Genomic DNA, 68,853 nt, shown 5'->3' with positions numbered 1-68,853 from the left:
CACTGGTCTTGATACTTCTTTTTATGTCTTCATCTGTGAATCCTCGCCAATATCCATCATATCCAACCCAAACGTTAGTTCATCTGGATCCAAGTCCTCGTACACCTTGCAAAGAACCCCATCATCCGGCTGCAAAAAAGTAGACAACCAACAATCGATTAATCAAGTATACCGAAACCAGGGCATCGAAGAGAAACAAAATTAGCTCTCTATTTTCCGAAGAGAAACAAAATTATTACTTGTGAGGGAGCAGCAGAGCTTACTCTCGGTCTCCTGTGATCACATTCCATTCGATTGAACAACAATGGTGCAGGAGTCTGTATTCGATCATATTCCAGTTTGTCTTGCTTCCTTTACCATGTTCACCTTCAAAGAAGCAGAGTCTTCTCTTGACCCCCATCCACGCTGCAAATTTTCAGTACCCATTCCTTGTTTGCCGAATTGGGCGAAAGGGCAGTCCAAATAGTAGATGCCTCGGTGTCAACACATAGCATTCTTTCCTTCCACCGTCATTTAACTCCTCTGCATTCACACACACAAAAATGTTTCAATCCAAATTCTTTCCTTTCCCCCAAAAAACCAAAAACCAAAAAAAAAAAGAAAAAAGGGGTACGCCCAAACCTGGAAAGAAATCTTGTGGGCCTAGCCGCCGATTAGTCCAACCCTTCGAAGGTGCGGATTTGGGAGTGTACTGACTCAGCTAGCCAAATAAAGTCCCATAAGCTTAGGACGCTTTTGCCGTTAGGGAATTTTCATACGATGAAAATATAGAAATTTTCAAAATATGTCATCAATTGTCCAACCAGAATCGCAGATATTATCTACTTCATGCTTTTAAGACTTCAAGATCAACCTCCTGTTAATATTCTAAACTGATAGAAAATAATATTATAGTTAACCCACAAGGGAAAAAAAGAAAGAAGGAAAGAAAGAAACGCAAGATTTATACTCTAAAATATTGACTTAATATTGTTGCCAAAAATTACTTTTGCAAACTAGAATTTTGACAGTTCCTAATTCAAGCTGTAAATGCATAAATCTTCTAAAACGATTAAATCTATATTAAGAATAAAAAATTCTGTCCAATATTCAATCTTTAACCAACATTTGGTCCCCTTGCAAAAAAGAAAAAAAAAAAAAAAGGTCCATTTCCTCTCTAATTCACTAATAAGGTTGATTATAAGTCTTGAGGTCCCAGAATTCAGACCTCCTAGATTATAATCCTTCTATCCTTCCTCGCTTTATAAATCTCACTCCTTCTCTGCTAAAGAAAAAAAATTTCTTGAACAATTAATTATGCAAAATAATCAGTATTACATTCAAGAATGGCGCCATATATCTAGAAAATAGATCAGTATGAAAATTGCTAGGACAATGAGTCTAATTCTTTTGTGAAGTTAGCGTGAGGAAAATAATTATCTTATCCGTGACGTAGCACGGTTTATTTTTAAAAATTATTTTGAATTTGTGCAAGCATGAATAATTTTAAATAAAAAAATTAACATGAATCCTACATGTTCATTCATTTTAGTTTTAGAAAATTAAATGTATTCTAAATGTTTAATTATCATACTAATTTTAAAAACGGCATGGATTTTCAAGCGTTCCGAGTCCTTGGAGCACCTGGGCCCCACCAACTTTGTCCAACCTGGCAAATGGTATGCCCATTTTCTCATCAGTTGTGATTTCCTCAATTATCATAGGATAACCCTGCCCGTTGCTCCCGGCCGAAAACAAATTGCTTAGTTCCTCAATACGACGGCGGTAGACGGAAGGTATGCTGCCAGTTCCTCCAAGTCAGAGTGTGACCCCGTGTCACGCCGCCCTTCCCTTCTCCTACTTCCGCCCACCGCCAACGTCGACTACCGGAGCACCACCACCACCCGTACCAATCCTCCATTTTTCTTGCTTCAATTATTCCCTCGTGACGTCGCTCCTTTCACCAAAGCTAACAACCACTTCAATCTCTGCTAATAAGCCCTTCAAACCTTGTGCTGCTACCAAAAGCAACCGCAGCCATGACCCCAGAGAGTCTTCATTCTTTGATGAAGACGGCGTCGTACGGGACATGGACGGTTACCTTAATTATCTTTCCCTCGAGTATGACTCTGTTTGGGACACCAAGCCTTCCTGGTTGGTCATCCATCTCACCACACTTCTTGTTCCAATTGCCTCACTGTATATTTGCAACCCACCAATAGCTGTAGAACAAAAAAACATCTGTGTTTTTGGATGTCGATGTACTAATTAATGGTGGTAGTAATAACTTACCAGCCATTTTTAACTCAACTTGTTTGCGAAGTAAATGTCATATCCCTAATGATTGTCATAGTAACTAGTAGTAATTGCCTGGCTGTAGATAATTGCCTGCTTGTTTTTAATCCCTTTTGATAGCAGTAAATGCCCTCTAACTGATTCCCTTCCTCAGGTGTCAACCTTGGACGATAACCACAACTGGCGTGTTACTAATTGCCGGTAGCTGGCTTTTTCTGCGCTCCCTTATTGTTACTGCTGGCGTTATGGGTTTGGTATGTGCGTGGTGGTACATCTTTCTGTATTCTTACCCCAAGGTATTGGTGGATGCTTCCTCAATCAGTCAATTATGTTCGAAATTACTGGAAGAAACCATACACATGACGAGATCTAGTTTGCCCTTTCAGCAATGAAGATGTTGATATACAGCAAAGACTTAAAAAATATTACAATTTTCTTTGCAGGCATATCTGGAAATGATTGCAGAGCGCAGAAAGAGAGTTACAAGTGGTGTGGAAGATACATACGGCTTGGGAAGATTTGACAGAGAAGCCGGGGAAGGGGATGCCGGACCCAGCACCAAGTAGTCCAAGGCTGTCTACCTTTTCCCCTTCTCCTTTCTCCTCCCCGACTAGTGCGAATCACACACACACCCGCTAACAGCTCCAGTAAATTTCAAGTAAAACTGGCTATGTATTTGCATTAAGCACAGGCGTTTTGCCTGGATCAAAACGGAACTTCGAATATTGTTCGTTGAGACCTGCTAGATTTCTTAATTCCGTTATCCAAGCGTGAAAAGAAATCTTCATCCAAGCAAATGTGCAAAGAAGCTGGAAATACTACTGAAACCAGTCCCATTATCAGACAGATTAATGCTGGCTGGAACTACTGAGAAATATAAAACCATGCCCTTTCAACTGGACTTATTTTATGCTTACAAGATCAGTAGTATTTCTTTTGACGCTTTTACTTGCTCTTTCAAAGGCTACGGCTACACTAGCAGCACTACGAGGTACCACTGGCCAAATGTTATCCACTCCTCTGATTTAGTTGGTGATCTTGCTTGCAATTTTTCATAGTATAATCTACTATTTCTAAATAAATACTTATGGATAGTATAGGCCCAAAGTTCTTGGTTCTTTCTCTGTCTTTTTTTTTTTTTCTTCGGAGGACGCACTTTTAAAGACCATAACCAGACTCCGGGTTGGATGAGGAGCTTTTGTGGTCTAATCATTCCTTTTGATATTGGGGGGTACGGGTTTTTTGGAAAGAAGATCCATCTGTAATTGGCATTGTCCCTTGATTTTGCTATAGTTTGATGAGATTTTTTTTCAGAATAATTACCTTTTTTTTTTGCCTTGGAGTGAGAAGGGGGTGGATAGGGAGATAGAGTTGATGGTGGTTTTGGGAGGAGGTCCTTGATGGTGGTGGTGGTGACAAGAAAGTACATTAATGGAATGGTAATTTTGTTGGTGGTCTACAAAAGATATGATTGGTATGATGGATTGGAAGGTGGTGTGATAGGTTCGCAATTGGGGATCCATCTGCTATGGTGGGTCTTTAATTTTTTTGGAGATGTAATTCACTAAAACTTCCATGCTTGGATTGCTTGTTTTCGTCGGAAAATATTGTCATTTTCCGTGATCACATTTCCCTATCACCTTTTTCTCTCACATATATCAAATCGCTACAGTAATTTTTCCATGAAAAATGACGGAAAATGCAATCCAAACACAACCTTTAGTTTCAATCGAGAGAAATGGAGGAAAATTAGAGAAAAGAAAAAAAAAAGTATGATGACTTATCTCTTCTTTGGAAGTTTTAACTGGAGAGAAAAGAAAGTAATTGGAGAGAAATGGAAGGATAAAATCTTATGAAAATTTTATCTACAAAAGTGGATAGAAATGGAAGGAAAGTGTACTAATAGCATCAAAAGGACATGAATTATCACATTTGCTCGTTACAGTAAACATCAACACTATTGAACTTGAGGGTACATAAGTAAAATAAACATATTAGTCAGCTTTTCCCTCCTGTTACTCCCAAATCGCATGAAAGGAAATTGACCATTTTTTGTTCTTACTCTTCTCCCCTTCTTTCTTAAGTTTTCTCATATTTTTTTTTCCTCTCCTCTTATCAACTTCCAAACCATAGGGTTATTTTGGTTAACGGATATCCAATCCGTTAACCAAAATGCTGATCGACCCATAAAATTGGATCAATCATTTTGTGATCCGTATTTGGATCTGCTAATCGGATATCCGCATTATGCGGCTCAAATCAATTGGATATCCGATCTGTATTTGATTTTTTAAGTTTCTTTTAAAAAACTACAAATCCCAAAGATAAAATGAAATTTAAATATATTAGAGTTTCAAAATATTATCTAAGTAAATTTGTTGTACTTACATATGAGTTTTTAGTCATAAAGAAAAGAGTTTTTAGTTGAAACTAGTCTTTTTTCTGTTGCAATATAAAGTAACTTTCATATATTTTTTTTCTTATTTTGATTCAAACAAATAAGATTTAATATTTCTTCTACATTTTTTTATCCACAAATTATATCATAATATGTCTAAAAACTTAATACCGTATGCAAAGAAAGTCTATCTTGAAAGAGGATGCAAGATATAAAGATAAGAAATAAGAGATAAAGTTCTAAAAATTCTAAAAATTTTAAAAATTTTAAAAAAATGCTGATCGAATCAAATATCCATGGATCACAAAAAAATAAGATATACGAATATGATCTGCGTAACTTCTTAATTCACTTATGATCCAATACATCGGATCTAGATCGGATTACCGAATTTTTTGGATCACCGAGTTAAGATGCACACCCATACAAATGAAGCTTAAGTTAACCAAACAAAGTACAAATACGAGAAGCAAACGGACCCTAAAACATTGTCGACAATAAAATGTATTTGTAACAAATGCGGGGACTACTTTAGCAATTTTTCCCTCGAGGGTTTTTCCCAATTTGATCTGAAGACTTCCGAGCAGCGGAGCAAATAGACGGAGAGAGAAAGGTCGGGGAAGAACAATAGCGGAGATGACGACGATTAGAAGATTTTGCTGCAACGATCTGCTTCGATTCGCGTCAGTGAATCTGGACCATCTCACCGAAACCGTGAGTTTCTTTCCTCAACTCGTACATACATGTAATTCTCAATCAGGTGCTGCATAAGATTGTAGGGCTTAAAATTTTGTTTATTTTCTTGAATACTAAAGACGAATGGAATAATTTGTTTACCCAGTTCAACATGTCGTTCTACATGACCTACTTGGCAAGGTGGCCTGACTATTTCCACGTGGCTGAAGCTCCCGGAAACCGAATCATGGGATACAGTGAGTTCTCCTTCCTCAGTTGCCGTTGGTTGATTTTTTGAATACTGTAACTACTACTATGTATTTGAAAGGATTTTTTTGATTGGAGTAACATATTTTTACTACTTTCTGAGTAAAGGATTTATCTTTGATACAATTTGTTGGGAAAATAAATAAAAGGTGCCACGAGTAATTTCTGCCTTTAGTTCAATATATAAATTTCAACTAATGAAATTGATGTATAATATTAAAGATTTGACTTTGAGAGTTGTCAAGTTTTGAGTGCAATTGTCAGATGCATTGAATTGGAGAGTTCGCGTCAGCGATGAACTTAAAAAGTTTCTATGGCTTTCTGAAGTATAATTGGCCTGGCGAAGGATAGCGTGGCTCTGGCTGGGGTATAATTGTCCCATTGAATATCAGTATAAGAACTTGATGGCGCAAGATATTCCTGCACCACATACATTCATGTAGCTTGAAACAGCACATTTAGTGGTAGATGATGATAGATTTGAATTTGAAGTTCTCTCTTCTTGCACAGCACAATGTCATCCAGAGTTTTTGGTGACCATGCAAGTGATGAAGACTGCTTTTTGGTTATCTCAAATTGTGGTTTCCATATTCTGATTGAGATTGTATAACAGTAATTTGCTGATGACACCTAATGCTAACAACTTCTTGCAGTTATGGGAAAAGTTGAAGGACAAGGTGAATCTTGGCACGGTCATGTCACGGCAGTAACTGTGTCTCCTGAATATCGAAGGCAACAATTGGCCAAGAAGCTGATGAACCTATTGGAGGATATTAGTGACAAGATGTAAGACAATGTAGTTTTGTTGAATGAAGTTGTCATCTCCTTTTTCCGGCCACCCTCTATCTTGTGATAAAAGGAAAAAATGTAGTTGTGTTTGCTTTGCGCTCCTTAGCTTTTCATACCCAACTACTCCCAGATGAGCGGAGGCTTGATCATGATAGGAGGACACGCTAAAAGAATATATGATTACAGCGCACTAGATGTATTAGTCTCTGATATCTTTCTATATTCAGATTTAGACTCTTTCATGGCCTTCTGTGTCTCTATTTTATTTGATGTGCGAAAATGTGTTTTCTTTGACTGTATAGTGTACCACGTGTTGCCAATCTAGCTTGAAATGGACTCTAGGAGAAATTTTTTTATGTATATGTTTGTATTCGAGAGTCTTGTTTTATCTACAGTTGTTCATGATGTGCTCTTCTATTTTTACTTACCAGGGTCTCTCTTTCTGGTTTTTTATTTTTTTGTCCTTTTTCTGCATGTTGCAATTGTTAGATTCTTTTGCCTCTCCCTTGAGATATAGAAGCTTCTAAGTACCTTCTAATCAGTTAGAATTGCACATAATTATCCCGGAAGTCTCGGGGTCCTGCTTTACCATTCTCTTTAGTCATTTCCTTTCATTCTCTTATGTTAGAATTGCATATAATTAGTTTTTATTAACTTGACCTTCTAAGCTGATCTTCATGCTCTAAATCTTAATTCTGATAACCACAACAAAATTTGAAGTTCATCATTCTATTATGTCACCTAGAAATTTCTTGTCAATGTGATTACTTCAGCTTTTTACTTTTGAGCCATAGTCACAGCTACTTGCAAACTTATCAACACTTATATGAAGTTACTATCTGATGCCCTTACCGCTGATTGCCCGCCCCCCCCCCCCTCTCCCCCTCTTCTCTCCTCCTTTTTTTAAACAGTGATAAGGCTTATTTTGTGGACCTTTTTGTGAGAGCATCAAATACACCAGCCATAAAGATGTATGAAAAGGTAAGGCTTTTGGCCTCTCTTTTCATGTTCTTACCATACCAAATCTGCTAATAGCAGTTATCTTTGAGAGTGTTAGATTCTCATAAAATTTGCCTTCCTTTCAGCTTGGATATGTTATATATCGACGTGTACTACGATATTACTCTGGGGAAGAGGATGGCTTGGGTGAGTACCTGCATCCAATAGTTACGAGTTTTCCTTTGAACTTCACTCTTATGTTACCCCTGACTTGTCTATGTGTAACCCATTTCAGATATGAGAAAAGCATTGTCTCGGGATGTAGAAAAGAAGTCTATCATCCCCCTTAAACGTCCAGTAACTCCGGATGAATTGGAGTATGATTAGATCCTTCATTTAATTAACATTAAAAGAAAATATGATGCTTTGGCATGGTTGTGATTTTGCATTAGAGCATCTTGATGCGGTTGTAGTCAGGCATGTAACGATGAGCTATAAGATTTGTATTTCAGAATTTATGCCAATGTTTCGGATTCCTTCTGCTTCTGCTCCCCGCCGCGTGTTATGGTTAATAATTTGTTATCCTCGAGTAAAGCAGATTTAGTTGTGTTGATCTTCGCTTCGCTGTTTCCCTCAACAACTTTCACTTTCATTAATTTGTCTTTGGTAATATATGATGCGTGCTGAATTCGTACTAGGTAGCTGTGTCCGATTAATCTCTTCCAAGCATCTACTTCAAGCCTTAAGAATTTTCCTAAACGAAAAAAAAAGTTCGTTGAATTAATGATCAACGGGAAAATGTATTGCCAGATGAAGGTTGTTAGTAACCAGGGTCAATTACACTTTGCCCTCTTAACTTGGTTCAAAGTAACATTTTGCCCCTTAAACACTAAATATATTTATATATATATAATAGCATAATTATTCTTCAATGGTTAAGTTTGTTAGCAAATTTAGACATAGGGAAAATTGGCAGAAACGTCCCACTAGATTTCTGAACTGTGCACCGACCGCTCCCTATCAATTTTGAAATAGCATTAACCTCCCCTAGAAAAAGTTGGAGCCAATTTAAAAGGTAAAAGTGTGTGAATTTACTAGAGTACCCCCAATTGTATTTGACTTTACCAGATGAAAGGTTTAAGTACTTTCATCAAAACCAACGTTTGATTTGTTAAACAAATTAAACTAATCAAACTATTTCTGCATAGTTAAATTAATTAACTAATTAACTATTAACTAATTAACTAATTATCTAATTAACTAATTTCTATTTATCTAATTAACTAATTAACTAATCAAACTATTTCTGCATAGTTAAACTAATTAACTAATTAACTATTAACTATTAACTAATTATCTATTAACTATTAACTAATTAATTAATTAACTAATTTCTGTTTATCTAATTAACTAATTATCTAATTAACTAAAGCCGTTGTTTGTCCGAAACTAACAAACTATTTGCATGTTAAACTAATAAACTAATTAACTGCTTAACTAATTAACTAACTAATTAACTAATTTCTATTTATGTAATTATCTAATTAACTAATCAACTAATCAAACTATTTCTGCATAGTTTAACTAATTAACTAATTAACTATTGACTAATTATCTAATTAACTATTAACTAATTAACTAAAGCTGTTGTCTGTCCAAAACTAACAAACTATTTACATGTTAAACTAATTAACTAATTAACTGTATAACTAATTAACTAACTAATTATCTAATTAATTAATTAACTAATTAACTAATTTCTGTTTATCTAATTAACTAATTAGTTAATGCGCTAATTGGTTAATTAGCTCCATAGGCCAACGAAATTGGTTAAATAGCGCATTAAATATAAAACCTGCCAGTTTTCCATAAAGAGTTAGTATGTTATGGGCAATTTTTTTTTTAACTTTCACATAGTTAATTTATGTTAAATACAAAACATACTAGTTTTTTTTTTGGCGCTATTTAACCAATTTTTTCCGTAAAGAGCTGGTATGTTATGCATTATTTAACCAAATTTTTATATTTAAACAAATTTATGAAAATTAAAATAACGTATTTGAAAGTTGCATTTTTATTTGGAAGAACGCATTCTTTCGATGCGTTTTTCACCCTTTGGGAAGAGACTCAAAAATCGCCACCCTTTAGAAAGTTAGTTTAAAAACTCTCTCTTTTTGAGAATTTACTCCTTATTAATACAGCCACTATATTTATTTTCTAGTATTAATTTTTGTTATGGTTTATGATTTTCTTATATTTTATCAAAAAAGTTAATAACTATTGTAGTTACAATTATAGAGATGTTAATTTGTCGTATGTGTAATTCTTTTGTTTTATAAGAATTGTTATATCAGGGGTAAATTTGAAATTTAATTGCATTTAATTCCGAAACACTCATCAAACCAAGCTAGATATTGGAATGAAAAATATGTTGCATTTATACCCCCTGAACTTGCTTGATCCTTAATGCCTATGCCCCTCTCTTGTTAATACTAATTGTGAAGCAAGATCAAGGCAAAATTGGAAGAAATTTCTTATCTCACTTCTACAAATAATTTTTTATTGGGACATCAAAGCCTCAGGGGAGGTTTATGCAACGAATTGTTCCTGTTCAGGGGTGCTGAATGCCATTTCTAAACCTAGAGGGGAGGTCAGTGCAAGTGTCAGAAACCTCAGGGGAGGTTTCTGCAATTATCCCTTTAGAATAAAAGTATATTTTGCATGACCAAAGTACTCCCAAGTAACTCTTGAACGTATATAATAAATGTGTCCCTAACAAATGACTTTTTTTTTCTTCCAGTAGGTGCTAAATCTAGTTGAATGCAACTACACCATGTATCTGACTTTTTAGTAATAATAAAAAAAATTGTAAAGAAATATGTCCAAGTAGCTCAAAGTAAATGTACTATTAGAGATCAAGTGCAAGAAGACAAAGTGTAATAATTTCTTGTCCTGTAGCGGAGCAGATTCTTGCAGTGAGTTTGGTTGCTTGCTTAGAGCATTTACGGGCTCTGAATCGTGGACTTGTCAAACAAAATGGGCTGACAAGACGAAGGTTTATAAGAACTCGCTCCAGATTGCCAGGAGACTTGAAGGTCTTATTACGCAGCCTCGTACCTTGGTTTGCTGGGAAATTTTGCGCTTTGATTGAAAAGGACCAATCTCTTGAGCGTACAATGGGCCATGTGGTCACACCAGCGCACTTATTAGCGTTCGGAAAGGATAAAATACGGTTTTGTGTGCACTTATTGCCGGTGGTTGGTTTTGATACTTTTTTTTTTTTTGTCGAAACGATAGATGTCCTATAACCTAATCTAGCCTAGTTTAAGGGGAAGGAGAGGGGGTTCGATGTGAGTACAAACTCCATCGATGAAGGTCAATTAAGACCGCCACAAATTGTGGCAAATTTGTGGGAGGCAGGGATTGAACCCCTGACCTCCAGCATCACCTTTAATGGTGATGACCACTGGACCAAATGGTCAGTGGCTGTTGGTTTTGATACTTACTAACTCAAATGTTGGCTGGTTTTGAGTGTGTCAGAATTAGTCATGTGAGGAGGACCAATAATTTGTTCCTGCCCACGCTATGTCAAAAATATCTTTATTTTGAGGGGACTGGACGAAGAGGAGGACCAATTGATGCTGTAACCACATATTCATCATGAATGAAAGTCTCCAAATTATTTATCCAAAAAAAAAAAAAACTCTTGAGTTATTTTGGTATCCGAACTTTGAATGAAAAAAAATTTAATACTCAATGTTACAATATATAAGTGAATGCAGTGCACTTGACAGATTCTTTTTTTTTTTTTTGTCAATTCCTACTCAATGTTACAATATTACGCAGCCTCGTACCTTGGTTTGCTGGGAAATTTTGCGCTTTGATAGAAAGAACGAATCTCGAGTCTTGAGCGTACAATGGGCTATGGGGTCACACCAGCGTACTTATTAGCATTCCGAAAGGAGAAAAATACGGTTTTGATACCCAAATTTTAAGTTTTTTTTTTTTGTCGTAACGATAACATTTGTATAACCTATTCTAATTTAATATAGGGGAAGGAGGCCTAATTTACGGGAAGAAGGGGAAACTTAACCGACAGAAACCGTCGAAGAAAATTACTTAAAATTGACGGTCACAATTGAGTGACAAATATACAGTAAAAAACAAAATTTCACCACCCCACCGAGACTTTACCAACAGCCTCTTGGCTGTTGGCTGATACTCAAACTTTAATTCAAATGTTGGCTAGTTCTGAGCGTGTCAGAATTAAGTCACATGAGGGAACCAATAATGTTCCTGCTCACATTATGTCAAAAATATCTTTACTTTTGAGGGGACTAGAGTTTGGTTTATCGACTTCCCCAAGAGGAGGACCAATTGATGCTGTGACCACATATTCATCATGAATGAAAGCCTCCAAATTGTTTTTCAAAAAAAAAAAATTTTCTTGAGTTATTTTGGTATCCGAACTTTGAATAAAAATAATTGTAATACTTAATGTTACAATATATAAGTCCATACAGTGCACTTGACAGATTCTTTTTTTAAAAAAAAAAAAAAAATTTCCTACTCGAAAAAGTTACTTATTGTCCAGCCACAAAATTTTAAAAATTTCTAAAAAACAAAAAAAAACTGCCAACCTCATGGCTAATGATTTAAGGACTAATAGAATGTGACTTAGTCATTTAAAAAGAAAACAACTCAACTAAAGAAAATATCTAGTCGAGCTACTCATATACGCTCAAAACTCCTCTATTCTCTTGTCCGTACCCTTCAATAAATCAAAGCAGCAAAAAAAAACAAAAAAAAACAAAAAAAAAAGCTTTGGGACCCTTACTTCAATCGAATATTTATTGGATTCAACCATGAAATCATACCAAATGTACTTAAATATTGTAATATTAGATATTGAATTTATTTTCATCCAGAGTTTTGGAACTAAAATTGCTCAAGAATTAAAGTTTGGATATTAAAATTGCATTTTACTCTTTGAAAAATCTTACCCACTGGCTAAAGAGAACCAAAAAACGAAACAGCATATTTGATAGGAGGGGGACGGTGGAGAGTATGGTAGCAAAAGTTCGCAAGAGCAATGTTGATCTACTACTAGTACTTGTTATGGATTTGATTTCTCTTTTGTTCTTTTCCATACCATACCCCATTTGATATTTTGAGCCTGAAGAGAGGTGGGGTTGAATGGTTCATGTTCCCCACCCACCCCCGCCCCCCTCTCTCTTCCAAAAAGTGTGCGACAGTGATTTATGGTTGCATGTGTTCCTGTCTGAGCCTTGGTTCAACTAAAAAAAAAACACTTCGTCGCAACAACGGATTTTCTGTTCCACATCCTGTATCACTTTTTATTATATTGTTATTTCTCTACATAAATATCATGTTTTAATTTTTTTTTTGTTTCCCTAATATCCAAAACTATTAATTAAGTGAAAAAATAAATACAACAGTTTCAAAAAAGCAATATATAATAGAAAATTTAAAAATACAGCAGAAAATTCATTAAAAATCTCATTTTTTATGTATTTTGATTTTTTGAGTTTGTCAAATTTTGTGTATTACTCAATTAATAGTTATTGGATCTTAAGGAAGCAAAAAAGAATTAAAACATGATATTTATGAAGGAAAAATAGCAATATAATAAAAAATGAGACAGAGAATGGCACATGACGTGGGATAGAAGATCCGTTGCGACACACGACTGTTGCTTGTGGGCTGTATAAAGTGTAAAGACGCTGCCAAAACCAGCAAGACAATTATAACCTGGGCCAGCCATCTGTTCGCCTTTGCTCTGCACCTGCGTTGCGGCCTTTCCCAGCTCTTGCTTTCTTTGATTATGAAAAGAAAAGGGGACGATTGTTGTGGGGACCGCTCCCACCAATTTGTCACAGTTAAATGTGGCCCCACTTAATTGTATCCGTCTGATCCCGTGGTGATTCAGTTCTTTTCGAATTATCTCAAGATCTATTCAGGCCCTCCCCTTCTCCCTCCCCATAGTATAGCAAGCTATTGTATCGGAAAAAAAAAAATCAGTAATTTTTAATTAATTTCATACATTTGGTTCTTTCTTTTCTCTTTTTTGTTATGGTGGTAATGGGAAGTGTCAAGGAATTTACTAGCTACTACTTTTTGGCTCTTGCTATTATTTATTGTTGTTTACATGACTTCTTCTTTTTAAGAATTGAGTTGATGTATTATGTTAACAAATTGTAAACTGTGTTTTTTGTTCGGCTCGTGTTTAAAAAAAAAAGAGAGAAAAATTTTACACTCACAATGTATAGAAATTAATTCCATCTTCTAAATGATTTTTTTTAAAAAAAAAATTTAAAGTGATTTTGATGAGTTAATTTAATCAAAAATTGATTTGGAAAACACACGTAGAAAAAGCAATATCATAAATTCCGGATAGAGATCAGATATCAGAATTACAGGGTGGGCAGGCGATCCACTTGCATGCTTGCTCGTACGAGAAGAACGGAGAGTTTTTCCCACTTCCTCACCATTGTTTTTTCATCAGCAGGAATCCGAGGAGTCAAATTTCTGTCAAAATCCCACTTTCTCCAGCCTCCACCAAAATTTATCTCTGCCTGATACAAAAAGGCCCTAGAATTTTCTAATTTTATCTCTTGCCCTGTCCGGTTTAAAATGGAAACCTAATCACCACCATACGTTGGATCTGGCTTTATCTCCACTTTGACATCAATCAAAGAGATGAAGTAGCAACTTGTCGCATGTCATTCAAGAACATGCCTCTGCCATTATCGACGTATCACACACTTAAGGAGAAACCATTATCTAAACAGGCTTACAAGCGTGCAGATTCTCAGGCAAAGAACAACATATAATGTGCTTTCTGCAAATGTATCCACTACATTTAGTTCCCTCAAGCGTATGAACCATGCATGCGTAATCTTCCACAAGTTCACTTAATTAAATGCTGTACGTTCACAAGCTTAGATTGGATTTGCCAATATTTTCTAAGGCACATTGAAGATTAAAAGAAAAATTACATATAATTATTCGTTTCTATACATGTTGTGAGCACTTAATTACTACTACAACAGTATGAGAATAAACTTTTCACTGGGTGCCATTTAACGACGAGAACAAAAGGAATGGACATGTTAAATCAAAGTACTCTCTCAAAGAGAACTTTGGCCATATGGAAATTGACGGTTCCTGGATTGCAATGGGCGGTGTAGTAGAAGCTCCTTGCCACTGTGAGAAATGTTTGCTTGACATCAGCATCCAGATCGCTCGGGCTACTGGTGAGAACAAGCTTCGCTAGTTCTTGCATGTCTGCTTCTATGGAGCTGACGCTTGTGATGCCACCCGCGTTTGCACTTCCATTATTATCCCTACCATGTACCTGATCAAAGGTGGGGCGCAAGTTATATATTTCTTTAAATGGTTTCACACGAAAGAAGCAGTAATGATAAAGCAATAACTCAGTCCATTCTAACATACTCCTAGCACTGAAATAATTGATTGATGAGTTGGATGTCCGGACGATGCCACACACAAAAGTCAGTACGAGTTGCCGTATTTTTACCCAAAATGTCGAATAAAGTAGCTACTATGGAAAGAAAGTTGTGCCACCGCTGGCTACTATTGTCTCTAACCTTTTTGTTTTCGAAATGACGAATTTGGTGACAAACTCTAGAAGTGAGACGCATGAGCTGTTGATACTTGGGATGGGACAACAATAACTCCTCCGATGGGTAGCCGCCGGCGCACAGATTTAGTGTGCGCACTGTAAGTTCTGCTTCCTCTTGACCCATCTCACCTCCCTCTTGCAAAGCTATCAACCACTTCTCCCACTACGTATTCCCAATCGAAATTGGAAAAAAAAAAAAAAAAAAAAGAACGGTTAAGAAAGTCAAATCCCACATATCGTTTACTGGATATAGTTGGCAGAAAATCTTGTGACAAAACAACAGCAACTCACAGCGCGACGCAGATATTGATGGATGTCTCTGCCGTGTACTAACACTGCGTCCAAAGACAGCTGATTCAGCGTTCCAAGTACAGTCCTGAGCAATCCTTGGGTCGGCCCGTATCTGCACCCACCACTCACTTCCTCAAAATAATATTCAACGGTGGTAATCATTTTGTGCCAAAAAAGGGGAAAAATGTATTAACATCTCGAGTCTATATTCTTTTTCTGAAACACGTACAAAAAATTTCATCGCCGGTTATATTCAACGGTGGTAATCATTTTGTGCCAAAAAAGGGGAAAAATGTATTAACATCTCGAGTCTATATATTCTTTTTCTGAAACATGTACAAAAAATTTCATCGCCGGTTGGTTTCTGCTCCTCATTTATAGATAGTTTCGCATATTTTTAAAATCCCAAGTATACAAGCAAAGGAGTCAAAAAGAAAAAAAAAAAGAATATGTTTTGTAAATATCATTTGCTCCGTTTGGATTAGTTGTTTTTGGAGGTGTTTTTGAAAAAGAAAGAAAGAAGGGACGGATACCTTCCACCAGTGGTGTGGTCAAGGTTAGAGGAGGAGCGTTGGAAGTCGCGGAGAAAGGCCTCAATGTGATCCCCTGCCATTTGCTCACTGCTGAAATATGATGTGAGGGTGTGGATGAGGGCAGTTGTTTTGGCCCAGGCAAGCCGTTCCTTTGACCTTTCCGGCTCGAACACACTGGCAGCTGCCAGATAATAGGCCAGGAGAAGGCTTCTCTCACTTAGTCCATGCTCTCCAAGGCCGCATTCCGCATACCATCTGTTTAGAAATTCAAGCAGCTTTCAATACATTGGAATTCAATTGCATGATGACGAACTGGTTTATCCACTATTAAAAACCTGTTTATGCTTCCTTTTTCTTTTTTAAAACTAATTCTTGATAAAGATAGGATGGGGACACCAGCTTTAGGCGTTACGACGTAAATCTGAACTTACTTTTGTATCCTTCTCCACTCCAGCTGATGCAGTGCCTGACAGTTGTTGTAATCTGATTTCCCAAGCTCAAGGTAGACGTTGTTGTTAACTTTTCCCATCCTGAAAAGTGAACAGAAGGGTCAAGTTAATGGATATCCAGAAGGGTTAACTTAAAATGAACGGAAGGGAACTATCTAGGCGTGAATTTATTTAACCCAATGCTAGACTAGACACCACGCAAAATTTCAAGATGAGAGCAGTAATGATGCCGTCTTCAATTTACGCCTTTACCAGCGAAAGACCTGAGCATCCTCTTTCAAATCACTTTGACAATTCAAAAAAGCGATTCTTCTGATTCACAACTCCATTAACCATTTTAAATCCCACCCACGCACCATCTCAATGTTACAGCAAAACTATCACTGCTGATGTATACTACTAATGCTGATGTATTAAGCTGAAGAAAGGTAAAATGTCAGGATGGCAAAATGAAGTTGAGAATTAATCTGCATTAAGATTTAACATGCAATTCGTTCTTTTCATATTTTTAGTAGAGATATATACCTGTACAATGTCTTGCCAATCCAGACATCGTCTTCGCCGCCATATTGTTCTAGGTACCATCTGGTTTCTACACGAGGTAAACTGGCATACCATGGAACGTCTAGAGCGTATCCGACCTGCACTCAAGTCCAAATTATTTTTAAAGCAGACTAGTATTATTACTAGTAATAAAATTCTTTTTATTAATGAATTGATTAATTTCAAACGTACCTCGCCAGGCAAATCTTTCATGATGATCCATTTATCTAGGAGCTCATTGTTAGCTCGCTTATCTTGCAAGAATTCCGACGAGAACTTCCTGGCATCGGCAAGTACCTCCTCCCCAGGAAACATCACCTGACAAGCTCTATACAGGTTATACATCCCGGTCACAGCCTGGTTCGACTGTCCGGCAAAGGCAAAGAATCCACCATCCTTCTCAAAGTTACGGAAGACATCTGTCAATTACAACGTCGCCTTATCCTTATCAGAGCGTCGCATACTACCATGTACTGCAACGAAATTATAAACGGCAAGTAATTAACCTGCAGAAACCGTGTAGCCGTGCTGCCTTAGGAGTCTGAAACCCATTGCTGTGTCATCAATGTCATAAACGTGGGTATTTCTAGCCCAACAGATACCTTTCTCCGTCCAATATCTGACAATTGTGTAGGATCGATGATCAGTATTAATTTTGACGTTTGATGTTAGTCTGTGTTACGGAAGAATTTAGTTTCGGGTAGGTAGTCGAGGTTTGATCAGATTTACCGGTGAACATAATCGATACACTCCTCGATTTCTGGCTTGAAATACCGAGAAATTCCCAGTCTTTGAAGTCGATCAATAGCCCATAAGTGTTCGAATAAGTCCACAGGGTATACGTTCGGAACTAGTAAATGATAAGCAATTTTGAAAAAAAAAAAAAATATTTCAGATCTGGGAGGGTTTAATGTAAAATATATATATGTGGCAGCAGTTTGAGACGATGTCTGGCGGCGTCTATTTACCTCCTCCGTTGAATTTTTGTACGATTTTGGTCAGATATCTGAGGCAATCAGCATCCTTAGTCTGCATGAGGGCAAAACCAGTGGAGGATGGAGAAAACAGAAAGGAACCATCCTCACACTTGAGTGATAGTAGCCTTTGCCAGTCCAGATCTGGCATACCCTCCAAGCTATGGAGCAACGTTGTGGGTACGGTGTGCATTATTTCCTTGGGTATCCTATCATTGCAAAAAACCGGGCATTAAACAAATGAATAAAGGGTCTTTTTTTTTTTTTTTCCAGATACAATAGACCTACATTAGGGAAAAAGGATCTGAAGTGATTCAAAAATAATTCGAAGGGGACTGAAAAATACTACTGAATCAAATGAATGCATCACGCACTCGTATGAATTATTTTAACCAAATCCACATATTGTTGTGATAATTGATAGGAGTCAAAAGCTTAAATCCTTACCTTTCATCCCATCAAATCTTAATACTTTTTAGTGGTGACCACCGCGATAATAAAAAAGAATCTTTTATTACGGGCTGGTGTAAAGGGTCTTTCTTTAGAAGGAACCTTGCTAGGAAAACTTTCCCGTAATATAATATATAATATGCCAGTACCTGTTGTGTAAGGTGAGCTTACTTTTTTAGCAAATTGGTAATGGAATGCAAGGTACAGCGTGATAGTGACTGCAAGGTACCCTTTTATTTTATATTTTTGGTCGGTTTATGGGGGTTGGGTTTGGAGTGACCCGGGGGCGGATTTTTCTTTTGGTGGGGGAGGAGGGGCGGGTTTGGTTTGGAGAACGTACCTTGTTAGCTTTATATTTCTTCTGTCGTATATCTCTTGCAGGATTGCAGAATCAGCCGGAATCTCAATGCTCAACTTTTTGGCTATCTCAATTAGCGAAGGAAATGCCACTTCAAAACCGATAGGCATGTGCTCAGCATTTTCATCCTCTAGCTTGTGAATGTTATCCCTTATGAACAATAATCCTTTGAAAAAAAAAGGAAGTTCAGGACTTAATAGTTAGTACAGGAATTAGAAATGAGTCATGATCTTCATCTGATCAAGTCCTGTAGTTGCAAACAAACCACTTAAAAAACCCACACGCTCAAGAGGATGAGCAGATTCAATTTTCGATGATTTGCACTACCTTTTTCGCATTTTTCAGGATGCATGTTCCAGGATTTCAACGCAACAACACATCCCAAAGTGTTGAGTATCCGGTCGTGAGCCGAAAAGATTTTGCTGTCACCCCATGAACCATCGGAAAGCTGATTATCGGCGATCCACTGGAGACTCGTAGCAAATTGAGGGCCGCCGCTTCCGTTGACATCTTCCACAAGGGCAACCCATGCAGTGTCGTAAGCCGATATGCTTATGTCCCCATCATCCATGGAACGGAGCATTGACCGAATGGATTCTATGCTCTCTTCTATCCTACTTGATGTGCTTGCCTTTTTTATTTTAAGTGGTCGCAGAAGAAAACATGGGAATCAATTTCCAACAGAAGCAAAGAAGAATTTTGCTAAAGCAATTAATCGAAATGAGAGCTATTTATTTATTGTTCATGGTATTTTTATGAATTACCACCTCGACAATCCCATTTTCAGTGCTGCCTTCTTCCAGAATCTCTTGCCACTTTGTAACAGGCTTGCCATTTTGGGACCCCTCATCTAATTCTGCATGAGATTTGAGCATTTAGATTAAACTCATGTTGGCCCTTGATTTTTCATTTCACTTAATTTTCTTTTTTGGCAAAAGTCTTAAATTTTTGTGAACCTTTGGTGGGAGGACTGGAAACCGTGCTACACCGAAGACGGAAATTATGGTGAAGCGATTTGCCTGGCGACCAAATACCTACAAAAGATGGAATATTGGAAATCAGGGCAGGGATCCTCATTTCTTCCTCCACTACAATCAATGCACCTTTAGTTTCAACCAATGGTAATCGTAATTGAAGATTTACGCTGAGAACTGAAATAAAGAAGCAGAAAAAACATAGTAGAAGCAACAAGAGCGCAGGGCTCCACACATGCGCCTTCTTCTGAGGACTCAACTCCTCTCATAAACCAAGAGAGAGTGATCTAAGAAACAGAGAGAGAGGGGTGATGAAACCCACTACTATCATGATGATGGCCTTCAAGTTTTTCTTCATTTTAGTCCAGTTACTTGTGACACTACTAATTTTATTGGTAAATCTGCCCATGCAAAGAAAGTTAGTATGATTTAGGTCGGAAAAGCCGTGTTGGCAGATTTTCTGACCATTTGTGCTAATGAATCGATCGTGCAGTAATCGGCAGAAACCAAGTGGAGTATTAAGGGAAGAGAGAGGGCAGAATACGATATACAAGCTAGGATTTCCACAACCAAGTCTTAGATATCAACATACCCGAACTTAGAGTGCTTTCAGACGGCCCACTGTTAGGAGGGAATGATACAAAGCGGCGGGTAGTGTTGCATAATCCGAGAAGGGTGGTTGCTGCTGCGGTAGCGGAAGCCATGGCGAGTGGATGATTGAGGAATGGGCTGGTTTTCTCGGAAATTTCTTGACAGGAGGGAGGAGGAGAGGAGGGGGGGGGAGGAAGATGGGCTGTGTTAAAAAGAGTTGGAACTCCTCTAAGCCATGGTGGGGGAAGTCGGACTGGTATTTAAAAATGGAGAACGAGGAGCAGAGGAGAGGAAACAGACAGATACGACACCTCTGCAGATTCCCGCTAATGGGACGCATGGGATCCTACAAATTTCACTACTACATTAAGAATTGAGGGCGGTCATACCTTCTTTGGATTACGGTTTTTTTTTATAATTTTTTTTCATATATATTAAATCGTTATAATATAATTTTTTATAAAAATTTTAAAAAAATATATCAAATCATTATATATATATAATTATATATCAAATTATTATAATATAAATTTTTCCATAAAAATTTCCTAAAATAGCAATGCCAACAAGAAGGCCCGGAGTCTTTTTCGTTCTCCTCTCTGCTCTTTCCCCTACCTACCACTTTTCATTTTCACACCACCCACCCTCTCTCTTTTTTTTTTTTTTTTCTTTTTGACGGATGGGGGTATCCGAGCTATCAGATAAATCAGACCCGACTAATCTCCCACCGATTCGAGAGGAGAGGCCTCATCCCCCGAATACGTTAACTATGGAACTCGAACCCTTGCAGGAGACTGGACAACGACTCTTAAGGAAGATATCGTGACCAAACGAGCTGCCCATGAGGAGCACCACCCTCTCTTATTTACTTACAAGTCGTTAACAATTTCTATTGATCCGGGTCTTGGTCCTGTCCAGCCTCCATTTCATTTTTCTTTTTCTTTCTCTTTTTTAAAGTCAATATGTAGTTGGTTTTATCTATTAGGTTCAGGCAGAAATCATTGCTGAACAGGAAATTATCTGTGAAATATCCTGGCAAATTCGATTTCCATATTTGACTACATGTTGGTTGTGGACCAAAGTTTATTACCCCAAAATTCGAGAAAGTGAACCTTGAAAGAAGCAGCCGAGTTTGCGTGGGATTACTGATTAGTAGTATTGGGGTGGGATCAATTTTAGTGAGTGGATGAAAATTTATTGGACTCTCTGAGTAAGTACATTAATGCGGAAGATTTACAAATAAAGGGGCGGGTGGTGACTATTTTTTTATAGTAGTTTAATTAGCGCCTAGAGAGTACTCATTTTAATAGTGGGCTCACCTCTCTTTTTTCTCTACTTATTTAGTGCCTAGAAGTACTAAATGAAAAAAAAAAAAACATTTACAGTATATTTGGCATATGCGCGTTAGCAGAAAACAAATCTCTATGCTGCAAATTTATATAAAAAAAATTTACGTTTTTCTTGAACACATTTTTCAATTATTTTTTATTTCACATATATCAAATCGTTATAATAAATTTTTTACAAAAAATTTCAAAAAAATGCAATCCAAACAAAGAGGCCTTCTCACAGCTTTAGGGTTACTAAGCATCATCTAATCTAAATTAAGTAATTAACCAAAGCGTAGATCGCCATCAGCAACACTCTGCCACGATAGCAGTTCTATTACTGTTCGTACTCCACTAGTCATATTGTCTTCCAATTTTTATTTTTTTTTTAATTCAAGGGAGGCTTAGTCTCTTGCGAGAAGAAATGAAAAAATGGAAGCATTTGAGAATCACCTAATTAATGTTTCTAACAACCAATTCAGAATATAGCCCTAAAAGGAATCTTTTTTCATAAAATTTTTACGTTTTTCGTGAATATATTTTTTAATTATTTTTTTATTTTATATATATCAAATCGTTACAGTATATTTTTTTAAAAAAAAAACTTCAAAAAATAGCAAATTCAAACAAGTGTGCGTGATTACAAAATGCTTAAAAAACGAGTGAATAATTCTAACCACGTCACACGTAACGAAGATGGTCATTTTGTTGGGTAGATGAAACTTTGATATGTTATTATCATTTAGTATTTTTCTTTTCTTTGCAAAATAAGAATTTTGCAATAATACGCCTTGAGGTTTCCATATGTCTTTTTCTCAAGAGAAAATAATCAAACATAAGCTACTCTGGGAATTGGGAAAAATCAATGGTCAGCTTAAACTAAAGCAATCTTCCATGACCATGATAAAGCATCGACTTTTCTGAGGTCCATGGCAGCTTATGCCCAAAAAAAGATAGTAAAGCAATATCCACGACCTTTTTTTTTTTTTTGTGGAAACTCAGAAATAAATTTCACTTATGAAAGATAAGCAAGAGCAGCATCAATAACCTTCTCGGGGAAGCTTACAAACCAGACAAAGCACTATAGTGATAATTAAGGTGCAAATGAATTGAGTCGAGTTAAATTTAATTTTATAAATCTCGAATTCGAAATTAACGGGCTTGAGTTGAAATTTAAAAATAAAAAAAATTATTTTAATTTTAAAAATAAATGAAATAATATTTTTTAATGAATAAAAATATATATTTTTTTATTATTAAAATTATATATATATATGTGTGTGTGTGTGTGTGTGTGTGGTCGAACCGACTCTCAAAGCAACAAGTTGGATAAAACTATTCGGTTTTAGTGGCAGATCGCGGATTGAGGTCCATGGGAGTTCGTGACTATATGACTAATGTTATTAAATACTACCGTGCAAAGTTCTGCAGTGGGCACCCGTCAATAAAAGATACGGTAAAGCAATAGACAATATCTCGGCAGGAGCGCTGTTCATCGTCCTCACATGACAAATTTTGACAAATCCAAAATTAGCTAGCATAGATCTGACCCCATATCGAAAGATCAGGTTCATCACTGTTAATTCTCAGAGCAAAATGTTAATTAAGAGCATCACCTTCCAATTAAAAACAAAAATGTGTGATTGCAAACTGTGAAGGCAGTGAGAAAGGCTTTTTTTAAAAGCATTCTTCATGTTCTGCAGTGCACTGAATGCTCAGCCATTGCTGCTCCCACTCGACCCAAATGTTTGCCAATTCCCGCATTAATGGTCCGCGATCATTAAGCATTCGCTTGCTGAGGTCCATTGCGGTTGCAGCTAAAGACCTTCCTGTTAATTACTGTACTGCGCAGATTTGTACCGCAGCCAGTATCAAATATGTTAGCATGCTTGAGATTGATCATGATAATAATAGCATCATTGAGTCGCCAAAATGACCTTGGGAAGTGTTTGGATACAAAACTTATCCCAAATAATAATATTTCGCTTGCATCATAAACACATTTTCCAACCCACCTTTTTATATTTCCAACCACCTTTTTATCTCACATACATCACATCACATCACAAAAAGTGCTACAGTAATTATTCCAAATAATATTTCAAATAATACCCTATCATTATTTCCATTTGTGGTTTGTTGAATTGGTCAAGCATGTCAAATTGGACATTCAGCTCAGGGAGGACCATGTTGCTAGTCAAAACCTTTTTTTTTTCTTCGTCTTAAAATCATTTCGGTCAAAAGCAAGAAGCCAGAGTAAAAAAGAGGGAAACTCGTTTTCTTTTCTTTATATGCTTCCATCAAATCAAACCAGCTTTGTTTTTTTTAAAAAATAAAAATAAAACTTTTTTTGGATGCAGTATGTCATATGTCCATATACTACGAAACACTCTAGTAGTAGTAGTTGGTAGGTTAATTACGCCACTAATTTATCAAGTCCGACTAAGCTCCGACCATGGCTAATTCGACAAAGGTACCTCAACTCCTCCGAAGCTCCTCAGTTCTTAACTTGCTGCTTTATTGTTGGAAATTTTACTCAAAAATCATTTTGTACCACCATAACAACAAGAGAAGAAACAACCGGTCCAGATGAAATCTGAATTGATTTAGAATACAGTACATCCTTGGATATTATATATGCATTTTGGATCCTTTGCCGGATTGGAAATTACCCAAAAAAAAAAGTCTGCAACAACTACTATTTAACCTATTCTTACTCTTACCGCCGCGTATGGGAGGAGCCTAAACGAGTTTGTATGGAGGGGATCCAATGACCAGGAAGAACTCCTTTGACAGCTCCCATGCACTGCTGGTGAGAATTATGCAAAAAAAATATACTACTGGCTCTTATTCTTAAAAGCTTAAAAAAATTGAGAGAGTGCGTGTACGGTCAATTAGAAATATTCATAGCCTCATTAATGTCCTTTGTCCTTTATTTATTTGTTTATTTTTCATTTATTTGACGTGTCGAGGTACCACAAAAAAAAAAAAAAAGGTTGAGGTTGATTTAAATACAAAGATTTATCCCCCCTCTAGTTCTCGCTCTCAGCCCTGTACTTACTTTCCCACACGTGGATAATGGACAACAACAAGCAGCGCAATTTGCTGGGACCTTCTCCGCCTCAATAATGTCCTTTGTCGTTTATTTATTTTTTTTCATTTAATATTTCTCAGGTATTGCAGAAAAGGACATTGAGATTTGATTGAAATGCAATTGAAACATATAATTTAATCACCAAATCCAACTTTACCCCGTTAGGACGAACAAGTAGTGCGATTTGCTGGGACCTTCTCCACTTTCTTTAGTAGCTGTCTTTTCATGTTTTATTATAATCATTCACTAAAACGAGAACGAGAACGAAGCCAACTCATACAATCCGATCTAAATCTTTTGCAAATTACCATTATGCATATAGTTAAACCTATAAAATTAATTTGATTGCCCAGTGAAAAATACTTTGCGAACGGCTCGAGTAGATCATTTTTAACCCTGCGGTTTATGAGAAGATTATTTCATTGTTTTTTTTTTTTGGGTCTTTTTATTTTGTCCGTTTTGCAAGGAGTACAAAAATTTTATTGCTTCAGAATAGGACCACGAAATTAATGTATTAATTGTTAGGGTCATAAGGGCGAGTTGTCGTGGAATTAGGATGTTGACGCATCTAATGCGAGCCGTTCATCTTATTGCTTGGACTCTTTATAAAAAATAAAAAAAAAAGGACTCTTTATTCCTGTCTCTGGATTTGGACACATGGATACAGAATCTTTTTTATACACTTTCTCTTCGATGCTTTTTTTTTTTGCTGACGTTTTCTTCCTTCATATATCAAGCCAAATTTATGACTCCATGAATCAGGGGCAAACTGCTGAGGAAAGCATGAAGACAGAAGCGGATACGAAATGATTCGATGTCATTTTCAAGAAATACATGGCCTCTCGACTCAATACCTTCCCAAATATCTAAGTATAACTACTATTAGCAATACGGTGTAACCTCTATACCAAATACTGGCCAACAAAAGTTAAGCACGCTGTTGTTGACCACGAATTATATATGTTTGTACATCATCGAAGAGAGTTTTTTTTTTTTTTTCCTTTCTTGCTAATTTTAACTTCGACGGTACTTTGAAATAAGATACTTAAATTAAATCAACCTATTATCTAGTTTTGACTCGAATCGCTCGTGAGTTCGATTAGTTTACAACCTCAAAATTGACGATCAACTAGGTGGTTGGGTTTAAAGGAAGGGATGTATTTTGTGATTCGAATAAGAGAGCTCGTGGTTAGAGAGTTTTTAGTTTTTAGTCTCTCGCTTAGATTAAAAAAAAAAAAGAGCGGTTGGTGTAAGCATGAAATACATCGTTCGGAGCATGTGCTGGAAACCTTCGCCTAGTCAAGTGTGTCTGACAAGTACAACCGACAATAATTTGATGGTCCCATAATTGCTAGCACACCTCACCTGGAAATACAAAGACGAAATCTCCAGAAAAGGAGCCACATACACACACCTACTACACATGCAGTGGCATCTACTGCGTATATTATTCGGCACCTGCCTGGAGAAGCGCAGCTGCATTGGCTGACGTGCCCCATCATTTAAATATTTGTATATTTTAAAAAGTTTGGAGAAACAGACAAAAAACTTATAAAATGGTTTAGTCTTTTTTCAGTGTTTAATTTAATATTCTACTTTGAATGTTTTCGGTCTTCAACGTTCAATGGTTTTGAATATTCCTGGTCTAATTTCCGGTGCTAATGCTGTGAGGTAACCCAGGAACACGGAGGCACCGTTGATGATTAAACTAATGCAACAAAGCGAAAAGACGACTAAACACACTACTACAACAGGCGCCTGAGCCTTCAAATTCAAATATGGTAAACTGCAGTGCTATTTCTCTGGCAACTTTATTACAGACCCCGTGACATAAAATATCAACCACTAATGAGGAATCAGGAAAGAGAGAATTATGCACTGCCACGTGTTTCCTCTCTCTGACGGTCTGAGCTTTTAATGCAACTAGTGTGAATACCCGTGCTACGCACGGTGCCTACATTATTAAAAAAAAATTACAATCTATGGAAGAATTTAAAAATAGTAAAATATTATAATCACGGACACATGAAAGTATATTTTTAAAAAATGAAACTTTGTAACAATAGTTCAATATATGATAAAAACATCTCCATTATTTATAAACGATCATTTCGATGAAGGTTAGATCCTGAAAAAAAAAATAGAAATCTATATCATAAATTGAGCGACATAAGGGTCCAATTAAATATAATTGAATATTTAATTTGATAAGTAAATGAAATACTTACAGACATTTTGCCTTTGATTTGATAATCTTCTACGAAGGTGTAAACATTCTTCACACCAGTCAACTCTGAGTACGAACGCCAGTATTGGGGATTTAATTAATTCTGTTGTTTTTTGTGGAGTTCGCACTATAAATGAGAATGCACGATTTTTGCATGAATTAATGTGTTGGTCGAACAATGCACCTCCACTTTTCTGACAATTAAAAGCATACATAGTTCAAAATTATATTTTGTTTTAGACAGTTTGTAAATAATATTGTGTAAAAAAATATACATATAAATAATGTATACCTTTGTTTTTAAATCTCTAAGATAAAAAGCATCACAACGAAACATGAATCGTGCATGCCTGTCTTGAAGAGCGAAGTATAGTACCGAAACTTGTAAACAATGGAAACAACAATCATATTATAATATTGAAAATATTAGTAATAATTGAAATTACAATGGAAATGTCAATATTCAAAGAATAAATAGTACCGAAACTTCTATTTTGATAATAAGATTACTGTCCATAAGATTACACCTAAAAAGTATATTAATTTTTAGGTGTCATTGTCTCATATGTTCTCGTAAGCAATGTTTTGCAAGATTCTTAGGTGCCATTGTCTCATATGTTTTTGCAAGAATTATTTTTTGAATCTATTCCCTTTTTTTTTTTTTTTTTGCTCTTTCTCTTGATCGTCAACATTTTTGTCTTGCACGATTCCAACTTTCCACAGCATAATCCAGATTTAAGCAGCCCAAGGACATGTAATGCAGTAAGACACAAAATCTGCCAAAAAAAAAGCCAAAACACAAAAAATGAACCTACCCGCTAGTAGTAATCTCTTAATGTCAACCTTCAGAACATCTTATTTCAAAGAAACGAAGAAACTCCAAAGATCACAACTCATAATTAATAGTACTACTATTTTTCGTGATCAGAATTAATAGTACTACAGCAATATGCTACCATATTAACGGTTTGGGGAAAAACCTACATAAGTCACATCATGAGCACAACTCATGACATGATCAGTTTTTCAGCCATAATGTGGGATGTAGTATACTTTTGGGAATTACTCATTATCATTGTCAAATTTAAAGAGCTATAGTGAAGCACTTTAAGCATGATCTTCCACCAAAAACTTCTGCAATAAATGCAAACTGCATTTCTTGTTCATTATAATGTTTCAGTTAATTCACATTACCTTACTTTTATATTTTTTTCAAAAGAAAAAAAATAATGTTACATTAGTCCCTCGTCAGTTTCCCAAGCTATTTGTCTCTAAGTCTGGATAGTCACTCGAGGTGACTGGAGAAATTATCTTAATCTCCATTTTTGTTCCAAACTTTTAGCGCTTTGTGCGTAGAAATAATAGCATTAATGGGAAGACATTTAGGTAGACATTTAATGAAAAAATAACGTTTTCCCTAATCAAAGCTATGACCATGTTCCGGGACTAATCTGATTAATTACTAATACAATGAGAACTATATGTCTAAATGCCTAAACTCACATAAAATTCATAGTACCATACTCTGTTGATTGAGCCAGCAAGGATTAGTATGGAAACAACAATAATATTACAATATTGAGAATATTATTAATAATTGAAAATACAATGAAAATATCAATATTAAAAGAATAAATAGTACCGAAACTTATAATTTGATTGGCGCGGCGTTTGAGTCGGTGTAGTCGAGATTTTATCCATCGTAGTTGATGTGAGATTTTTCTTTCGTCGACGCAAAGTTGTTGGAACTGTTCCAATTCTTGTGCGGGACCGTTGTGGCGTCCTTTTTGTTTTGTTAGCAGATGTTTCCTCCTTTGCAATCTTGCGAGTTTGAAATTTAGGCATTGTTGACATGCCTGTAAACGGCCATGTTCTATTATGAAGTTAATTTGAGAGGTTCGAGAAGGAAGTTGATTGGAAGGGTTTTAAGAGTAATTCTCAAAAGTAGTACCAAGTATATTGTTGCTCCGTGGTAGTTGGAAAAGATCATGTGCTATCTTCAATTCCGTTGAATTAGGGGCTATCTTTATTCTCGTCAATGCTCTTCAACTCACTGGAAAATGGGAATCAGTAGTAGTACCACAACCATCTGACGCACGGGTAAGTGGAAACAGTTTTAATGTAAGTGGAAGTTAAATTTTTGTTTGAGGGGACGTGGGAGTGTTAGTTGAAGTTAACTCCTTATTTGAGGGAAACGTGGGGATGTAATGTGTCCATGATATTTTTTACGAAATAAGATAAATGTGAAATGCTAGGAAAATAGAGTTGAGAGTGGGAAGGGTTGTGGAGGCTTGTTCCTAAAAATTCCTTCTCAAATTTATATAGATATAGATAATATCAAGGGATAATTTCAAAAACCTCCCTTGAGATTTTTTATTATTGCACTGACCTCTCTTCACGTTTTGAAAACTTCACTAACTTCCATTGAAGTTAATTATCTCGTAATATTTAGATTCATTCAATAAATAAAAAGTGATATTAGAAAAGAGAAAAATAATATTTCATCATCACTCCTCATTTGCTATACTATTTAATTAATTTAATATCAATCCACACATTAACAAAAACTAAAATTTGTTATTTATGATTAGGCATCAAATCATATATAACATCAAAAAATACTACTATATCATTCTATATATTTCACTTATTGTAAGATTTAAATTACTCTTTTCAGTTACAAATTCACTATCAAATATGATCAACAGCAAATAATCAAAAAATTTGCAACTAAAATATTATAGAAAAAAAAACTTTAATATCATAAATATCCTGATGTTACAAGATAATAAACTTCAGGGGAAGTTAGTGTAATTTTAAAACTTGAAGGGAGGTTAGTGAAATAGTTATAAACCTCTGCAGCTTTGTCCCCCCCCCCCCCCCCCAAAAAATCAACTACTACGACTAAGAGTTATTTCCGTTTGACACGACTGGGACCCGGGGCAATAAACGACTCCCTGTACTTACTAGAGATGCGACCTTCTAACGTCCATTCCATTGCAAACCAACAGGTGGTTCTAAAAAGCTTTGTAAATAGCTTTAGATAGGACATAACCGAATGAGAGTGGGGCGTAAATCTATCTATATGTATTCAAGGAAGGGTTTTTAACAGAAACCTCTCAATGGCTTCTAAATTTTTCATTCTTTTTTTTAGATTTTTGTATTTATTTTAACACATAAAAAGTAGTGGGTTATAACCCACCTTATCACTAATTAAATTTAAATTTAAAATATTCCCACTATCTCTTAACTCATCCTACAACCACTCCTACAAATCCTATAATCATCATCACACGTTTCCCCTACATTTCCTCTCACGTTTCTCACTCCAATTAAGAGTTCTCCAATTTAAGAATTCCACCCCATTAAAACTCCTCCAAACATAGCATGCTCCTTCAATTTTCTTGCATGCTCATTCGTATTTTTTGGTTAACCAAAACAAGAATCTATTATCTCTTTCATCTTTCTTGTGGTGTCAATCTTAGTCTTTATTATTTTCGATTATTTCCAATACCATAATACTAATGTGAATGCCCGTGCTACGTACGGTGCTGGCATTATTGAAAAAGTAAAAATAAAATGGTGAATAAAAAAAGTTTAAAAATTGTACCAACACAATTAAAATGTAATATCGGTTTAACAATAGTTTGAAATATGATAGAATGTGCATATCATTCAAGAACTGTCTTTTTTCGAAAGATAGATTCTAAAAAAATAATAGAAATTTATTTTAGAAAATGAATGATATATGAACAAAAATGAATGTAATTGAATGTTGTTAAAATGAAATACTTACAAATATTATGCATTCGATTTGATAAATACAAAAATCTATAACTCACTACTTGTTCCGTTCTTGAAATTTTTTTTAGAGTTAAATATAGTAAACCCCTTAACTTTACATTTAGCTCAACTTTACATTTAGTTACACATTTGTGATTTTTTTGAAACGTGATTGTAATTTGCAAAGCTCATTTGTAGGGGTGGTTATAGGGTTAGTTTGGGAATAAATATTTCTTAATTATAAAAATGTAACATTGTATTAAAATAGCATGCGAATGAGCATTTGTCTTTAATTAAGGAGTAAAAAGAATTTAAAGTATAAAAAATAAAGTATAAACAGTTTATGAAATAGATAGTGGGAATGTTTTAAATTTTAAATTTGATTGGTGATAGGGTTGGTTATAACCCACTACTCTTTATGTATTAAAATAAATACAAAAATTTAGACAAAAATCTATAACCCACTTCTTGTTCCGTTCTTGAGATTTTTTTTAGGGTTAAATATAGTAAACTCCTTAACTTTACATTTAGCTGCACTTTACCCCCTCAACTTTACATTTAGTTGCACTTTACCTTTAGTTGCACATTTGTGATTTTTTTGAAACGTGATTGTAATTTGTAAAGCTCATTTGAAGGGGTGGTTATAGGGTTAGTTTGGGGATAAATATTTTTTAATTATAAAAATGTAACATTGTATTAAAATAACATACGAATAAGCATTTGTCTTTAATTAAAGAGTAAAAAAGATTTAAAATATAAATAACAAAGTATAAACGGTTTATGAAGTAGATAGTGAGAATGTTTTAAATTTTAAATTTTATTGGTGATAGGGTTGATTATAACCCACTATTTTTTATGTATTAAAATAAATACAAAAATCTATAACCCACTACTTGTTCCGTTCTTGAGATTTTTTTTAGGGTTAAATATAGTAAACCCCTTAACTTTACATATAGTTGCACTGTACCCCCTCAACTTTACATGTAGTTGCACATTTGTGATTCTTTTGAAACGTAATTGTAATTTACAAAGCTCATTTGTAGAGGTGGTTATAAGGTTAGTTTGGGGATAAATATTTCTTAATTATAAAAATGTAACATTGTATTAAAATAACATACGAATGAGCATTTGTTTTTAATTAAGGAGTAAAAAGGATTTAAAGTATAAATAATAAAGTATAAACGGTTTATGAAGTAGATAGTGTTAATGTTTTAAATTTTAAATTTGATTGGTGATAGGGTTGATTATATTCCACTACTTTTTATGTATTAAAATAAATACAAAAATCTAGAAAAAAGAATGAGAAGTTTAGAAGACATTGAGAGGGTTTCTGATAAAAACCCCTTCCTCAATACATATAGATACAGATGTCTCTAATTTTGTTTTCAACCCTTTTACTGATCGACTTAATTAACTTATCGAGTCAATTCCCCCACCCTCTCTCTCAGTTTCTTCTTTGTTTTTTGTTCTCTATTGATTTTGTAAATGTATTGATTTTATTTCTTTTGTGAGCAGTTATGGCAGAAATTATGTGCAGATACTTCAATGGAAATCAATCTTCTTGTGGAGAAATGGAAGTATATTCTTACCGGCTTAATTTTCCAGGTTGGTCCCTTCTGCCTCTCTTTTTTGTCATGTTTTGCTTTTTTTTTTTAAGGTGATTTGGTCTTTTACTTTCTTTCTTTTTTCTCCTTTTATTTTCTGGACTAGCGGATGGTTTTGATTGCATACATGATCAATGCTTTATTTGTAATAACCTGGAGAAGTAATTAACTTAAATCTTGGAAAGGCTTTAGTGCTATGCCTTGATTGATAAGGTATTGCTTGCTTATATAATTGCAGATGGTATAGGAACCTGATTGAGGGTTTTACTATTTTTAACATAAAACCAATTGACACAAAAAAAAAATAAAATTGAAGGGCTTAATACTGTTATTCAGCCTTTTGAAAACGGTAAAAAAAAAAGGAAAAACTCACAAAGCATAACTATCTATCATGGCTAATAGTATACTGATCACCATTCAAATTTCACAAGTGAACCCCAATTTTAAAACTCCTCAACCCAAAGCCCAAAATCGATGAGCGAATAAAATTCTGAAAGCGACCTCAACTTCACTATTTACATTTGAATCGAGCAGAAACTGGTAACAAATCTATTCGAAAATGGGTTATCCGCAGAAATCGGTAACATACTACTACTGGCACGACACAAACTTTGGATACACGTTGTTGTTGTCAAAGTTTCCATACAAGAAGCTTGCTCTTAAAAGGTATCTGGTCCTACTCATAATATTAAGTGTGTAACAATACTTTCTGTTATCTGCAGGAAAATATCTCAAAGTCATATATTGAGTTCTTTGCTCATTTGCAACAGATATATTAGCTCTTCCTCCGCTGATCATCTGACTATCAGGAGTCCACAGGAGACCAAGTTCATCTGGAAAGGTACCTTTGCCTCCGCAATCCAAACTTAAAAAACCTGATCCACGAGGCCACATTAGTCAGAATCATATAGTTTTGGCTTTCGTACTAAAAGTGGATTGGTGTGAAGAGTGTTCGCACCGTCAAGTAAGATTATCAAATCGAATGCTTAGTATTTGTAAATATTTCATTTTAACAACATTCAATCACATTCATTTGTAGAAATATATCATTCCCTTTTTTAATATAAATTTTTATTTTTTTTTCAGGATCCATCTTCCGAAAAAAAGACAGTTATTCAATGATATACACATTCTATAATATTTTAAACTATTGTTAAACAGACATTACATTTAAATTTTGTTGGTACAATTTTTTCACCTTTATTTGTTCATCATTTTATTTTTATTTTTTTCAATAATGTCAGCACCGTGGTAGCACGGGTATTCACGCTAATTTAATTTTACCGTAAAATGGACTTGGTGATACCTCGGATCCGGAACACACCTGTTGCTGTGGCAGTGGCTATATGATCGGGGTACAATTATTCAACACATCCTTTGTTTTATTTTTATTTTTTCTGAAAGTTACTTTTACCCAAGAAGAATATGACAGTTTCCATACGGATGAAAACGAACCAGTTATTCGGCCTGACTTAATTGACTTTTTTCCAATGTTGAATATTTTTGAAAAATGCGCTGTTGAGGAAAGGAAGAATTTTGGCCATCCGCAGCCGTAACGCAAGTGCTCGCTTTTATTTCTTCTTCGTTTTATTTTTTCTTCTCCTGCTTGGGTGTATGCGTGTGTGTGTTTTCTTCTCCTCCTTGTTTTCGTTCTAGTAGTATTTTCTGGGGCACATTCCTGAGATGCTCAAGTCAACATCACGGATCAGAAATCGACATTTGACGATTACATCTAGGGTGGACAGTTCATATGCCCCGGGCCACGTGGCAGAAGCAATGTACGGAGGCCGACTGTGTTCTGTGGGGACAGCAGAAAGACGTATCGGGTACAGGAGAATTTCGTGGATGAAATAATGTACCAATACATTTTGATATTTACAACAATTGCCCTCCTAAAAATTTGTTCATCGGCAAATGCCCAATACTTGAAGGTATCTCGAGAACACTCCAGCAGAGATGCGGATCCTAGCGAAAAGAAAGAGTGATTGCCCAATAGACATGGGAAAAAGACACAGAAAGGTAGATGTGATCGCTGTAACCCAAAAATGAGTGAAAATTTCAATCTAGTTAGTGAATTTTGTACGTGTCAAACCTAAATTGATCATTTTTTTTAGGGACTGAAAATACTTCTTTTAGTTTTGAGAGACTAAATTTTCATATTGCTAATACGTGAGGAACAATTTATGCAATTTTTCCTTAGATTAAATGCATAAAAAAAATCTATGTTCTTAAATGATATAAAAATCCTCAAAAACATGTGGGTTTGTTCGGATAGGGTATTATTTGAAATATTATTTGAAATAATTACTGTAGCACTTTTTGTGATGTGATGTATGTGAGATAAAAAGGTGATTAGAAATATAAAAAGGTGGGTTGGAAAATGTGTTTATGATGCAAGCAAAATATTATTTGGGATAAGTTGGTTATCCAAACAAACTATTCTCTAGCCTACAGAGCATCGCTTTGTCAAATTAATTACAAATAAATAACAATACACAGATCGTATATAAAGAGAAACATTAATGGGAAGAAGAAAATTTTAATTTGAGTATATAATAACTTTATTCTAAACACTATAACACCAATTGTTGCATGACTAGTAGATATGAGCTTTATTGGTTATGGTTAGGTATTATGATTACACTAACAAGTAAAGATGATTACCAATAGAAAGCACTCATATAATTTTTAAAATATTTCTTACCGTTTCTTCTTGTCATTCTTTCATACCTTCATATAAAATCAAATACTTCAACAGTACAATTTTAATGTATTTACATTTACGTTAATCTGAAATTGATAATTTTATTGAATAATTTAAACAATTATAAAATCTCTATTTCAATTGAAACTTAACTGACAATTAGTTGAATTGTCAAAGAAAAGAGAGAGAGAGAGAGAAAAAAAAATATTATTCAATCAACTCAATGACATATAGTTGTTCATATTATAGCAGGATATTTAATTGACCGTTTTAGTTATCAAATGTAAGTTAAAAGAAAATAAAATTTATTATGCAATTTAAGATTAATTAATTGCATGCCGCCAGAAATTGGTCCTAAATTGGACATAGTACATGTAATCATATAAATAATTAATTGATGATGAATTTTGTTCACTGTTGTTTTTGTTTATTTTTCTCGTGCACGTTCCTGAGATGCTCCCAAGTCAAAACGCAAAAGCACGGATTCTCACACTGGAAGGTCAGTGGGGGAAATGCATGCCCTCCCCAGCTTCGTTGCAAGAGTTCCGCCGACACGCCACTCCTGGCCTTTGAAAACGTGCTTCAACAATGAATTTTCCAGTTTACCAAATTATGAAGCCTTCATACTAATTAGCTCAGAATTACATGGATATACGCACACCCGGCCATTTCCGGTTTACCGAAAAAAGGACGCGGCTATACAACTTATTATTTACAAAAAGAAAAATAAATTACAGCCCACTAGAATGGTAAAAGTAAAAGAGTCCCCGTCCGTCCCGGACTTAATAGTCTTCCTATAGATGCTCTCTGAAGCATTTCTTTATTTCTATTTGTTACTATTTTTTTTTTTGACTCGTGGGAAAAGCCAAATGAGACAACTTCAAGCATCTCGTCAAGTATTCCGCCTCCTTTAGTCAGTTTCAGCATCTTTTTCCTTTCTCGTCGTCTGTCTTTTTTCAGATAAGACACAACTAGCAGTCAGGACTTAGGAACGTCAATCTGTGAGACCATTGGATACTTAAGTCCGTTCGACAACATGAGTTTTTTTTTTTAATATTTATCTAAAAGAAAAAAATAGTCAGTGGCGCTGGCCCGGCGGCTCTGGTGATAGTGGGGTGAGGTGGAGGAGGAAGAAGAAAAATAAAAAAGAAGGGATTTGCATGTTTTTGGGTATTGTAAGGTGTTTATAACAAAAATTTTGGAGAGTTTTTTTGGAGTTATTATAACTTAAAATTGTTAAAAAACTTGTTTGCTAAACAGGGATTGAGTTTAACTTTCAAACCCTCTATTTTATTTCCTTTGTAAGACTTGAAGCCTTTCCTTGAATTAAAAAAAAAAAAAAAATCCATTCACAGGACTATTACCGTCGTACATTCTTTTGCCTTAGTCGTTGAGTTGGTCCTAGCCCAATAACACGGTAGCCACTTTTAAGGTCCTATGATCAACCTGCGGAAAATTTGGAGCTCAACGAGCAATTGGCCCAGTGTTTCATATTCGTGAAAAAATTTGTTTTCTGGGGACTACAAAAATATGTTTGCAGCTCATCCGTTGCTTTTGGGTCCATTGTCCTCTGGACTGTACAAACGGGGGAGCTACGCAAAGGATTTTTTATTTTATTTTATTTTATATTGGACTACAAATATTAGTTGGCACCTGAAACGTTGCTGGTCCAACCCAGAAAACTTTGCTCCATGGCCCATGTGATAAATAACTAGGAGGAATTAAAACAACATCACGTGATTAGCGCTTGAGTTTGACTCAAATTACCCAGTCGAGTGACAAAAGGGACTCTCACCAGTAACAGCGACAAAAGAGGTGCATAGAAAATGGTCTCTCTTCGATTTCCATTCTCGTTTTCTCAGCCCCCTACCCCGAAGCCACCCAACGCATCCACCTCCTCTTCTTTCTCCACCAGTGCAACCACAGCAAGCTCCGTCGCCGCAGTCTGTGGTGCGGGAATCGCCGCCGGTTTAGCTCTCTCCCAAACTCCCGCTAATCCTCTATACGGCAACGCCTTCAGTTCCTTGTTATCCAATCTGTTGCTCAAAACAAGCCATTTCTCTCCGATGTGGGGTTCTCTTTCTCTCTCCTGTAGCTCCGCTTCGGTTGCTGAACCCAAGACGGGAATGTCATTCCCCTCAGTTCTCAAAGATTCCCAGCGACTTCTTGGAATTGGGTTGAGGAAAAAAGCCGTTTTGGGGTTGAAAAACATAGACGTTTACGCTTTTGGTAATTGCAATTTGATCTTCCACCTTATTTTGATTGATAATGTCAGTGCCATTTTCTCTCTCTTTTTGGCAGTTCGATTAATTCGATATTGACTCCCCATAAAATTCTCGCCTGATCCCCTACTACTAAATAAGTACAAATCTTGACTCCTTCCTAGCTGCTGTACTTTATGGAAACCAGTCAATCTTGATTTGTGTTGGGGGATATTTTTCCACTGGCTCTTTTACATGATTAAGTGAGTGAATCTCAATTAGCGCTGAAATGACTAACTGTGCTATCAAGTTGAATTCAGCTTGAGAATGATAAAGCTAAGCTGGAAATACAATTTTAGGCTCATTGCCCAAACTAAACTTGAGCTCATTTTCTATCTCGATTGAGCTCAGTAGCACTCCAAATTTAAAATGTGTTTCACACTTATTTTGCTTCTCTAAATAATGTATCTAAAATGGAGTGCATTGTGCGGAATCTTGGTTTTAGGCTAATGAAATGGACTATACACAATTTTCGGTTTTCTGAGTTACATCTCAACTTTTCCTTGGGATTAACCAGTGTGATTTCACCATGGCATTCTTTAGGGGTATATGCCGATGATGGTGACATAAAGAAAGTGCTTACTGAGAAATATGGAGCACTGTCCGCAGCTGAATTGAAAGAAAAGAAGGAATTGAGGGAGGATCTCATGGAAAGTGATGTAAGCATGACTATTAGACTCCAAATAGTCTATGGAAGATTAAGCATTCAATCTGTACGTAGTGCTTTCCAAGAATCTGTTGGGAACAGATTAAGGAAATTTGGAGGGCCCAATAATAAAGAACTTCTTGAAAGGTAATCCTATAGCTTCCGCTGCTAGCTGTAACCACATTTAAATTGCGTTTTGTTATCACCCATCAAGGGGTTTAACAGTTTTTTGAGATTTTCAGATGCTATTTTGTGGGTGAACGTGAATCAATATTATTTTGCATTGATCTTAGTGCTGTCTCCTAAATACAAGCTTTTATTATGACCCTGTGAATCATGGTTAAATTTTCATAGGTGCATAACTAGCCAAGTTGTGTATGTTGTTCTTTGGGATACTGCACGTGATTATGTTTCGAGTTGGTCAACATGTTTTTGCTGCTGCTTTAAACCAATCCCCTGCCATGAGAATCTTTATTTGGTTTCAGATATAAGTGCCTGCACTTAGATTTTCAACAACGATATTTCCTGTTTATGATACCATCATTTTGCTTGTAGAATTGACTGACTGTGACTATTCGAATTTGATTGGAAGATATTCATTTGTAGTAATTTTATCACAAAATGGATTTCAATCGCCTTTTATGTTTAGTATCAACTGTACATGATACATTTGCATCTGTAGACAATGATAACTTTTAAGTTCGGAGCAGGTTCACATCCCAGTTCAAAGATGAATATAAGATACCTCGAGGGTCTATCATAGATCTTTCAAGGGATCAAGGCTATGTTCTTCGCACAACAAGTAAGAGAGTTCTTTATTTCGCTGACTCTACTTGAAAAAAATTAATGAACAGAGGATTTGTTGAGCGTCTCTATCCTTGTAACTTATCAACTTAAAACTGCCCTTTCTTTTTTCTTTTGTAACCATAGTTTTTTCATGCATGTGAGATCTTCAAAACAACGAGTTTTGGGAACTTAAATGTCGGAGGTGAAGAAGTATTATTATTGTTTCTATATAGAGACGAGAAAGACCTTCTTGTTTGGAGTGAAAAGTATGTGACATTCTTGTTTGGAGTCAATAAATATGGTAATTTAAAGCGCTGTTTATATCACTGCAGTTGATGGACAGGAGGTGGGAAGCATTCAGAGCAAGCCACTATGTCGCTCAATCATTGATCTATATATTGGTGATGAACCTTTTGATCAGAAAGCTAAAGAAGATGTTCAAAAGAATTTGGCTCATGTTCTGCAGAAGTAGACGTGCACTGATGAAAAATCTGTCAAGGTGGATGAGGGAAGTCTCTACTTGGTTGTTCTTTCTTTCCGTGAAACTGGTTAACAAATGGGGCGCTCTGTAGAGTTCTTTTTCTTAACTTTATCCAAGCGCAATAGAGAATTGTTGAGAGCCCTTCTCGCGTGCATCTCTGCTAATCAGGTGGACTGCTTTTTCTTTCTAGAATTTCTTGGATTATTGGTCGAAAATTATTTAGATTCTTTTTTGAGTCTATCATATTGAGGTATACTCAAATGCCATCATAAACTGAAAACAATCCGACAACATTTACATCAATGTCTGGTAGAGAGGGAACAAAACGACTTCGAACTAAATGTGTGACAAAATTGAGGGTCAAATTACATATAGAGCGCAAGAACCCAACATACAAACTCGATCTTTGGCAGCTATACATGTAAAAATCCAGGCGAAAGAATACATAAAAGACTTCTAAACAGATGTATGGGGTAGACTGCAACGGACTTGGGGAAGGAAGGGATGGAGAGATAGAAATGGATTTTGACGTCAAACACAGCACCAAGCTAATCCAATATACCTATTCACAACCCCTTCTCAAACTGTCAGCAACTCCTGGAAAAATGTCAAAGGAAAAGCTTATTATGAGTATCCAGGGAATGAAAATGCAGCAGTAGAAGGAAAAAATATACATCTATCATGCAGCAATTCGGTAACCATAAATTGAATTTGGAGTAGCTTATAAGATGTATTTGCCATCCTAGAAGATTCTCTTCTTTCTTCATTCTGTTTAGTCTGCTTTCATGGTACGGACAGACAGACACTAAATCTCACACACTCTCTCCAAATGAAAACAGCATAATAACAGACGTGAAAGATCACCTTCTCCTTCTGTTTGTAGAGGGAATCAATCTTTTTCATATATTCATCTGTCACTTTCTGCACACAACCAACCAAGGGAAGAATCAAAGGCAGAAGCAGTTTTGCAATCCAGAGAACACGACGGGCACCGATTACACATGAGAAAATACGGCACTCAATATAAAACATCAGCTATGGTTTTGAGAAAAAGAGGACAAGAAAGAAAAACTAGAACGCGCCAAAGAATAGATATCCGCGTGTTTCCTGGACAGTTGCACTTTCTGATTGTACAATAGAATTAGTGCTTGTAATTATTGAGACAGAACACCAATATTAATTAATTACCTGCAGATCACTGGACAAGTCTTTCACATTGTCCTCGGACAGCTTTTTCTCCTGGAAGTAGACCAGGTGGTAACAACTGAGAATCCTAATTTAGTGTGAAGTAAAGTAATCTAAAGTACAGACCTTCTCAAGTTTTTCATAGGATTTGATGGCATCTCTTCGTACATTCCTCAATGCTACCTTAAGGTAACAAATAAAGAAAAGTAAAGCTTAGTTTTCCAACAAGAGTAATCAAAATGTAAAGAAATAACATATTATACGAATTTCTATAAACATAGTATTCATAGTGAAAAAAATAAAAATTAATCATTCAGTGATCTCTTAGGACACGCACAACCACAACAAATCAATAATTAGTCTACCCATGCAGCCTCAACCATGCTGTCAAGGTAATATTTGAATCATCTAAAGACTTTTGAGCATATGTACAAAACTACATGTTCTTTACAGTAAAAAATCGATAGACAGCCACAACTAACTCAAACATTAGAAGGCCAGAGAAGTGTATCTTCTGATGCAAATTGAGTTACAGGCTAAGCACCTCATTTGAAATCTCACATGCTCCAAAAGGGACCATGAAACGAATAACAGGTACACATAATAGTTGAGCAATGCCAACCCATCCAATAATGCCTAGAAATTTACCTTCCCTTCCTCAGCTTGTTTTGCCACAATTTTTGATAGTTCCTACGAAGATAAAGATGAAAGAGGAGGAAATGCAAGTTTAGATATTGAGGCTATTCAAATACAGGGAATAATTCAACTTGCCAGATATCACTATTTTCAATTTGTAGTAAAAGTTTAAGTTTTAGCATACGACATTAATTCCATGAAGTCCTCCTTTCAACATAAAAGCAGGTCATACCTTTCTCCTCTCTGATGTAAGTTGGGGTATTGCCAGCCTTATAACTTCTCCATCATTGTTTGGTGTCATACCAAGGTCAGAGTTGACAATTGCTTTTTCTATAGCCTTCAAGCTGAAACAATAGAAGTCAAATAGATTTCATGGATTAGATACAGATATCAAGAAACTTACTCATTATCTTCACACAACAGAAGCGAGTTTCACTTGATCTGCTATTTCAAGTATGGATTAATGAAAGCATACGCGGATTTGTCGTAGGGTTTCACCAAAAGTGAACTTGCATCAGGAGTACTAATTTGAGCTATGCTCTTCAAGTTGGTTGGTGCTCCATAGTACTCCACCTAGTGAGGAGAGGTTGGGAGAAATGGTAAGTACATAGATGTTAAATGCCAGTAGAAGTATCCAATACAAAACCTAACAATAAATCTTAATAGTTTTGATGACTAACTTTTGATTCAAAATGTCATAAAAATGGCTCGTTTGCTATGCTGGTCAAATTTTTTGCATCAGGCAAAGAATAATAAATTACGATCATAAGTATAGATATAAAGTTTATCCGCCTTAATCATGAAAATTGGAAACAATTCATGACAGTTCTCTTTTTAACCAAAGATATTCAGAATCAGGGGCATTAAGCCTTTAGTCCTGCAATCCATGGTTTACCTTCAATAGATCAACAAAAATTGCAGAATGCTGCAAATATCCCTGTTTTAGCATGTCTTCAGACCATAATCCTAGCCGAAACAAGTAAAGAAAAAGGGGGAAGGAGAGTGGAAGTGGACTTAACCAAAGAAAACCTGAGATCATAATCCTAGCAAATATCCCTGTTCATTCCTGGGAAATGGGATATAAGGTAGAATTTCCAATTTCGATATCTGAAATGCAAAAGCCATATTTGCCCATGAAAAAGTTGAGAAAGCTTTGTTGATCTGATGAAACCGAACATTAATTTTTGCATTCTACACATGCCTTAGGCTCAGCATGCCTAATTCTAGCCACATAAAATCACAAATTACAATTGAAATTGCCAGATACTCCCAACTTTGATGAGCTTTCCAAATCTTCAAGCCTTTTAAATCTAATTTTTAGTGCTTATGCAGTACCCAATACAAGAATACTAGAATTGCTTTTGATATTTAATCAATTGTAGATTTCTGCATCTATGCCTGGTATAGAATGAAGACAAAAGTAGCTCATACATTGGAATTCATACCTCAATTTTGTCCAGCATTGCCGGGTTTGATCTACCGGTCCTAATAGAATTAAAACTCGAGCGAACTGTGTCAACAGTCTTTTCCATTCTTTCTTTCTGAAAATGAAATCAAATATAGAAAGTTGACAATTTTGTGGGGGAATTGAGCATCCTGAAGTCTTGCATTACGCGCCTTTAGAAGTGGAGCAAAAATTAAAGTGGTCTATCCTTTTATTTTCTGAGGACTTTAGAACTTTCTGCAAAATTATTATACCAAAAAAAAAACCCAAAAAAGGCACTTACAACGTCTTCTTCAATGAAAGATTTCTCAGCTTCTATTTCTTCTATGGTTGCACACCTCAAAACTCGTCTGGAAAACACTCAAACCAGAGATAAAAGGAACAAAAAAAGATTAAATCCCTAAACAAAGAAAGAAAAGAAAGAAAGCTATAACTCTCAAAAATGAAGACAATCGACAACCCTACATTGTTGAGAGATCAAGCAGGCTTGAAAAAAAAAAGACCAACTGTGTAAAAACTATCCAACCCACAAAAGAAATAAATTTCGGGAATGAAGATAAGGAAACAAGCGAGGAAATCCCAAAAAATTCCACTTGCCTCTTCTGCAAGAGGTGTTTAACAACAGGGGGCTTTGCAGCAGAAGCTCTGAGCCTAACCTCAAGCTTGACATAGTTGGAAGCCGCGCCGCAAGACACATTTTTCGAACCTGAAAGATGAGAATCTGAAACATCACTTCAACGCAGTAAATAGTTAAAATTCTGCAAGCAATTTCTTGCAAAGAAATAAAAGGACGAGGGAGGTTTAAAGGTAAACCTTGGGGAGGTTGCAGGGAAAGAAGAATTTTGGGTTTCTGCTGATAAATGGACCCCATGGGGGTTGAAGGGGAGAAATTCATAGCCATTGCCGTCGAGAAAAGAATAATGGGGGGTTTTTTTTTATGATTTTTGCTGCTTATCAGAGTGCAGAAGAAAGAAAGACTCCATTCAAGTGTGCAGAAATATGACGTGAAGATAAGAAGACGGACGAAGCTGCAGCGGAAGATAGGCGTTCGGGAAACGAGACAAAACGGATTGAACAAAAGCGCGAGACGAATGCTACGCTTCTTCGATAAAAGCTTCGAATACGAGCGCGTCTTATGCAATCAACACTGTAACCCTGTTCGGTCAAAACAGTTTGGTTTCTTTTGGGGTTGGGTTGAGTTGGTTTAAGCCCTCTGGTTCTGGGGGCATTTGAAAAAAAAAAAAATAAAGCTCCCAGTCTTTTGAGAAGTTTCTGGTCCAGAAAATTTTGGGCTCGTGCTGATCAAGTCCATCTTAAGTCCAACAATAGATAGACGTTCCGAATTTCTAAGTAACATCCATGTGAATGTGGGTTTGCAAAGAATTGAGTTTTGGGCTCCGCCCTCGGCCCTTGATCCACATCTTTGAGAAGGTTAGAGCTCCTACCGGCTACCACTGTTTTACCGAAAATTTTTAATTCTTATCCTCTTGAATTCCTCCTTAATTTGTAAAAAGCTTTCGTCTAGTAACCGGAAAAAAAACATAGCGACGGATAGAACTTCTTCCTTTCCAGCACCAACAACCCAAAAAAAAAAGAAAGGGATTGGGCTTTAGACAGATAGTAATATCTATAATAATCTATTAAGCATATAATATGAACAAGACTTTCAATTCATCACTCTTCTGAACTAAACACTGTACAATAATATGACTCCCTATTTATAGACTCTGACTTGATAAACAAGTCTTAAATCACAAGAAATTTTCTAATAAGATACTAATTCCTAAATAATAAAACTAACATAGCTTGATTCCAATAGAATTACTAAAATCCTAACTTGACTAAAACTTACTAAATAACAATATAGAAATTTTCTAATTTTGAGTCTTGATTTAATATGCGAACAGTAATTCGTATTGTGGACTGATGATCCTTGTAAAAGCACAAGAAACAAATTAACATGATGGTTGTTATGATTAAGACAGAAAGAGATTGATTAGGTAGGGATTAATGGAATCGTGTTGGACAGGCATCAAGTGATCATCATGCATGATGCGTTGCTGTGAGTGCTCCAAACGCTGTGGGGATCCCGTAAGATAAGAAAGTCCATTGGAGACTGCGAGACGGAGGGTTTTATATATACATACCATCACCAACACAGCCCTCTACCCAGATGTTTTTTTTTATTTTTTTTTATTTTGCATTAGTGCATTGAATTGAAGCTTTAGTTAATTTGCCTTCAACAACCAACGCCATTAGTAGTTACCCAAACCCATATATAAAAACAAAATTGATTGGCTTGGTTTGAAGTTGTCATAATAATAATAATCATGGATTTTGGGAGAGAAGCAGTCGTGCTTGTCCTCACTGCTATAACAATGGCTGTTTTGGGGGCGGCTTCCACTGTTCACACGGTTGGTGATATTGGCGGTTGGAACTCAGACCGTGACGTGGATTATTACGATTGGGCTGCTAGCAGGGAATTTCATATTGGCGACATTATCCGTACGTAAGCTCAATTATCAGTTGATGGTAATCATGTTGGGTTCTATTTCCGGTTTATTTTAGATTGATGCTGATGATAAGTAGTCGTCGATGCCGTCAGTGATTGAACAGTTCTTGATAAATTGCCTGTGTAGATTTCAAGTACGATCCAGGGTTTCATAATGTGGTGGAAGTGAGGCGGGCGGACTACCACGCATGCGATGCAGCAAATCCCATAGCCACCTACTCGTCGCCGTCGGGGAATGACTACATCAAGATCGAGAGACACGGCCACTACTTCTTCATCTGCGGCTGCGTTGATCACTGCGCACTCACTAACCAGAAAGTTGATATCAGAGTCCCTAAAGACCTCGACGTGATTAACTAAGCTCCTCCCTCTGATTTACACTCCTGCTGCTTAGTTAATACTACGTACAACAGTTGCCAATAAACAAATGGGATTAGGGCTAGGCTATTTGATTATGAATCTATTGTGGTTGATTTGATCATTACACATCTTAATCTCTTTCATTTCCTGCTGTACTTGGATCATCTTCGAATCAGCTGTTCAATGTGGGCCTTTTTTAAACGCTGGACCTCATACCCATTTTCTGGGGTTAGAATGATGATATTCTTTTGAGAATATTTTGACATTCATTTTGTACGAAATATTTGAATAATAAAAAATGAATCAAAATTTATTGTGATTAATCAAATGGCAAAAAATTTGCTTAACTTCTTATGAAATTTTATGTATAATGTACACAAGTGACGAAATATATATATATATATATTATGAACGGCATGCAGACATTGGATATATTCCAAAAAAAACAATTTTTAAATTAATTTTATTAAGGTATAATGGAGAGAAACATTTTGTAAGCTTCATCTTATAGCCAAAGACTGTTGTATAGACTAGTGGCAGTTGTAGTGAAAAACATTTTGTCTTTTTAGTGAAAATTAGTAGTATTACTTTTATATATCACTATTAATTACTTCTCTCATCTTTGCTATGACCCGAGGCTGAAGCCTAATTGCTTCTCTGATCGTGCCAACGGTTAACGAGTGAAACCTTTCCTAAATGATTTTGCCGCTCATAAATTTCGATAGAAATTTTTAACCTACATGCAAAATTCATGCAATAACTGTTTTACTGGCTAAATATTTAGCCGACCCCTCGGGCTAGGTTCTCAAAAAAAAATAAAAAAAAGTTACCCGAGTTTGCTATAAATCTTAAAAAATAATTTGACGCTAGGCAAAATTTCCTAATCGATCGTTTAACCTGAGTTCCTTCCTCCACAAGAATTTGACGCTAGGCACCAGCTACGTACATTCGAGGAAACCTGTCGAGAGATTTCAAATCTCGATCGATCATGCCCTGAATGAATTTATGGCAAGAGAATCATTGATTTAAAGATTTGCGGGTATATATGACGGGGATACACTGAACTGGAAATCTTCAATCAAATCTTTTTTATTTCCATTCTTGAGCCGTTTAGCTTTCTCATATATATGACAGACGACATCTTAAATTAAACCTCCTCTATCGCTAATACATCCACACATACACTCTGCAGTGGTTTAGGTGATTAGCCATGGTTTTCGCCAAGAAAACCCTTTTTCTTTCCTTCTTGTTGATGGTAAGTAGTAGTGTTTGTCAGAAGTCGAAGGCTCATGTGTACACGGTTGGTGATGCTGCTGGCTGGACGAATATTGGCCGCGTTGACTACAAAACTTGGGCCGCTACAAAGATTTTCCATGTTGGGGACATCATCTGTAAGCCATTCGTTTTTAATCAGTATTCGTCGTCATTCCTTGTTCTTGTCGTCGCTGTCTATTTGGGTGGTAGTTTCATCAAGTTAATGGACTTCGGTGTTACTTCATTGCTGTCTTCTTCCTTATCTTTTTTCCCTGGTCTTGAGAATTAAAATAACAGTAGAGCCAAATCTCTCAGTATGATCTACTGCTAGATAGAGAGTATGAGAACTAGCTTGATTCAGTTAATCAACGTTTCTTGAATACTTCAACAACTATTTTAGGGTGTCCTCAGAAACAGAATCCTATTAAAGAATCAGAATACATTATAGAAATCCTACCTGGCCCGTTGCAGATTGGAGATCCGAGTTCAGTCGTTCGAAGATAATTGCTCCAAGCAATTGTCAGCGAATATTGGATATTTGTCTGATCGATGGTTAAAGAATATTCAGATTTGATTACCAAACTTCTTCGTGATATAGTATCAAGGTTTTGATCTTTGTCACAAGATATTTCTGCCTTAGGAATTAATTATGACATGCGATAAAGCTTTTTTTTCTTTTTTCTTTTTTGTTAATGAAAAACAATAAAGCTTTTAGTCTATAGTCTGTCTGTTGGAAACTTCACTAAATAGAGAGATGCATGGTCGCAGGTGTGCATCACGAAACGCCATGTGTGTGTGTATATGTGTATGTATAGTTTAGGGTTGGAACAAAGTTACAGATTTAAGCATTGGAATATTCATTTTTCCCAAGATCCAATAGAGAGGAATTAATTTTCAATTGGATGAAACTGTTGACCCGACTACATTCACATATTTACCGCTCATCCATAGGGTAGCATACAATACAATTCTTATTGCATTTACGTGATTGATGTAATGAGCTTTCAAAAGAACGTAAGTTGAAGTTCCAAATGATGATAGATAGTAGTATTAATTAATTTGTTTTTGTTTTGCAGTGTTTGAATACAACAAACAGTTTCACAACGTGGTACGAGTGACTCACAAGAATTTCAACTCATGTAATTCCACCGATGCTTATGCAACCTGGGTCTCCGGCAATGATTCATTCCTCATTCAGAGGCCCGGCCACTATTACTTCATCTGCAGCCTTACGGGTCACTGTCAATCTGGACAGAAAGTTGATATTAGGGTCCCCGGAGCTGGAGCTCACTCACCCTCTCCCGCCCCGGCACCTATCCCCACTCCTTCCGTCCCACCCCCGCCCTCAACATTCCATCCTCCACCGCCGCCCTCGACATTGCCGCCTCCGCCACCCTCAGTGTTGCCTTCTCCGCCCTCGACTTCGCCTGGAAGCGCTTCTCCTGCTCCGGCTCCCAGTAGCGCTTCGGCCTTTTATTCACCCAGGGGGCTGCAGATGAAGGCTCATTTCTGGTTGTCTACTCTGGTACTGGCGGCAGTGCTTAATGGATTCGTTGGTTAGAAGACAAATTGCACCTTTAAAATCCCTCGCTTTTTATTAGAATTGGTGTCGTGGTTCTTTATTCATCTAGTACAACTTAGTGTGGCAATTCTCCTAAAGCATTTCCTCCAACAAAGTTCCGAAGTTTTCCCTTTGCAATTTAAGCGAGCTCTTAAACATATCATACGTATCATGATTCGAATCACTAGCGACAAAGAGACGGCTACTTTTTAACTTTTTTGGCTAATATAATCATAAAAATATCGCAGCGCTATAATATGTAAAGAGGAAACTACACGTATTTAAGAGTTTTTTCTAAAACCAAAAAATAGTTTTTTTTTCCCCTCCTATTTTGGTGTTTCTTGGGTTTCTGCAAATGGAGGCTTTTGCTTGATGGACTCTTCAGGTCATGTCCCCTGTTTTCAGGGCTTCAAAACAATGGGTTGAGTGTTGGCCCATGATCTGTTACTCACAGATGCGTGTGTAGACCGGGTTAAGTTCTAAGGACGAAACATCAGTCCTCAGCATCAACACCTTGGGCTTGCGCAATACACAGCTGGCCCAAATTTAGATTGGGGAGGATCGACCGTACCCCGCCCATACTCATGCATTTGGAATGCAGAATTTGTATGAATTTATTAAATAATTTATGTTAAATCTAAAATCTAAATATAAAAACCCCAAAATCATTGTTGTCTAAAGAGAGAAATATAATGAAATTTGTGCTTGGCAAAGAGCAAGTAGTAATGTGAGGTAATTGATAGAGTTTTTTTTTTTTTTTTCCTCTTACGATTACGAACTGGATGTATGCTGCATGATTTCTATTATCATGTTAAAAGAAATGGTACTAACAATAATGCAAAATAATCTTTTAAAAGGCCGGTTGGTTGGTGCTGATGTTGAAAGTTTGTCATGGGATCCACATGCTGAGCACTCGTTCGTTCGCGGCCTGTGCTTCTATCAATTCCTGTTTGACTCAATCCAAATTGTCTACATTGATTGAAGCACAACAACGTCAAGTCACTTCTGGGAATTGTCCCGCACATCCCTGTGAGACCGTGTCTTACTTCTCTGTTTTTGTCTTCATATTCAGGTCTGTCTTGACAATGGAATGGTTTCTGGTTTTGATATTCGCGCTTCTAGTTCAAAGCTCTCTTTTGATCCAAAGGCAAGCTTCGCCCTATAACATTATATTTGCAGTTATGGGAGACACGATCCGATGCTGCAGTCTCCAAGAAATATGGAAAGTACAAGAAGCAGAATAGATCAGCCCGATCGTGAGAGTTAAAGAGGATTGTGGATTTGACATTTAAGGCACAAAAAAGTTGCGGCAGATAGGTGCTGGCTGATTACGGCAGCTCTATTTCATGATCCAATTTGAATACCAGGAGGAACGATGAGCAGAAGTCAGCACGCATGCAGACGGGTAAACAAGAGATTTTTCTGGATCGTTCATCCGACACTTCAAAACCATAACCGCGCGTTGAGCTGTTAACAAAGCTTGGGCTGTCATTGGCTTAAAGATGGGAAACGGTTGGAGGAAATTTTGAGGCATCATTCTGTCTCATATTATGTGTTTTAGATTTGGAGAAGTCAGGAATTAAATGTTGTACTTCTTGTTTCGGATTCCTTGCATGTAGATGATGGATGCAATTTTGAATGATGGATATGTTACATTCATGTAGGGGGAATATCAGTTGTGGGTGCGCTAAGAACCCTTTAACTGTCAAATAACGTATACTCCTAACATATTATGAAAGTTTCATGCAGGAATTGGCAGCTGAGCGCGGAGGAACACAAAAATGGGTATGATTGAAGCAGTGTAAAATTGTGATCATCCGACCTAATTGGCCTGTTTGCTCGCATCACATTTCATGAAAAATATCCCAAGTCGATCCCTTTTGGTACCATAACGATACTTTGATTGTTTCTGTAGTGTAGTGTTAGCTTGCGTAAAGGGAAGAATAAGAAAAGGGAAAACTCCTTTGTACTTAGGTCGTGTCTTTGTTGCTTGTGGACGTTCTTCTACCGCTTTGAGAGTTTAGAGCAGAGATGAAAAAGATATGCCGCGGTGCAAGTTAATTTCTAAATTTCTATGATAGCCCCCGACTTATTTCATAAACTTTATTCGATTACGAGTTAGGTAATGTATGTATAATAAGTGTCTAGCAAGAATAGGCAGATAAATTCTCCATGTGTATTGAAGTTATAATAATAAAAAAAAAATCCCGAAATTGACATGCAAGCAAAAGTGAGTTCAAAATTTGATTTTCTGGTATAACATTAGAATTAATATTTCCTATACTGACAGTGTATAGCATTGGATTAATGACAACTATGCAAAATTTGAATTTGAAATTCAACTTTTTTGTACACATGTCATGAATCCAACGATGATACTTAATTAATTATGTATACATTGCCAATGTATATAAGATTTACTCGTAGTATTATTGATTCTTCTTTCTTCTTAAATCTTTGTTTCATTTTTTTTCCTTTTTATGGAGGTAACCATTTGAAATTACACATGGAAATACCGGAATGAAGGAAATTACTGGCTCGATTTTTGGAGACATGATTTTAAAAAATTAAAACTGTGTTTTCCAACAAATAAAAATTTTTTAATCTCAGAAACATATTTACAAAATTTAAAAAATGATGGAAAAAATTTCGATCTAAACGGGCTGTGTTCTTGAAGAATACATTAGTGCTTTGTTAGTGGTTGACACGCCATCCGTGATTGAGCAAACGTAGGATAAGTCGAGCATTTGTTTGAGGAACGATTTTTATTTTTATTTTTGGTTTTACAAAATAAAAAGATTACTAGGAGGCAGACAGACACAGGCCGACACCCTAGAAACAAATAAGGAAGCTGGCAAAAATTAAAAAAGAAGTAAAGTACAAGAAAAAGACATAGAGTTATAGACAGTAATATTCACGAGAAACCAAGGTTGAATCCGGCCAAAAAGCCGTGGTCGCCGGATTCCTAGAATCCGATGAGCAACGAGCGCCGTCGCACGTGCACCAATTGCGCTCTCCAACTTGCTTACTTACGGGAATTGTTAAAAAATAATAATAAAGAAAAATGAGCACAGAAAATCAAACAAAGTCAACTGCGAAGAAGTTAATGCGATAGAGTAAATCATAGTACCATATGAATTATGAAATGTAGGGAGATTCCAAGTCTAAACACTGAGCAACAACGCATCCTGATTTTCAAAAAAAAAAAAAAAAAAGCACTCTGGTATACCTCTACCGGTTACAGAAAGGTAAAAGATAAGAATAGCAGGACGCAGTAACTTCCCCTCCCGGGTAGAATAACCAACCATGCAGGTAGCAACGGTCTGTCTATGAGCCTTTAGGGTCATGAAACTGGAGTGAGTTTTACTTTAGAAAGTAATCGGGTGGACAGTGAAAAAATTTCAGCTGAATTCAACTACAATTGAGCCTACTGAAGTTTCTAATTCTTTTCAAGTTAAATAGTTCCTGCCGGTACAGTTGAGTTTTATATCTTTTTTTTTTGTTAGTCTAATAGCAAATTCCAGTCCTTACAAAGGAGACGGAGGAAAAGGGTGGATTTGAAAATCTAATTAGGGAAACTACTAAGGTTATGTTTGAATTGCAATTTTCTGGAGTTTTTGTAGAAAATATATTATAGCAATCTGATATATATGAAGTAAAAGAGTGATTAAAAAATAAATTCACGAAAAATATAAATGATTTTTTAACAAAAAATCCCTTTTCTGCCATCTAAGTAAGATATTAGAAACTTGAATTTTACACTTAATATAGGAGTAAAAATCATCAAGACTGGGGATGATGGATCATTCAGAGCATAATTTTCAGTTTTCAATTTTCATAGCAGCGAGTAAATAAAAAAATGCTATACCATCCGCTGCTGGACTGGACTAGTAGTCAGCAGCCACACGCACTCGCACCCGCTGAGAATTTAGTGCCTTCCCACCATTTTTACTTAGTCGCACAAAAAGGAAATATGTTTCGCTACGTAAATAGTAGCAGCAGAGTATGGAGAGCAGACTGGCAGTAGCAGTAGCCAGTAGCACGACAGAAAGGTTCATGAAAAAAAACAAAAAAAGTACTTGTGATATTAGTTGTAGTCCGGAGACTATAGCTAGGAGTAGCAAATATTAACCGCAGCATTCCCCGGCCCTTGCCAGTTTCCCCACGCTATTTACTACTTTCCAGTCTCCAGTCCCAATCCCAATAGTTCTTCTCCCTCCTCCTCCTCCTCCTCCTCTGTCCTGGCTTGTCAGGAGATTTTTTTTAAAAAAAAAAGGAAAGAAAGAAAAAACCAGACCAGAGTATGTAATGCACCCTGGGCACCATTAAATGAAACATTTCAGGGTCAGTAGCATTGCGTGATCTTTCGTTCTTTCACGGATTTCTCCTTCTCCTTTGCTGTCTCTCTCTCTTTCTGTTTCCCTGCCACAACTCCCCAGTCCGCATGCACTTCCTCCTCCTCCGCATGACTCCTCACTCAAATATCTAACCCTACTCTACTCTTAGTCTACTACTATTCTACTTCACTCCCACCCACCACCACAAACTCCTGCCAGTCTAAGTCTACTCCATTTTCTCCAACTTTCTCTACGCTACTTGTGATTAGTAAGTAGTTCAAACTGCGAAGAGAAACGACCAATGGAAGGAGGGTTGGAGCTGAGTAAAGTGACGCTGGAAATCTTCTCCAAGCTCGAGCAGCAGTGGTTGCATCACTGCCAACCCCACAAGAAGACTCGCATTCTCTGTATCGACGGCGGCGGTGTCGGCTCCCCCACCGCCATCTTCGCCGCTCATTCCTTGATCCTTCTCGAAGACCAGATCCGTGCCAAATCCGCTGACTCCCAATCTCGCATTGCCGATTTCTTCGATCTTATCGCCGGCACTGGCATTGGAGCTCTCTACGCCGCAATGCTCGCTGCCGACGACGGTTATGGACGTCCTTTGTTCACCGCCAGGGACGCCGTCACCTTCGTCGCCCAAAACCAGTCCCGCCTCTTCAAAGTCAAGGCCACCCTCGGAGTCTTCCACCGCCGACAGAGGTTCTCTGGCAGGAGCATGGATATGGTGTTGAAGGAGGCGTTCCGGAGGGAGGACGGCAAGGTCCTGACCTTGAAGGACACGTGCAAGCCTCTCCTGGTTCCCTGTTTTGACCTGAACAGCTCCGCGCCATTCGTTTTCTCCCGCGCCGGCGCTTCCGAGTCCCCCAGTTACGACTTCGAGTTGTGGAAGGTCTGTCGTGCCACGTCAGCCACCCCCTCCCTCTTCAAGCCTTTCCATCTGCAATCAGTCGATGGCAAAACCTCTTGCTTGGCGGTGGACGGCGGTCTCGTCATGAACAATCCCGCTGCCGCCGCCGTCACTCACGTCCTGCATAACAAACGTGATTTCCCCTCCGTCACCGGCGTCGATGACCTGCTGGTGCTTTCCCTGGGCAATGGTCCGTCAAGCTTGAAACTCCGCGCTAACGGTGATTGCTCAACGTCATCAGTCGTCAGCATTGTTCTTGATGGCGTCTCCGAAACGGTAGACCAAATGCTTGGAAACGCCTTTTGCTGGAACCGTAACGATTACGTCAGAATCCAGGTACGGTTTCCACTAATTATCTTAACATGTTAATTATACATCACTAAAACCCCCCCCCCCCCTTTCTTTCTCCACAAAAAAAAAAAAAAAACCGGAAAACCGAATGTGATCGGGGAGTTAACTAGTCAGTTATTGACAGTTAGTAAAATTTGCAGGCGAACGGTTGCGTGAGTGGAGGAGTGGGGGAGAAAGAGGAGGATGTGATGGAAGAGAGAGGCGTGGAATCATTACCGTTTGGCGGGAAACGGTTGCTGACGGAGACTAACGGACAGAGGATAGCGGGGTTTGTTCAACGGCTTGTTGCATCGGGGAGGACTAGTCTGCCGCCGAGTCCGTGCAAGGAAACTGCCGTTAGTCCTCTGGCTAACGGCCGTTAGATTTAATTTTTTTTTTTTGCCCTTTTGGTGCTTTAAACTTTTTGGGGTTAAAGTAGAATATCTTGTTTTGGTGTAGCTTTTTGATTGGACTAGCAGCAGTAACATAATTAACTCTTCTAGTTTTGTTTCCTTGTCAACATTACATGAACTGGCTGTTTTATGGAGATTAACGCCTCTAGGAAATGCAATTAACAAGTTCCGAGTATTTTAGCTATTGCTATTGTTTGGACGTATTAGTAGTAGTGGTGCTGTAGTTAGTAGCTAAATAAAAAAGTCCAGCAATTCTCTCGGTTGCCCTTAGCCTTTTGTATACTCCAATCCATATGGTAAAAACCCATTCCTTCGCTGCAGATTTGATCCTTGCTGAATTGGGAGTGGTACGGATTGTTTACGGCTTACGATGTCATATCACTCCCTTCTCGTAACAAATCGAACAGACAATGAGTATTGTTAAAATTTTTTAGTATTGTCAAGTGATGGGTGAGAAGAACTTACCATCCAAACTTTTCAATGGCATCCCCTGTGCCTCTTCTTTTTGATCTTATCAGAAGACAAATCTGTCATGATATCTCATTCCAATCTACATTACACCAGACCATGGGCATGGTTACCTATTGATTGCAGTTGTAAAGTATGGTACTTGTATCATTTGACATGATTTAGAAAATGTCTAAGAAAGCGCCGCATTGGGAGTGCCAAAAGAATTCTGTACACTTATTTAAGAATCATGAGCTGTGAAGATGAGGCGGAGGATAAATCGCACTGGCTACTGTTTTTTTTTTTTTGGCATTGATTTCTGGTGTCGTCGCGTTACACTTGCACAAAAGGCAGAGAAATGTACCAGTCACCATAATTCTTCACGAAATGGATAAGGGCCGGAGGGAAAAAGGTCGGTGCAAAAAGTACCATTGCTCTAGTCCTGAATGGGGGAACTCCACGTAACACCTTCCCCGGCAAACCTCCTTAACAGCATTGACGTGCACTGGCACGAATTACGAAACTTGTTGTGTTTGGATTGCATTTTTCGTCATTTTTTATGAAAAAATACTGTAGCTATTTGATGTATGTGAGGGAAAAAGGTGATAGAAAAATGTGATCACGAAATACGACAATATTTTCCGACGGAAACAAGTAATCCAAACAAAGCCTAGCGTTGAGATAATACGCTGCAGCCTAATTATCTATATCCAATTGTAATCGACAGTTTTTTTTTTTGTTTGTAATTACGTTATTTCAGTTTTTGCTGTGGCCAATTGTACGGCATTCCTTGTTTGTGAATTTGAATTTGCTTCCAGCCTTCATCTGCCTTTGGTTGGTAAGTTCGGTGGGGTGAGGGGAACCGGTACCACTTAGTACTTGGCTGCTTTGCAGCTGGAGCCTCACTGACCCTACTCCTACCCTCTCCAACAACGAAAAACAGTCAATTCTTTTCCCTCTTTCTTCTCATTTATGCTCCCAGCTGATTAATTTGCACAATATGATTCTAGAGAGAGAGAGAGAAGTAATTTATTGTGCGTTCGGTGGAAAGAATATGGAGTGATGGGATTTTTTTTTTTTTTTTCCGATGCTAAGTAGACGTTTCACAACGCTGAGTAAGACAAGAATTACGGTTAAGACAAAATATTTGGCGAGAGGTGTAAGTTTGGAACTAGCTAGCTTAGCTCAGCCAACCTGGCTGATGTGGACTCGCCGGCTAGGATTATTAACCAAGTAGCTCGCCATTGTTATCGTAGCATTAATTACTGGCCCTCCGCGGAATTTGTGCAGTGGGGACCTTCAGCTCCACATATAGAAAATTTTGGAATTTCATTTACTACCAGTAATTTTGTTTTGGATTTTAGGGTAGTGATCTGAATTGATAGCGCAATTAATGCTGCAATGCATTAAACAACATGCTTTTGCCATTTCCAAGCTGACCTATTGCTCAATATATAGGACCGCCTTAATTGCCGGGCAAAAATCACAACCAAAACTCCCGTAGAAGCTAACAAAATTGTCTTTCACGTTGAGCATTGTGCAGTTACGTGACATATAACCACGACACTGAAGCCCGTTTGCATCGCTATATTCTGACATTTTTTACACCCCCTCTGTGGAGGCCAATTGTGTATTTGTCTACTTCGACACTGTCTTAGAGAACGATCCGTGGTAGTGCTTGGAGAGGGGCCTTCCCCAGGATTCGATCCCTGGTCCTTTGTATAAGGGGTCTTGGGGATGGCACTTGGTACCACTTGAGCTACCTAAGACGATGCCGATGTGGACAAATACACAATTGGCCTCCACACCCTCATCCCCCCAAACAAAAAAAAAGTAATGTACCTAACGAATCAAGTCGCTTGCAATTGTTCATGATTCAACTCGGTCAAAACTTCAATTCAGTTCGAGCCAATTAAGTTGAGATTGAACTCAAACTCAAGCACAAAGAAATTGAGCTCGTTAGCCTTGCAAATCATTTGATTTTATGTATGCGTGTGTGTATATATTATTTTATTAGTAAAATTATATATATTCTTAATATTTTATATTTTTTAAAAATTATTATTTTATTTATTTTTAAAAGATAAAATAATTATTTTTTAATTCTTTTAAACTTGAGTAGACTAAAACTCGAGTTGGAACTCCACTTAACTTGAATTTGAGATCGAACTCGAGTTTTAACGTTATATTGACAGTTCGTCGAAGTTGATAAAATTAAGTCGAGACTCGACTCAACTCGATTAGGTAAAAATTTAATTCGATTTGACTCGTTTACAGCTCTAACTGTAGTGATTTGTTGTATATGAAGTAAAAAGATAATTAGAAAATATATTTACGAAAGATGTAAAAAAATTTTGAAAAAAAAAAATTACAATCCAAACAAGGTTTAATTTCTTCAGTTGCCAATACGATCGTTGGCATGCGAACACACAACACCGAGTAATTCACTGTAAACGTTTTAGATGAGACCATAGACCAGAAAACCATTTGATTTCACCCGCATGCATATTCATTGCCGCTTTAGATGGATGATGTGGGGAACTATATAAGGTACTGGAGTTCTTTCCTATGTTTTCTTGTAGCTTATCACCTACAGAAATTCTACCCGTCGTCGCCAGACTAGTATTTACTCTTATGCGATTGCATACACTCTGGAAGTTCTCTGCTGACTACTTATTATTTCTAAAGATCAGCACGAACAACTGCACCACGTTTTTGTTCTTCTAATTTTTTGAGATCGCGCCTGATCATGTACTATCTCTGTTTTTAATTCTATTCAGTCACCAATGTGAAACCCAATAATTTAGATGTTCTGAGTTCCAATCTATATATATATTTTCACATTTTCCTCCAAAGCTTGAAGATTATGGCAAAGGGGGAAAAAATATCGAGTCAAATCACAAAATGCATGATTTCTGCCACTTGCTTGGAAGGATGTTCTCGTCATTTACTAATACTAATAAAAGAATCGCAATTTGAAGTGAAAATTTCACAAAAGAGACGGATTAAATTTCGCACAAGAAGAGAAGGTTAAAAATGAGAGCTTATCAGCTAATGTTTGGCCATAATTCAACAGACGGATTAGCTAGGCTAGCTAGACTAGCTGTTTTAGGTGATTTTATTTTTTTATTTTTGGTCAGAATCTATATTTTTTTTTATGACAACAATAACATTTGTATAATGAAGAGGTGATTTTTGGTTGGTAGCTGAGCCGACCTGAATCAGTCCTCTCTGAGATGAAGTGAGGTAAACTCCCGTGTCCGAAGTGAACCTCCTTGTCCGAAGTGAGTGGCGGGGCTTCTCCCCTGGAATCACTCCGACGATCAAGTTAGTAAGGGAACGAGAGAATGCTAAAGTATAAGCAAATGAACAGTGTATGCTTACTTGTTGGGAGTGTGTCTGGGGTATTTATAGAGGGAGAGTAGAGGACAAAGCGGAGGGCTTATGCTGGTGGGACCCACCCTCTGGTCATTACGGCTCTGTCCCGTGTCAGGAGGTCTGACTCTGACACTGTAGCCGCCTGGACAGGGTGACGAGGAGTCCTTTGCAGTAGTCATTAAGTGCGACAGTGCTTTTCAGATAAAGCACTGATCCCGGATGATGTCAGGTGACTTGCCTCGTCCGCGTGCAGCTGAGGTGGAGGTGCCGAGGTCACCTACACGGTAGACTAGGGATCCGGCCGAGCTTAAGGGATATCCCCGAGGCACGGGTGAGCTCTGATGTCGGACGAGGTGAGGTCACCTCGGACATGCGGGGCGGCCGAGGTGAGCATCCTCAATAAGCCCCCCAAGCCTCGGGAGCTCCGGGCTAGGGAGGTTCCGAGGCTTTCTTGTGCCGAAGTCGTAGAGAGCCGGAGTCCCGAAACTGCCCCGGAAGATGCGGGGACGCGACACGTGGACGTGTCAGTTGACAGGACGTGGTCACTGGTAACCGTCGCGTCGTGAAGTAGTGGGACGTTTCGTGCAGAGGGTGTCAGCTGAAAGGACGGGGTATTAATGAGGAGAGAGGGAGGCACGACGTTTTGAATTCGAACGTGGCCGTCCTTTCGCATTCTTGCCGCCTCTTCGGATTCTCCCCAAACCCTTATAAATAGGGGGGGTCCCCCTCATCGCACTTCTCACACCTTTCATTTTCATCCGAGACCCGCAAAGTTCGCGAGCGTAGCCGAGGTCAATATAGTAGCCGAGATCGGAGTAGTAGCCGAGATCAGATCCGAGGTCATCCACTTCGTCCAGTTCCGTAGGCAATAGTAAGTACCCTTCTTCTTTCTTATTTCGTCTTTCACCCATGGCCAAAACGGCTAAGACCCACAAAGAGACCATAACTCCGAGCCACCTGACCGAGGTGAGGCCGGATCCTGGGGAAGAAGCGACGACATCTAGTTCGGAAGGGTCGACCCCGAGTTCTGAGAAGGGATCAACCGAGGCGGGAGCCAGTGGGGCAGCCTCGGAGTTGGAGTCATCCGAGATGAGCGAGGGTGGTTCCGAGGTGGACTACAACGAGGAGCTCGGCGCCGAGACACCACACGACGAGGACGCCCTGGAGCCTGTCGCTCCCGAGGACCTAGCCAACATCGACTTCGGCAAGATGCCGAAGTTTAGAAGTCGCATCCGAAGAGATAGGGCCGTGAAGGTGATGAACAAGTACCCTTTCCGGTCGGGGTACGAGATCATTCCGGCCGGAGCTGATGACTCAGCCGAAAAGCCCCCCTTGGGCACAGTGGCCATCTATGTCCAACAGTTAGAGGCCGGGCTGAGGATGCCCACGTCAAGGTTCTTCAGGGACTTGCTTCGTCACTTCGGCGTGAGGATTACCCAACTCGCCCCGAACGCGATCCGCATCATTATAGGGTTCGAGATGCTGTGCCGACATCAGGAGGTGGCTCCCTCTGTCGACCTCTTCCGCCGATGTTATACCCTTAAGGCGCACGGGACAGACAAGGGATGGTTTTTTGTCAGCAACCGGAACAATGCCATTCCGAAGTTGGTGGTCGGTTCTCCCAGCTCGATCAAGAATTGGAAACGCGACTTCTTCTTTGTGTCCGAAGTGGACTTCCCTAGAGGTTTCTGGTGGAGGCCAATCAAAGCGAAGGCCGATCCTTCCGCTGGGGATGCCAAGGAGGAGGACTTCCAGAAGCTGATGAGGTCGGGACTTCGGATATACAGTCTGGACTACCCCGAAGCCGTGCTGGTTGACGGGGGAATCAGCCGAGCTTTGCTCCGTCCTGACAGAGCTCCCTTCACTTCCACCAAACTTAAGATTCCTTGTAATTTTCTTTCATAACTTTGCTTTCACTTCGGCTAAGACATATGATAATATTTGTTTTTTGTGCAGTGACTAAACTGTCCGACATCGTCGTATCGGGCTCGTCCGAAGTGGCCAAAAGGCAGAAGAGGAAGAGCTCTGATGAGACGTCGGCACCTCCGCCGAAGAAGAAATCGCAAGGGCAGGCTGCCAAGACCTCGGCGGCCAAGAGCACTCCCACCCCGGTTGGTCAAAGCAGCTCGGCCACCGCTGCTACGGGGTCCACCTCGTCCGTGCCAGAGGGAGTTCCCCTTGGAGTTGTCACAACAGTCACACCTCCTTCTGGCCGAGGCAAGCAGCTGAAGCCTCCAGTCAACCCGGTGTCGGGGACCTCGCTATGGAATCGTTTCCATAGCCCCCCAGTGTTTCGCGGAGACGACAAGACGCACCCCGGCGGGCATTGGTGCCCGGACTGGAAGATTTCTGTCAACGACAGGTGCCAGCATCCTCGGGTCGCCCAAGAGCTAGTAATGCACTCCCCTTTGCCAAGGGATTTGGAGTTTATGAAGAAACTAACTCCGGCTGAGATGGTCCAGAGCCTCATGGTGTCCACAGCTTCCACCTCGGCCTTTGTGGCCGAGATGGCACACCGCTACTGTGCTCTGGTCGAGGAACAGGACACCGGCAAGCTGCAAAATCAAATCTCCAAGTTGGAGAAAAAACTGTTGGTGTCCGAGTCCGAGAAGGCCGAGCTCGAAAGACGGCTTAAGGAGGCCGAGGTGAGAGATGAGGAGGCCGCGGCTACTATGAACAGTCTCAGATCGGCCCTCGAAGAGGAGCAGAAGAGGGGGGACGAGGTGAAGAAATCCCACGAGCAAGCTCTCGAGGGTGCCGGAGCCTCGGCCGTAGACGCTTTTCGGAAGTCCGAGGCCTTCATCAAGGACCTCGGCCAACTACTTACGCCTAACTTCATGTTTGGCTTCACATCGGCCGTTGACGAGGCTGCGGCTCACCTCCCCTCCGAAGTCTTGGAGTCTCTGAAAAACCATACCAGCTATAACGAGGACTCCAAGGAGCTATGCGATCGGATGGCCGAAGGCATCCAGGCGGGAAGGAACTTGGCCGAAGTCCAGGTCGAGTTCAACAAGTGGTTGTCCGAACTCGACGAAGTGTTCGAGGAGGTGGAAGTGGAAGAAGCTGGAGGAGAGGACGCTGAGGGAGACGAAGCCGGAGGGGACGACGTCGAAGGAGACGTCGGCAAAGAGCATGGAGATGAACTTCACTCCGGCGGAAAGGAGGCCGAAGAAAAGGATCCCCGGGAGGGAGCCAAGACCGGGGATGCAGCCGATACGGGGGTTTAGGCTCGTAGGCTCTAAGGGGGTGGCCGAGGTGAAGTGTTGAGCAGCACTCAGACCTCGGCTTTGTATTTTTTGTAACACCTCTGTTGAATGAAAGTCTGTTTCTTCTCATCTCAGCTCTTTAATTTCTTGCTTTGCTTTGACTTCATCCCTTGCTTGTCCCCCTTATTTTTTGATAGCGTAATACCGATGTTGAAGAATAACACAATTTCCGAAGTCATAACTTGATTAAAAATTCAAACATAATACAATCTGAGGTTCTCGGCGTGCCAAGACCTCGGCACTAATGAGCCATCTCGGTAGCTTAACTTACAATATCCCTTAAGATTAGACTCGACAACCCGGTAGGGGCCTTCCCATTTCGGACACAGTTTGCCTTGGGGCTCAGCTCGGCTGATCGAGTTTTTTCTCAGAACCAAGTCTCCAGGTTGGAATCTACGATGTTTTACGCGGGCATTGTAGTAGTGTGCCAGTGTGTTCTTGTAAGAAGCTATCCGGGCTGAGGCGAGGTTCCTTCGTTCTTCGACGAGGTCGAGGTCCAGCTGCCTCTCTTCGTCGTTCACCTCGGCGGCATAGGCTGCCAGCCGAGGGCTGGGGGTAAGGATCTCAGCCGGGATGACCGCCTCGGCGCCGTAGGTCAGGGAGAATGGGGTCTCTTGCGTCGCTGACCTCGGCGTGGTTCGATACGACCACAGGACACTGGGGAGTTCCTCCACCCAAGATGACCCAGCTTGGTGTAGTCGGGTCTTGAGACCATGCAGGAGAGTTCGGTTGAAGTTCTCTGCTTGACCATTGGCCTGAGGGTGGCCTACCGAAGTGAAGTGTTGTTTGATGCCGAGGTTCTCGCACCAAGTCTTGAATGGGTTCTCGGCAAACTGTCTCCCATTGTCCGAAATGATGATCTGAGGTATGCCGAAGCGGCAGATAATGCACTTCCAAAAGAATTTTTGAATGGCCAGCCCTGAGATGGTCCGAAGTGGCTCGGCCTCGACCCACTTGGTGAAGTAATCCACAGCGGTTACTAAGAAAGTATAACCTCCGACGGCTTTGGGGAAGGGACCTATGATGTCTGTCCCCCATTGCTCAAACGGCCAGGGTGAAGTGATGGGGACCATGAAATTTGAAGGCTGGTGGTGCTCGGGTGCGTGGACTTGGCAGGAAGGGCAGCCGAGAACGAGGTCCTGAGAGTCTTGCCGAAGTGAGGGCCAAAAATATCCCAGGAGCATAGCCTTCTTAGCCAGCATCCTGTGGCCGATGTGAGCCCCACATAGGCCCTCGTGGATCTCGTGGAGGACCTCGCGTCCTGCCTCGGGGGTGACACACCTCAACCATGGGCCGAGGTAGGAGCGCTTATATAGTTCTCCCTCGCGGAGCGCATACCGAGGGGCTTTGCGTTGTATCTTCCTTGCTTCAGCTCGGTCTTCGGGAAGGACTCCTTGACCTAAGAAAAGGATGAACGGGGTCATCCAAGTTTCTTCAGAGTGCACGGGGCAGGCCACCTCTTCCACGTACCCTGGTTCACTCAGGACCTCCACCAAGACGGTTTTGTTGAGGTCAGAGAATGAAGTGGAAGCCAGCCGGGATAAGGCGTCGGCTCGCTTATTCTGGGACCGAGGGATCCTTTGGATTTCGAATGACTTGAAGTACGAGGTGAGTTGGTGAACTTTGGAGAGGTACCGTTGCATGGTCTCATCCTTGGCCTCGTACTCACCAATAACTTGGCGTACCACGAGCTGGGAGTCACTGCGGACATGGATTTGCTGGGCGCCGAGCTTGCGGGCTAGCTGGAGTCCAGCGATTAGAGCCTCGTACTCGGCTTCATTGTTGGTGGCCGGGAAGTCAAAGCGGAGGGCGTAAGAGCAAACCTCCCCCTGAGGTCCTTCCAGGAGCAGTCCGGCTCCGCAGCCGTCTCCATTAGAGGATCCATCGACATACAATGTCCACAGGGATGAGGTGGACACCTCGGGTAAGGCTGAAGTGGACTCCGGACCTTCCGTGAAGGTGAGCTCAGCAAGGAAGTCAGCTAAAGCTTGAGCTTTTATGGCGGTGCGTGGCTCGTAGGACAAGTCATATTCTCCCAATTCGACAGCCCACTTGGTGAGGCGACCAGAAGCTTCGGGTCGCACCAATATTTGCCGAATGGGCTGGTCGGTCCTGACCGAGATGGGATGGGCTAAGAAGTAGGGTTTCAACCGCCGAGCTGCGTGGACGAGCCCCAGCACAAGTTTTTCCACTTGCGTGTATCGGGTCTCCGGCCCGCGGAGGGCTCGGCTGACGTAGTAGACCGGCACTTGGGTGCCCTCATCTCGGATGAGCACAGCGCTGACAGCCTCGTCGGCTGCGGAGAGGTAGAGGTAGAGCTTCTCCTCGGGCCGAGGTGAAGCGAGAGTTGGTAGGTGATGCAAGTACTGCTTCAGCTGGTCGAAAGCAGCCTGACACTCCTCAGTCCAGGCGAACTGGTCAGCATTTTTCAGCACCTTAAAGAAAGGCAGAGCTTTCTCAGCTGATTGGGACAGGAAGCGATTCAGCGCGGCCAGGCGTCCATTCAGCCGTTGGACTTCTCGGATGTTCCGGGGTGGAGACATGTCATGAATGGCTTTCACCTTGTCGGGGTTGGCCTCGATTCCCCGGTGGGAAACCAGATACCCCAAGAATTTTCCCGAGGTGACGCCGAAGACGCACTTCTTGGGATTCAGCTTCATCCTCGAGTCTCGCAGGACACCAAAGACTTCCCTCACGTCTGACAGAAAGGATGAAGTGGTGAGGCTTTTAACGAGGATGTCATCCACATAGGCCTCCACATTGCGACCGATCTGATTCTGGAAGAGTCGGTTGATCAGCCTTTGGTAGGTCGCCCCGGCGTTCTTTAGCCCGAAGGGCATGGTAGTGTAACAATAAGTACCTCGGTCGGTGTAGAACGCCGTTTTCTCTTGGTCCTCCTCACTCATTCCTATTTGATGATACCCTTTGAAGGCATCTAGGAAGCAGAGGATTTCATACCCCATCGCCGCGTCGACGAGGGCGTCTATCCTTGGCAAAGGATAGCAATCTTTGGGGCAGGCCTTGTTGAGGTCGGTGAAGTCAACACACATTCTCCATCCCCCGGTGTCCTTTTTTACCATGACTGGATTGGACAGCCAGGTGGGATATTGGACCTCGTGGATCATCTTGGCCGGCAAGAGCTTGTCGACCTCATCCGATATGGCTTGGCTACGTTCGGGGCCGAAGTGCCTTCGTTTCTGTCGCACAGGTCGGGCCTGCGGGTCAACGTTGAGTTGGTGAGTCATGAGCTCGGGTGGCACTCCGACCACTTCATCCGCGGACCACGCGAAGACGTCTCGGTGGTCTTTGATCAGAGAAATCATTTCTTCTTTCAGGGGTGGGGGGAGTCCCGCCCCTACCTGGACCACTTGGTCAGGTTTCGCTTCATCCACTACCACCAGTTCCACTTCATCCCCTGGCTCCAGCCTGTTGGGCTCTTCTGCCTTCTGAGGGTCGATGCAGTCTATGGAGAGGACCGCTGGCCTCTTTTCTTCTGACCTCGGTGAGGGCCGGGGGGTGACTGCTGCTTGAATGGTGGCGAGGTAGCACTCTCGGGCGGCGCCCACATCGCTGCTTACCTCGGCCACCCCCGCAGATGTTGGGAATTTAAAGCTCAGGTGGTAGGTGGAGTATACGGCTCTCAAGGCATTGAGCGTGGGCCGGCCTATCAGCATATTGTAGGGGGAGTCTGCTTTGACCACTGCAAAACTGACAGGCACAGTTCGGCAGCGTGGATGACGCCCGATTGTTACCACCAGGGTCAACATGCCTTCCGGGTGGACGACGTGTCCCCCGAATCCCACGAGGGGAGTTCTGACAGGAGTGAGTTGCTCCCTTGTCAGCTTCAAATTTTCGAAAGTCCGGTAGTACAAGACGTCTACCGAGCTTCCGGGGTCTACGTAGACCTTTTTGACTACGTAGTTGTTGGTGAGGACTTCAATCACAAGAGCTTCATGATTGCTGGAGGCCGCAGGAACGGGGTCAGCGGGGCCGTAGGTGATGACCTCGGACAGCCGAGAGCTCGGCTCGGCCACCTCCATCTCGGCCTGGCGGTAGGTCCGCTTCCGGGAGTTCTGGCTGTCTCCTCCCGTTGGTCCTCCCGCGATGGTGTTGATCACCCCGGCGATGTTGGGGCCGTAGCCCGGTGAGCCATCGCGTGGGGGCTGCTTGTCCTCCCTACGGTCTTCGGGACCTCGGCAATGCATGTTCGTGTCCCGTCGGTCGTCTCGGCGGGGGCCCCGGTTCTCCCGGTGGGAGACGCTTCGGTTGAAGCCTCCATCCTTGCGGACGAATTGCTTCAGGTATCCTTGCCGGATCAAATTTTCGATTTCCCGCTTCAGGTCATTGCAGTCCTCAGTCTCGTGTCCTACATCACGGTGGTAGGCACAGTAGAGGTTCGAGTTCCTCTTATCTCTCCTCCCCGGAATTTCGGGAGGGTTGCGGCCGAGGTGATTCTGCCTCATCACAGCCAGGACGTGGGTCCGGCTCGAATTGAGGGGCGTCAGCTCGGCGTCCGAGGTGGACGATCTGCCTTTCACGATCCGGTCGAAGACACTTCGGCGGTCTCGGGGTTGGTTTGAAGTGCCACTTGGGCCTGGTTCACCTCGGCCAGTGTCTTTCCTCCTCCGCGGATCTTGCCCAGTACGAGATGCTTGGGCTTCTCGTTTCATGCGATTTACATCTTCACTTCGGATTCCCTGGTCCACTCTTTCCCAGAGCTCCCGAAGTGTACGGGGGTACTGCCGATGGATTTCGGTGTTGAAGATCCCGGCCACTAACCCGTTGGTGAAGGCAGCAATAGTTACTTGCTCGTTCTGGTCAGGTATCTGTACATTCTCCTCGTTGAACCTTTGGGCGTACGAGCGAAGTGACTCGCCCTGACCCTGTTGCAGGTTCAAGAGGTAAGCTGAAGTCTTTGTTATTGGTCGAGACGACACAAAGCGGTGGATGAACCGGTCTATCAGCTCATCTAGGGAGGAAATGCTCCCTGGTTCTAAACTCCAGAACCATTTCCGGGCGGTCCCGTGCAGGAAGATGGGGAAAGCCCGACAGATCACGGCGTCAGGGACGCAGTAAAGTCGGAATGCGGAGATGAAGGCGCGGAGGTGATCCTCGGGGTCACCTCGGCCGTCATAGGTGTGCAAATTTGGTAGCTTAAAGTTCGGGGGCACCATCTCCCCATTGATGTCATCCGTGAAGGGCGGAGCCCTCATGTAGTCAGAAGCCAGGCCTCCGGGACGCCGAGGTGGGTCCTCGGCTCGTTTTCCCAGTAGTCCCCGAGAAAACGCTCGGGAGATGGAGGCAATCTTGGAGGTTGCCTTGGATGAGGCTCGCCTGGAGGTGCTCCGAGATAGACGCCCATCTTCGGAGTCCTCGCCTGAGGGCACTTCAGGGGACTTCGTCGGTCTCCTCTTGGAAGACTCGGCTTTTTCTTTTCCCTGCCTCTTGAGGTACCTTCCTAATTCCTCAAAGATGTTGGGGTTGTCCGTGACAAACTCGGCCATCTTGGCGATGGCCTCTTCATTGTTAGGCTGGGTCCTTTGGGACCCATGTTCCTCAGAGATACGATCTTGCTGGGCTCCGGATGTCTGCCCAGCCCCAGTTGAGGGAACTCTTCCGCTTCTGGAGCGCGTGGATCTCATTGTAGTAGCGATCTCGTTCCCACAGACGGCGCCAATTGAAGAGGTGATTCTTGGATGGTAACTAGACCGACCTGAATCAGTCCTCTCTGATATGAAGTGAGGTAAACTCCCGTGTCCGAAGTGAACCTCCTTGTCCGAAGTGAGTGGCGGGGCTTCTCCCCTGGAATCACTCCGACGATCAAGTTAGTAAGGGAACGAGAGAATGCTAAAGTATAAGCAAATGAACAGTGTATGCTTACTTGTTGGAGTGTGTGGGGTATTTATAGAGCGAGAGTGGAGGGCAGGACGGAGGTCTTATGTCGGTGGGACCCATGCCCTGCCATTACGGCTCTGTTCCCTGTCAGGGGGCCTGACTCTGACACTGTAGCCGCCTGGACAGGGTGACGAGGAGTCCTTTGCAGTAGTCATTAAGTGCGACAGTGCTTTTCAGATAAAGCACTGATCCCGGATGATGTCAGGTGACTTGCCTCATCCGCGTGCAGCTGAGGTGGAGGTGCCGAGGTCACCTACACGGTAGACTAGGGATCCGGCCGAGCTTAAGGGATATCCCCGAGGCACGGGTGAGCTCTGATGTCGGACGAGGTGAGGTCACCTCGGACATGCGGGGCGGCCGAGGTGAGCATCCTCATATAACATAATCCACAGGGAGGAGAACTTAAAGAGGCTGAGGTTAAAATCTGATTGACTTGCTCTAATTTGCAACTTTCTTGGCCTGTTGTACAGGGTGATTGGATTGGAACTTGGATGATTTTTTTTTTTTAAAAAAAAACAACACCTGAACCCGACAAGATCTATAGATATGGAACTTGGTCAGTACATCTGGGGTTTTATATAATTATAATCGGGCTACCCAACGTTTAGTGTAGCGCAAATTAAAATAAACCAGTACTGACCCTCAAAAAGAAGGAAAAAAAAAAAAGTAAACTAGTCCTGTTTAAAAAGAAGCCCTCTTGGAGTTAGCCAGAATTGTGTCTGTTTCATTTATGGGCTTACAGAATCTACATAGAAAAAATCAATCATCATACAGTCACACTCTGCGCCGGTGTCCATATTATGTCTCAGCCAGATTTTGGCAGGAACCCATCAATAATTTGTTGAATTGCTGGGGATTTTCTCTCTTTCATAACAACACATTTGGAGGACTGCAGGCTACATCGACCTCCGACCAGAGGAGAGAAAAGGAAAGAATACGCGTCAGACGATGCAGCAGCTTAGGTTATGGTCCTCAATCAGTTGGAATGTTTGTATACGTTGATGGATTAGTAGAACTAATGGAGTGACTTCAGTTGTTGTCTTGGGAAGGATCTTTGGTATTTTCAAGTAGTTAAATCTTTCTCTGCTTGACCAGACTGAATGAAACAACCATGCATCTGCATTTTACTGCTTGGGAATTCAGCACGTGAAACCGAATAGACATGGAGATTATATCCTGTTTCCAAAAAAAAAAAAAAAAAAATCCTAACAACTAAGACGTTGTTTGAAAATTTTCATCGACACATCTTGTAATCACCATTTTATCTTACATAAATCGCATTCTTATAATATATTTTTGTATAAAAACTTCAAAAGTTTACGATCCAAACAAGTCCTAAAGATGGTATTAAATGTGGGATTGCATCTATGAGTAAAGATTGTAAAGGGAAAGCTTTGATTAGGTTCTTATTTCAAGTTAATAGGCTTTTTTCCCCTTTCCGTGATGGCCTCTTATCATTACTTATTTTTAGGTGGTCTTATCCTTCTTTTACGAAGGCCTCAGGAACCCTCTTACGGTAAAACGACACTTTTTCAACCCCTACCTGCAATACTGGCTCGATGTGTTTGGTGATTAGTACTACACAAAAGAATAAAGCAATTGACTGTGGTCTGAAACTTCCCCACGATGTTGACTCTAAATTCTAGTACAAGGTAGGTTTAGAAGAGAGCAATTGAACAATCGGGTCTTGATCCAGTGGCCAGAGAGAGATACTCTTTAAAACTCTCCCATACATTGGATTAGAGGTTCAAATTCCGCCCAGTGCATCACAAGAAATCACGGTGCTTCCTTGTTCTTAAAGAAAAAAAAGAATGCAGAGAGTGCAATAGGAATCTCCAAC

The 68,853-nt window shown here is 39.4% G+C and overlaps 8 protein-coding genes across 9 annotated transcripts; 5 read left to right on the top strand and 3 right to left on the bottom strand.

Moving 5' to 3' along the window:
* The first annotated feature begins 1,695 nt into the window (after positions 1 to 1,695).
* On the top strand, positions 1,696 to 3,310 carry LOC113764952. The gene is made up of 3 exons (XM_027309002.1): positions 1,696 to 2,133; positions 2,429 to 2,570; positions 2,718 to 3,310. The coding sequence occupies exons 1-3, from the start codon at positions 1,778 to 1,780 to the stop codon at positions 2,838 to 2,840; spliced, it is 621 nt and encodes a 206-aa protein (XP_027164803.1). The 5' UTR covers positions 1,696 to 1,777; the 3' UTR covers positions 2,841 to 3,310.
* A 1,862-nt stretch (positions 3,311 to 5,172) lies between these two features.
* LOC113777303 (N-terminal acetyltransferase B complex catalytic subunit NAA20) lies at positions 5,173 to 7,888 on the top strand. The gene is made up of 6 exons (XM_027322339.1): positions 5,173 to 5,386; positions 5,514 to 5,604; positions 6,268 to 6,400; positions 7,315 to 7,384; positions 7,489 to 7,549; positions 7,638 to 7,888. The coding sequence occupies exons 1-6, from the start codon at positions 5,309 to 5,311 to the stop codon at positions 7,727 to 7,729; spliced, it is 525 nt and encodes a 174-aa protein (XP_027178140.1). The 5' UTR covers positions 5,173 to 5,308; the 3' UTR covers positions 7,730 to 7,888.
* A 6,389-nt stretch (positions 7,889 to 14,277) lies between these two features.
* On the bottom strand, positions 14,278 to 20,381 carry LOC113778952 (ent-copalyl diphosphate synthase, chloroplastic-like). The gene is made up of 15 exons (XM_027324403.1): positions 20,173 to 20,381; positions 19,563 to 19,640; positions 19,374 to 19,462; positions 18,934 to 19,237; positions 18,589 to 18,772; positions 17,793 to 18,007; positions 17,554 to 17,674; positions 17,331 to 17,443; positions 17,017 to 17,243; positions 16,807 to 16,922; positions 16,264 to 16,362; positions 15,833 to 16,087; positions 15,300 to 15,411; positions 14,974 to 15,171; positions 14,278 to 14,720 (listed from the first exon to the last, which is right to left on the bottom strand). The coding sequence occupies exons 1-15, from the start codon at positions 20,282 to 20,284 to the stop codon at positions 14,481 to 14,483; spliced, it is 2,463 nt and encodes an 820-aa protein (XP_027180204.1). The 5' UTR covers positions 20,285 to 20,381; the 3' UTR covers positions 14,278 to 14,480.
* Positions 20,382 to 36,697: 16,316 nt separating this feature from the next.
* Positions 36,698 to 39,249, top strand: LOC113760937 (fatty-acid-binding protein 1). Its single transcript, XM_027303695.1, has 4 exons — positions 36,698 to 37,140; positions 37,716 to 37,965; positions 38,529 to 38,620; positions 38,937 to 39,249. The coding sequence occupies exons 1-4, from the start codon at positions 36,738 to 36,740 to the stop codon at positions 39,074 to 39,076; spliced, it is 885 nt and encodes a 294-aa protein (XP_027159496.1). The 5' UTR covers positions 36,698 to 36,737; the 3' UTR covers positions 39,077 to 39,249.
* A 105-nt stretch (positions 39,250 to 39,354) lies between these two features.
* LOC113760945 (ribosome-recycling factor, chloroplastic) lies at positions 39,355 to 43,393 on the bottom strand. 2 transcript variants are annotated; one of them, XM_027303707.1, is made up of 11 exons: positions 43,164 to 43,393; positions 42,948 to 43,071; positions 42,634 to 42,700; positions 42,352 to 42,447; positions 41,382 to 41,479; positions 41,139 to 41,250; positions 40,919 to 40,960; positions 40,397 to 40,453; positions 40,274 to 40,324; positions 39,950 to 40,006; positions 39,355 to 39,682 (listed from the first exon to the last, which is right to left on the bottom strand). In XM_027303707.1, exons 1-11 carry the CDS (start codon positions 43,249 to 43,251, stop codon positions 39,665 to 39,667), a joined length of 810 nt encoding a protein of 269 aa, XP_027159508.1. In that variant the 5' UTR covers positions 43,252 to 43,393; the 3' UTR covers positions 39,355 to 39,664. The 2 variants fall into 2 exon arrangements, with proteins under 2 accessions (XP_027159508.1, XP_027159517.1); XM_027303716.1 differs by having other exon boundaries at positions 39,396 to 39,682; positions 42,948 to 43,056; positions 43,164 to 43,391.
* Positions 43,394 to 44,680: 1,287 nt separating this feature from the next.
* Positions 44,681 to 45,222, top strand: LOC113773707 (mavicyanin-like). The gene is made up of 2 exons (XM_027318333.1): positions 44,681 to 44,855; positions 44,990 to 45,222. Exons 1-2 carry the CDS (start codon positions 44,681 to 44,683, stop codon positions 45,220 to 45,222), a joined length of 408 nt encoding a protein of 135 aa, XP_027174134.1.
* A 7,105-nt stretch (positions 45,223 to 52,327) lies between these two features.
* LOC113780232 (probable inactive patatin-like protein 9) lies at positions 52,328 to 54,211 on the top strand. Its single transcript, XM_027326047.1, has 2 exons — positions 52,328 to 53,620; positions 53,776 to 54,211. The coding sequence occupies exons 1-2, from the start codon at positions 52,676 to 52,678 to the stop codon at positions 53,995 to 53,997; spliced, it is 1,167 nt and encodes a 388-aa protein (XP_027181848.1). The 5' UTR covers positions 52,328 to 52,675; the 3' UTR covers positions 53,998 to 54,211.
* Positions 54,212 to 61,312: 7,101 nt separating this feature from the next.
* LOC113773697 lies at positions 61,313 to 66,760 on the bottom strand. Its single transcript, XM_027318324.1, has one exon. The coding sequence runs from the start codon at positions 66,758 to 66,760 to the stop codon at positions 61,313 to 61,315; it is 5,448 nt and encodes a 1,815-aa protein (XP_027174125.1).
* Between the last annotated feature and the right edge of the window lie 2,093 nt (positions 66,761 to 68,853).

This window comes from Coffea eugenioides, chromosome 1, assembly GCF_003713205.1.
Source record: "Coffea eugenioides isolate CCC68of chromosome 1, Ceug_1.0, whole genome shotgun sequence".
NCBI lineage: Eukaryota > Viridiplantae > Streptophyta > Magnoliopsida > Gentianales > Rubiaceae > Coffea > Coffea eugenioides.
Note: the sequence above shows the minus strand (reverse complement) of the source record. Positions and strands in the feature narration are given on the sequence as shown.

What these genes read in the sequence shown, in the direction of transcription:
- LOC113764952 (XM_027309002.1), top strand. Translation starts at nt 1,778, where the DNA reads ATGCTGCCAGTTCCTCCAAGTCAGAGTGTGACCCCGTGTCACGCCGCC. An exon ending in TGGGACACCAAGCCTTCCTG is followed by an intron (nt 2,134 to 2,428) that starts GTTGGTCATCCA and finishes TCCCTTCCTCAG; the next exon opens with GTGTCAACCTTGGACGATAA. An exon ending in TTCTGTATTCTTACCCCAAG is followed by an intron (nt 2,571 to 2,717) that starts GTATTGGTGGAT and finishes TTTTCTTTGCAG; the next exon opens with GCATATCTGGAAATGATTGC.
- LOC113777303 (XM_027322339.1), top strand. Translation starts at nt 5,309, where the DNA reads ATGACGACGATTAGAAGATTTTGCTGCAACGATCTGCTTCGATTCGCG. An exon ending in AAACCGAATCATGGGATACA is followed by an intron (nt 5,605 to 6,267) that starts GTGAGTTCTCCT and finishes AACTTCTTGCAG; the next exon opens with TTATGGGAAAAGTTGAAGGA. An exon ending in TGGGGAAGAGGATGGCTTGG is followed by an intron (nt 7,550 to 7,637) that starts GTGAGTACCTGC and finishes AACCCATTTCAG; the next exon opens with ATATGAGAAAAGCATTGTCT.
- LOC113778952 (XM_027324403.1), bottom strand. Translation starts at nt 20,284, where the DNA reads ATGGCTTCCGCTACCGCAGCAGCAACCACCCTTCTCGGATTATGCAAC. An exon ending in CTGAAAATGGGATTGTCGAG is followed by an intron (nt 19,238 to 19,373) that starts GTGGTAATTCAT and finishes AAAATAAAAAAG; the next exon opens with GCAAGCACATCAAGTAGGAT. An exon ending in TGTATCGATTATGTTCACCG is followed by an intron (nt 17,444 to 17,553) that starts GTAAATCTGATC and finishes CACAATTGTCAG; the next exon opens with ATATTGGACGGAGAAAGGTA.
- LOC113760937 (XM_027303695.1), top strand. Translation starts at nt 36,738, where the DNA reads ATGGTCTCTCTTCGATTTCCATTCTCGTTTTCTCAGCCCCCTACCCCG. An exon ending in CATAGACGTTTACGCTTTTG is followed by an intron (nt 37,141 to 37,715) that starts GTAATTGCAATT and finishes GGCATTCTTTAG; the next exon opens with GGGTATATGCCGATGATGGT. An exon ending in AATAAAGAACTTCTTGAAAG is followed by an intron (nt 37,966 to 38,528) that starts GTAATCCTATAG and finishes AGTTCGGAGCAG; the next exon opens with GTTCACATCCCAGTTCAAAG.
- LOC113760945 (XM_027303707.1), bottom strand. Translation starts at nt 43,251, where the DNA reads ATGGCTATGAATTTCTCCCCTTCAACCCCCATGGGGTCCATTTATCAG. An exon ending in CAATGCTGGACAAAATTGAG is followed by an intron (nt 41,480 to 42,351) that starts GTATGAATTCCA and finishes TCTCCTCACTAG; the next exon opens with GTGGAGTACTATGGAGCACC. An exon ending in AAACCCTACGACAAATCCGC is followed by an intron (nt 41,251 to 41,381) that starts GTATGCTTTCAT and finishes CTATTGTTTCAG; the next exon opens with CTTGAAGGCTATAGAAAAAG.
- LOC113773707 (XM_027318333.1), top strand. Translation starts at nt 44,681, where the DNA reads ATGGATTTTGGGAGAGAAGCAGTCGTGCTTGTCCTCACTGCTATAACA. An exon ending in TCATATTGGCGACATTATCC is followed by an intron (nt 44,856 to 44,989) that starts GTACGTAAGCTC and finishes TTGCCTGTGTAG; the next exon opens with ATTTCAAGTACGATCCAGGG.
- LOC113780232 (XM_027326047.1), top strand. Translation starts at nt 52,676, where the DNA reads ATGGAAGGAGGGTTGGAGCTGAGTAAAGTGACGCTGGAAATCTTCTCC. An exon ending in ACGATTACGTCAGAATCCAG is followed by an intron (nt 53,621 to 53,775) that starts GTACGGTTTCCA and finishes TAAAATTTGCAG; the next exon opens with GCGAACGGTTGCGTGAGTGG.
- LOC113773697 (XM_027318324.1), bottom strand. Translation starts at nt 66,760, where the DNA reads ATGAGATCCACGCGCTCCAGAAGCGGAAGAGTTCCCTCAACTGGGGCT.